Source organism: Lactuca virosa, chromosome 7 (genome assembly GCF_052849685.1).
Source record: "Lactuca virosa cultivar CGN04683 chromosome 7, Lactuca_virosa_CGN04683_v6, whole genome shotgun sequence".
Taxonomy (NCBI): domain Eukaryota; kingdom Viridiplantae; phylum Streptophyta; class Magnoliopsida; order Asterales; family Asteraceae; genus Lactuca; species Lactuca virosa.
In genome coordinates, this window is record NC_136432.1 from 109,073,541 (window position 1) to 109,145,629 (window position 72,089).

Consider the following 72,089-nt stretch of genomic DNA (forward strand, 5'->3'; position numbering starts at 1 on the left):
AACGCCGACGGCGATTCCAAACTGGAGAATTACAAGGTGCCGCCTGTTTTTGAAGAAAAGTATCTTGTAATCATGGCCGGACAACAGAAACCGACTTTTCTGGCAACACCCATTTCGAGTAGAGCTACGTCGTTTGGTAGCAGTAGTTGCCGGAGCAGTTCAACGGAGAATACGTCGACGTCGGAGATGGAAATGATGGAGGAGAAGGAGAAACAGGGGAGGAGTGAGGAGGTAGAAGTGGGTATCATTGGGAATCATGAGCCCTTAGATCAGGTCTCTTGAAAAATATCTCGACCTTTCTTTCTCTGGGTTGTATGGAAGTTCCGGTGGAGGTTAGTGTAGGTGAACAAAAAGAGACACTCGGACTTTCCCTTGTTTAAGCGCCGGAAATCAGGAAATGTACATAATATTTTGGGAGAATGCAAAAAAAATGTTTTCCTTCGTTCACTTAATTTAATTTAAAATAAAAGTTAACTAAAAATTTAATATATATTGATAAGAAAACATTATATATTTATTAGGTTTTTTAATTCAAAATTATTTCTTATTTGTTACTAATCATCGATCGGAATTAATAGTTTTTTTGTGGGTCAACAAGGTTCTTTTAATTTTGTTATTACGATTTTTTTTTTTTGAATTTGATTATTCATCAGAAAAATATGAAACACATGCCAGGTTGAGGTTTGTATTTTCTTATAACTTAGAAAATATAATGATCATTTCATCCAAAAGATGCAAGTGCAATACTTAATTTCATGCAAATTTAAGAAAAACCTCACTATATTTAAGAACTTAATCTACTCCTTTTTTTGAACGGTTTCAATAATAAAAAGGGTTTGCCAAGGGAAGCAACTAAAAAACAACTAGTTCATCAACGGTTTGCACAATCACATCGTATAATTTTTCGTACTGTTGTTATTTCTAGAACAAAACCAATTAAACGAAAAAGAGACTACCGAATCAAGCAAAAAAAAAATTGTAAGTAGTTCCTCCAAAAACCACGTCATTCCAATGTTTAGGCTTAAACCGGAAGAATCATATTTCTAGATTTATTTAAAACACCATGACAACATTTATATAGTAAACTTACTTGGAGAATATGCAACAATAAAATAACAACTAGGAAACTAAGAATAAGGAAACATAGTGTATTGGATATCGACTAGGAAACTTAATAGATAAGCAATGTGATGAGCCATTTCGTTGTCACAATGAAGTGGTCTTGGTCTTGACTAAGGTGCAATCTATATTAGATAGTAACCATCTAAGCCACAAGAGTGCACTGACGGTAGTAGCCATGGCCCTACGCTCAACTTCAACTGTCGACCTTGATATCACAGATTGTTTCTTGGCTTTCCAAGATATTGGTGCTCCACCTAATGTGATAAAGTATCCCTTTTAGAATGTCGAGTAAAGGAACACCCAACCCACTCCGCATCACATAAGGCATTTAGAGTTAGGTTACCAGTTAAGGAAAAAATAATATTTGTCTTGGGCAGTTTTGAGGTAGCGTAAAATTTTGTTGACATAATTGAGATGAGGTTGTCTTAGTAAAGAGCCAAACAGACTCAATATGTTTACTGCAAGTCTTATGTCGGTTTTGGTGACTTGTATGTACTCTAACATCCCTATGGTGCACATACAACCCTAATGCTTTGGATCTAAGTTTTCTCTAGTTATACATGCAATAAAATTATTCAAAGCATGATGCCTACAACTAGCATACAATTTGATATTTGCAACATAAAATCAAGTTAGATGAATACCTTTATATTGTAGCTTGTAGAATTTGGCCTTTCAAGAGCTTAGCACATCAAATGTGATGCATCAAATGGTTCACAAAACACCACCAACAATTGGAGGACTTGAGAGAGAGGTTTGACACACCAAAAACGGCTATACTCTTCGTGGAATACACTTGTTCCGATTTTAGGGTTTAGGGAATACATATATAGTGTAGAATTCCACCAGTCATATGTAAACTCTAATTCTTACACTTAAGCTTATGATCCAATAACTCATATGGACTAAAGCTTCATTGACTCTCACATAAACTTAGTCCATCATGGATCAATAGCCCAACCCATATGTATCACTGATTTACATAATCAGTCCCCGTTAATTTAATTAGTCTCTTTTGATCATTAAATTAATTCCAAATTAATTCTTGATCAATACTAATTAAATAATATGATTTCTCAATTAATATATTATACTTATAATATATTAATAAATCACAAATAACCTCTTTCTCAAATATCCATCCTATCAAATTGTCCTGGTGAATGCAACCCAAAAGGACCATGCTACTCTCAGGTCAAATACCTACCAATTATAGTTATGGACTTAGACACATAATCCAACAGATATTTCCTGTAGTAACGAGTAGTGAATCAAAATCATGGTCTAGTTTGACATTAGTTTCCATTGGAAAGGAGCTAGAGGAACACCCTTGAAGACTGCTATCTGCAAGGATGTCCAACATATATTGTTGTAGACTTAACACCATACCATATTGTGTATGAGTTGCTTTAATGCCAAGAAAGTACTTTAGTGGTCCTAAGTCTTTGATGTTGATTTTTTCATGTTGATACGTCTTTTATTTTAGCAATATAATTACCATTATTGCCAAGTATAATCATGTCATCTACATAAATGAGAGTTACAGCATAAGTAGTACCAGTTTTGAAAACAAATAAAGAGTGATCAACCCTTAAGTGTTTAAAATCGATTCCCAAGAGGTCCTTTGTTAACTTTCGATACCAATTCCAAGATGCTTGTCGCAATCCATACAAAGATTTGTGCAATCTACATACATGTGTGTCACCGATTTAGCAAATTCTTGAGGGACCTTCACGTACACCTCTTCATCAAGATCTCCATGTAAGAAGGCATTATTGACATCCGACTGATGAATGATCAATTTCTTTTAAACAACAACAATAATAATAACCAAAATTGTTCTAACAGTTACCAATTTCATAATGGGTGAAAATGTTTCATGGAAATCGATACCTTCTTTTTGTGTAAACCCCTTGCAACTAGCATTGCCTTGTATCTTTATACTTATCCTGAAGGTTCGTACTATATTCTGTAGACCAATTTGGAGTTAATAGCTTTCTCTCCCGGTGGTAATTGTATTAGCATACAAGTTTTGTTGTTCTTGATGTCTTATTTTCTTTCTTCACAACCTCCTATCATTATGGGCATTTGGAAGCTTAGGAAAATAACTTAGACTTATTTTTTTTGGAGATGGCCATTGAGAAAGATTTATAAGAATTAGTAAAATGATTGTAAGACACATAATGAGATAAGGGATGTACCGTAGAGATTTTTGTGGTGTCATGAGTGAGAGAATGGTTTATAGAAGATGGCAAGTCGACTTGATATTCTCCATATTTATGAGGTTTCATTCGAATTCTTTCAGGTTGTTAACTTCCTTTTCGGTTCAAGGCTAGATTAATAGTGTTGGATTAGGTGTCTAAGCCACTAACTGAATTAGTATATACTTGAATTATTAGCAAAGTCCTTTTGGGTTGCCCTCAAACCTAGTAATTGAATATGATGACTTTTAGAGGGAGAAACTGATTTATTGATTTATTATACGATTAATAAATAGCAATAAATGAGTTTATTAATATATTATGAAAATAATATATTAATTAGAAATAGTAATATTTAATTAAGAATTAATCAGAAATTAATTAGAATTAATTTTGGGATTAATTGGATTAATTAAAAGTGCAAGGGTTAAAGTGAAATTGTTCAATAGTTGAATAAAAGAGAGTCCAGAACCTTCCTTGGAAGAGTTGGACGAATTCTAGGATATTCCAGGGCATCTAGAATATTCCTTACAGATAAATAGGAAGCTAGATAATTACCAGTTTGAATAAATATTATTTTATTCGTTTTGGAGTTATGTAGGGTTTCTAAGTTGAACTATATAAAGAACCCTTATGCTTCAATTTCCGGCCACTTCATTCTTGAATTGGCAAGGCCGAAATTCGTCATCCCTTCTCCTCTGTCTTCAAGTCTTCTAGTTGCTAGGGTTGAGTGTGAACCATCAGAGGCACAAGATTTCTGGTGCTCGCTTCCAAAAGCATTGAAGAAGGATTTTGATTTGTTTACTATAACAAGATGGAAAAGGTATGTAATCTTCCTTTATGAATTCTAATTTCATTAAGTTTTGTAGTTTGATAGTTCATGGTATGTTGTATTTATGTGAAATACATAGATCCTCTTTAGGTTGCATGTGCCCTAATCATTTAATTGTTAAATGTTTTTCCGCTTAGAGCATTGTTTTGTAATCTACGTTTTCCATTAGTGGTATCGGATCCTATGGCTATCTTTCATCTAATTACAAATAAGTGAATTGATTAAACAAAATTTTTTGTTTTTTTGCATCTCATGGCGTGTACATTGATGCTCATGACGTGAGATCTAAACAATTCGTTTTTTTTTCGATTTTATCTGCCTAATCTGACTTGCATGCCTTTTATTTGGTAATTATTTGTTTTAATATCTACAAAATCTGAATAAGCTGCATATTTGATAATTAAATAAAATCCTATAAATTAGGAGATAAATCTTTGACTTGACTAATTATTTAATTGATTAATATGATTAATTTTTTTAAATTTATAAATGACTAATTTAGATATTCATTAATTCTAATAATTAATTTCAAATCAAGAGTGTTTTAAAATGTTTAAAATACATCTTATACTATAAATATGATTAATTGTTTAATATATATATATATATATATATATATATATATATATATATATATATATATAAGAATAAGTCAGTCAAATTGCTAGTACGCCTCATTGACGAAGTCGTACTATATAGGGAGTTTAAGGAATCGGCCTATAAAATGACCACCATTGGGTTTCCATTCTTACCCACTGCTTTCATGTATGGTGAAGGGTCGTTAGCCTAACAAATTTGATAGGACATAATCTCATTAATAAGTATAATGCTATAAAAGTAACTAAACTCTCACTCTTAGTTACTTTAGGAAAAATGTGAAAAGTATGCTAATCCATAAAATAGCACATTATACTTTATAGTAGTTAGTGGAGCGCGTGTGGTTAACCGGCACACTAATAATGACTATAAAGACTAATCATGAGCATCTTGAAAATTATCATTGATTAATGGAGCGTGTGTGGCTAACCGACACATTTAAATGAGATGATAAATGACATCGAGAGTGCCAAGCGTATTTGTATGGTTATTCACATCTTTTTTGTGATCCTCGGTATCCTAGTCACAAATAGTAGAGCATAATCTGAGATTTAACATGTCATTAAAAGATTCAAAGAATCTCAAAAGATCTAGGAATTTCATAGTTCGAAATTAGTAGATTGATTTTACCTACCTTCATAGAATTAGCAATAAGATTACGGCATCCCTCTTCTTAGTTGTGAATTGTTATTTTTGGATCATAGCCTTAATTGTTTTATTATGGATTAAATATTAAGGATTATTGTTATCCAACTAAAACCACCTTCTTTTTCTGTATACATGTCTACTCCTGGTGATGCTTCTGCTCCATCGTCATCTATACACCACTCGTGAAGAAAAATATAAGGTGGTCACAACTCTCGTGGCTTGCAAGATGAAATAGGGAGAGTCTATATGCAACCACATCCAGAGAATGCAAAGGTACGTGGAATGCCTTGTTAGGATCAATGTGCAGTTCGACGAGGAGTTGGCCATTGACATGGTCTTGAACTCCTTGCCAAGTTGTTATGATCAGTTCATATTGGCCTATCATTTGAACAACACAGAAATCACATTAGCCTAACTCCACAACTTGCTAAGACTAATAAGTCGGGAATGAAGGGAAATAATCAATCCCCTACCACTACTGCTAGTGCTCCCGTTCTCGCCATTGGGCATAGGAAAGGGAAGAAGAGGAAGACTGCTCCTAAAGCTAACTGGAAGAACAAGTCCCAAGCTGGGTCATCTAGTAATGGCCCAAAGTTAAGGCCCAATTCAGATATTCCAGCTATTAGTGACCCCAAAGAGGCCATTTGTTACTACTTCAATGACAAGGGTCATTGGAAGATGAGCTATCCCAAGTACTTGCAAGACATCAAGGATGACAAGGTGAAGCCATCGTCAGCAATTATATACACTATTTAAACTAATAACTCAAAATCTACTCATTCTTGGTTCCTTGATACAGGATGTGGTTTTCGTATTTGTTCTGATTTGTAGGGGCTAAAAGAAAGTAAGGAGGTGGAGCATAGGAGGATATATATATATATATATATATGATCATAGGAAATAGGTGATCTTCTCTTGTTACCAAGATTGGGACTATCAGCTCGTGCTTAGTGGTGATGTTAGGATTAATTTGATTGATTGTTGCTATTCGTCAGAAATGACACGAAACATTATTTCATTTCATGCATTTTTTTAGACAAGGTTTTCGTTATTCTTTTAATGATTTAAATGGTTCAATTTTAGTTTATAAAAATGGTGTTTTTATATTCGAAGCTTTACCTTGTAATGGTGTGTATGAAACAGTGACTTGTGTTGATAGATTAGGCAATAGTGTATTTCACATTAATTCGTCTAATGGTTTATACAAGGCATGCTTGTGGCATTATCGTCTTGGGCACACTAACAAGAAATGCATCGCCCAACTCCAAAATGATGGAGTGTTGGAATCATTTGACCTTTGGCTAAATGATGAATGTGAATCTTGTCTTTTGGGCAAGATGACAAAATCACTTTTCATTAGGTCTTGTGAAAGAGGTGAAGGTTTGTTGGACCTCATACACACAGATGTGTGAGGACCCTTCAGATCTAGCACAAGAGATGCTAATCAGTTTTATGTAACATTTACGGATGAGTATAACAGGTATGGTTATATCTACTTGATCAAACATAAATCAGAAACTTTTGAAAAGTTCAAAGAGTTTAAACATGAAGTTGAGAATCAATTAGGCAGGAAGATAAAATGCTCCGATCTGATAGAGGATGATAGTATCTTAGTATCGAGTTCCACGACTACCTCAAGGAATGAAAAATATTTTCACAATTAACTCCTTCTAGGACAGCACCACTTAATGGTGTGGCTGAGAGGCGAAATCGGACCTTGTTAGACATGGTTCGTTCCATGATTAGTCGAGCCACTATTCCCATTTCCTTCTAGTGGTATGCCTTAGAGACAGCCACACATATTCTCAATCATGTCCCTACTAAGAAGGTTTCCAAAACACCTCATGAGATGTGGACAGGGAAAGTTCCCTCGTTAGCACATATCAAAGTTTGTGGTTTTGATGCTTTCATTAGACGAGAGACTCATGACAAGTTAGAACCTAGAAGTGAGATATGTATTTTCATTGGCTACCCAAAAAAGTCATTTGGATATTTGTTCTACAGACCTAGTGAAAACGCGATCTTTGTAGCACGAAGAGGATTTTTTCATGAGAAAGAGCTCATATGCGAAGAGAACAGTGGGAGCACAATTGACCTTGAAGAGATTCAAGAGTCAACCAATAAAGGAACCTTAGAAGACACTAGTACTCAACCAGAGGAAGAAATTCTAGTTGAGCCAGTTGACAATTCATTACCTCTTCGTCGTTCCAGTAGAGTTATCCTGCGACCAACATTCTATGGTTTCCAAATAACGTTAGATGGTGACACATTTATAATTGATCAAACACTGGTAAATGTGGATGAGCCTGCTAACTACAATGAAGCAAAAGTGGGCCCTGAGGCTTCAAAGTGGAAAGAGGCAATGGACAGCGAGATCAAGTCCATGTATGATAACCAAGTTTGGAACTTGGTTGATAAAGAACCTAGTCGAAAACAGTTGTTTAACATCCCAAAATTTAAGACCAAAAATTTCATTTTTAATTTAACAAATTCATAAAATAGATTATTGAAAACATCATTAAGGTTATCTCATATCATAAAAACCCATAAGACATATGTCTCAAAAACATGTCATAGGATAATAACGTCAGAGTACAAATCCCAAGAATATGATAATGCGGAAAATCGTGGTGTGATGTGCTGTAGTCATGCCGGATCCTTTCTTTTTGAACAAGAAGTACCTGAAACCAAAACTGTAAACCATAAGAAAGAAGATTAGTGACTTCCCCCATCATACCACATACCATACAGTAAGCATACTGCCTAGCATATCCGGGTGCTGGCCTACCCCTTCGGTCTCTTTCAACCGGTAACTGCGTAGCATATCAGGGTGTTGGCCTACCCCTTCGACCCTTTCGACCGGTAACTGCCTAGCATATCAGGGTGTTGGCCTACCCCTTCAGTCCTTTCGACCGGTAACTGCCTAGCATATCGGGGTGCTGGCCTACCCCTTCGGACCTTTCAGCCGGTAACGGGGACTATTTCACCCCTACTACTACTACATATCATTCTAGTTCCTAAACACATAAATCATATACTGCCTAGCATATCTGGGTGCGGGCCTACCCCTTCGGTCCTTTCAACCAGTAACGGGGTCTATCCCACCCCTCCTACCACTATCACATAATATCATAGCATACTAGCACATAAAGCATAGAATATAGTGACATGCCAGACAATTATCACAAAGACAATCATCTCTATTATAATCACGTACTAGTGGGCCAGCATTGGTGCCTTAGACGCACTTCTACTGGAAGGTAACTCACCTCGATAACTGAAAGTTGCTGCAAAAACTTCGGCTCCGGATATCACCCGACTCAAGCCCCTATACATAGAAGATTTCCTTTAATTCCCTTTTCATACTAATAACCCCTTAAGGGTCAACTTTGGTCAAAGTCAATGTCAAGGTCAACATCCTGGTCAAACTCAACATTCTGGTCAAAGTCAACATTCTGGGTTGACTCAACTCGTCGAGTTGGTCTATCAACGCCCCGAGTTCCATAAATCATAAACCCTGAAATTGCAACACAACTCGTCGAGTTTCCCATGAACTCTTCGAGTTTATCCTATCACAGAATCGGGAATTTCCAACCCCGCTCGTCGAGTCCATCCTGAACTCGTCGAGTCTTTCCTTTTTCAGAATCGGGGCACTTCGACCCAACTCGTCGAGTTCTTCAGTCTGTTAAGCTTTCTTAATGGATTAAGTCACTAATCTTCAGATCTAAGCTCAATACTTCAGATATAGACTGGAAATGTCCTTAGAAGGGTAAAATTTCCAACTTTAGCCGTTAATACCCTCCCTCAAGAGATATAGCTAAAATCCTAACTCTAAAAGGTCTAGATCTTGATCCAAAAGCCATCTATACTTCAAGATAGGGTGTATAAACAGAGATCTGGACCTTATAGACTAGATGAGGACGTAAAGTCTCTGACTTTCTCTCCATGCATGGCCTTTTGGAGCTTAAAAGGCCAAAATGGTAGTCTAAAGGATGCATGGGGCTTCTATGGCCATAAAGTTTGCACCTTTATTCCATGCAAGCCCTTCAAGACCGTAGATCTGAAAGGGTATTCACTTGGGATGTCCAAGTCCCAAAAGCTAACATTTTTGGACCAAAATATGGAGGAAATGCCCTAAAACTAGATCTATGCATATAATAGACAAGATATGAGCTTTATACCTTTGATGAACCATAATTGAAGCTAGACATCTGGATCTACTCTTCTCCAACACTTCCTTGCTCCTTCTTCAATTATCTTCTTCTTAAAAACCATAAAGAATGCACCAGTTATGGCTCAAAACTCTCAAAAGTGTATTAGGGTTTCGTGGCTAGGGTTTGGGACGATGGAGGCTGTAAATGAGACCAATCTTTGGAGGTTAAGGTGTTTAAATAGGATGCAAAACCCTGAAAATTAGGGTTTCATTTTTCTAGTCCTACTGGTCGAGTTGAGGCTCTCAACTCATCGAGTAAACTTCCCATCCCACGTCCAATTTCCATCCCTACTCGATGAGTTTGGGGCCTCCAACTCGTCGAGTCTCTATACAAAAACAAATAAATTTTGATTAAACACATACTACGAACCGGGCATTACAAATCTCCCCCACTTATTTCAGACTTCGTCCTCGAAGTCTGCTGGGCCTGGGAATAGCTCTGGGTAGTGCTCCCTCATCTCATCCTCCGGCTCCCATGTCCATTCTGAGCCCTTGCGGTGCTGCCACTGGACCTTCACCAACTCTACCCTCTTGTTTCTCAGATCCTTCGTCTTCCTATTGAGAATGGCTACTGGCCTCTTGATGTAGTTCAGACTGTCATCCACTTGAATATCCTCTAAAGGAACAATTGTGGAGTCATCCACTAAGCACTTCAGTAGCTGGGAGACATGGAAGGTGCCGTGGATTTGACTAAGCTCGAATGACAGATCCAGTCGATACGCAACCCGGCCCACCCGGGCCAATACCCTGAACGCTCCGATGTATTTGGGGCCCAACATTCCCCGCTTCCTGAACCGGATGACACCTTTCCAAGGTGACACCTTCAGGAGGACCATATCTCCTACCTGAAACTCCAGGTCTGATTGACGTCTGTCGGCATATCTCTTTTGCTGACTCTGGGCTGTCTAGAGTCTAATCCGGACCTGCTGAATCTTCTCTTTCATCTTGAGTACCACTTCGGTACTCCCCATGACCCTCTGTCCAACCTCACCCAAGCATATCAAGGTTCTGCACTTCCACCCATAAAGCATCTCGAAGGGAGGACGGTCGATGCTGGAGTGGTAGCTGTTATTGTAGGAAAATTCTACCAAGGGAAGGTAGGTATCCCAGCTACCACCAAAGTCTAAAACGCACGCCCGCGGCATATCCTTCAAGGTCTGAATGGTCCACTCGCTCTGACCATCCGTCTGCGGGTGAAAAGTCGTGCTAAAGTGCAGACGAGTACCCAAATCATCATGAAATTTCTTCCAGAATCTAGAAGTGAACTGTACATCTCGGTCAAATCATGGAAAACTGGCACCCCGTTTCGAGCTACTACCTCCCTGATGTAGATGTCAGCCAGTTTCTCGACCGAAATGCTCTCCTGAATCGGAATGAAATGGGCACTCTTGGTCAACCGATTCACAATGACCCAAATCGAATTCACTCCCTATATGGTCCTGGGAAGCTTCGTGATGAAATCCATAGTAATATCCTCCCATTTCCACACGAGGATATCCAACGGCTGCGTCTTGTCGTGAGGTCTCTGGTGTTTGGTCTTGACCTTCCTGCAGGTCAAGCACCTCTCGACGTACCAGGCTACATATGGCCACAAATAGTCAGGACGAAGATCTCTATACATCTTCATCGCCCCGGGATGGATAGAAAACCTGGATTTGTGTGCCTCCTCCATCAGAACTTGGTGCACACCCCCATGATATGGAACCCACACTCTACGATCGAGTGTCAACAGCCCGCGGCTATCATAGTTGAAGGAGGAAATCTGACCCACGATATGCTCACTCTTCCGGTGTTCCTGCTTCATAGCCTCCTGTTGGGCCTCCCGGATCTAGTCCAACAACGGAGTCACTACTGTCATCCTCAAGAAGATGTCTCTGATCGGGGCTGCGAATGCCATGCGGCTAAGTGCATCGGCCACCACGTTGGCCTTCCCCGGGTGGTAGAGGATCTCACAATCATAATCCTTCACCACATCCAACCACCGTCGCTGTCTCATGTTCAGATTTGGCTGATCCATCAAATACCTCAGGCTCTTATGGTCCGTGTAAATGGTACAACGAACCCTATAGAGGTAGTGTCGCTAAATCTTGAGGGCAAAAACAACTGCCCCCAGCTCTAGATCGTGTGTCGGGTAATTCGCCTCATGAGGCTTCAGCTGCCTCAAGCCGTATGCAATGACGTGCCCTCTTTGCCATTACACTGCGCCCAAACCCAAGATGGATGCGTCACAGTATACTAAAAAATCCTCCACGCCCTCTGGCAAGGCTAAGATCGGCGCCTCGCATAATCTCTACCTCAAAGTATCGAAGGCCTCCTAATGCTCAGGCCCCCAGTGAAAAGTCACCGACTTCTTGGTCAGTAGGGTCAGTGGGACAGCTATCTTGGAGAAATCATGGATGAATCTCCGATAATAACCCGCCAAACCAAGAAAAATTCGAATCTCAGATGGACACCTCGGAACCTCCCATCTCATCACGACCTCTACAATGGTTGGATCGACCAGTATACCATTCTGGTTGACGAGGTGCCCCAGAAACTGCACCTTGCGCAACCAAAACTCGCACTTGGAGAACTTTGCAAAAAGTCTCTCCCTCCTCAGTGTCTCCAGCACCTCCCTCAGGTGCTCTCCGTGATGCTCCTGAGTCTTGGAATACACCAAGATGTCATCGATAAAAACTATCACAGACCGATCCAGCATCGGTCTGCACACGCGGTTCCTGACCATATCGAGTCCGAAAAGCAGTATTCTGTACATCCTCATCTCTGACTCTCATATGGTGATAGCCAGAATGCAGATCGATCTTAGAGAACCAAGATGCTCCCTGAAGTTGGTCAAAAATATCATCGATCCTCAGGAGTAGGTAACGGTTCTTCATTGTTACCTTATTCAACTTCCGGTAGTCTATACACATCCGGTGAGATCCGTCCTTCTTCTTTAAAAATAGAATCGGAGTTCCCCAAGGCGAACTGATCACCCTGATAAATCCCTTGTCTAACAGCTCCTGTAGCTGTGTCGACAAATCCTGCATCTCGGGAGGAGCCAACCGATATGGTGCCTTGGCTATCAGAGCCGCACCCGGAACTAGGTCAATCCTGAACTCCACCTGTAGCTCCGGAGGTATCCCAGGAAAATCCTCCAGGAATACATCCTCATACTCTCTCACCACTAGCACATCGTCCACAGTCGCCTTACCCATCTCCCGGGTATCCATAATGCAGGCGAAAAATCCTGTACATCCCTGATGAAGGTAGCGTCTGGCTCTCACTGCAGAACACATGACCAGTCCACGTTGCGGTCTCTCACCCTGAATCACTAGCTCTCCCCCACTTGGGGTCCTGACCCGAACCAACTGCTGCTCACAGTCGATCATCGCCCCTTAGGGCTCAACCAATCCATGCCTATGATAACCTTGTTCCCCCTCAAAGGAATGTGAACCACATCCACGAGATACCACTTGTCATACATCCTTAAAACACAGTCCCTGTAAACCTCTGATGCCCGAACGGACCGATTGTCTGCAATCTCGAACTCTAAAGGACAATCCAACATCCTCATAGACTCGGTAAACCTCTTGCTGAGTGCAAGAGAAACGAAAGATCGGGTAGCTCCCGAATCAAATAAAACCAATACTGGGATACCGTTCACATGGAACGATCCTAATAGAATACATGAAACATGAAACATAAATATCAAAACTGACATATAATAAGAGATAGGGAGAAGAAACATACCCGTCACCACATCTGGTGCAGCGTGTGCCTCCTCGGCAGTCAACTGGAAGGCTCGGCTCCTCACCACTGGTGCATCTGTCTTTCCCTGTCGGCCATCCGTGATCCGTAGGGTCGCTAGAGCTGGCGCCACCACTGGCGCTGCTGGTACCAATCTTGGGCAGTTGGCCTTTTTATGGCCCTTCTGATTGCAATTATAACAAATCAGGTCTAATGTTTGAAAGGTAGGGGTAGGGGCTGTACAATCCTTGCTAAAGTGCCCAGTCTTGCCGCACTTGTAGCAGCCCGATGCCCCTAATCTGCAAACTCCCTCATGCGTCTTGCCGCATTTCCCACAACGGCTCTGGCCTTGTTGGCCCTTCGACCTCGAGTCGGATCCCTTGGGTTTCTTTCTGAAACCCCAGTCGCTTGCCCAGTCTCCGACTTCCTCTCCCTGATATGATCTATATCAATCTCCCTCTCCCGCGCTCTGGCTATCATGTCCTCCAGATTCGGGCATGCCGAGTAGCTAACATGTTTTCGAATGTCAGCTCTCAACATATCATGGTACCAGGTTTTCTTCAACTCCTCATCCCCCGCGTACTGGGGCACCAGTAATGCCCTCTCCCTAAACTTGGCGGTAAGCTCCGCCACTGACTCAGTAGTATGCCTCATATCCAAGAACTCCCTGGCTAACTGCTGGATCTCCACAGGTGGCGCAAACTCAACCCTAAATCTGGTCACAAAGTCCGACCAGGTCATAGCCTCAACGGCTGGGGCTCCCAAAGTATCACTGACTACCTCCCACCAGTCTCTAGCTCTATCTCTCAAACAACCAGCAACATACCTGACCTTCGAGCCTTCAGGGTAGAAGCTCGTCAACTATGCAGACTCGATGTATGCAATCCATCTCCTAGCCACTATGGGGTCCTTCACCCCGTGGAAGTCTGGTGCTCCACATCCCCTAAAGTCCTTGAAGGAGACTGTGTGAGCCCCAGACTGTCCAGGTACCATGTCGCTCCTGAATGCCCTAAGGCGATCCTCTATCAGCTCAATGATCCCGTCCTTGATCGACCCGAAAATCACCGGGGTCGCCTCAAGAATGCCTCTCATAATCTCGGATGCAATGAACGATTGCAATCCATCATCTACTGGCTCGGAACCCGAACCCGAACCGGATCTTGATCCTAACCCAGACCCTGAACCTCCTGCTCTGTGACATGTCACCACCATTCTGAAACAAAACACATAATCATCAGGGTCATACATAACCTCGATAGGTCTCACATATACTACTAGTTCCCTGGTTCTGTCTCAGCCCTCTGTGACTCGAGTACGGATCCTCTGCTTTTAGTAGTACGGGCCCATACTACCTTCCACATCTATCCGTACTTTCCTCAAGGATTTCTTTGCTTTTCCAAGTACCTTCTACTACCATTTCATTCCATGCTAATCTCATCCTAGGCTTACCCGAGGGTAATATCCGACCCACTCTCCGCCATCAGCTTCATAAGAAGTCCATGTTATCTCTCCCTAACTAGCTCGCGAATACCATTACATATCACTAAGACCAGATAATTCTTCGAATGAGAGGTCCTACCCTACAATGGTTGGACTCAGACAAGAGCTGCAAAATAGGGCTAAACCTCACCTTCTGAAATTATTTAGTCCTCGTATTATGTAACTTAACATATTCGTTTACTAGCTAGTTAAAGATATCTAGAACTCCTAAAAGCACAAAGCAAGCAGCATTCGGGATTTGAGTAACCAACCAAACATATCCTAATAAGGAAATCATATTACTGACTAATCAGTACTAGCATACATTTTAATAAGCTCATACAGCAGGCATATAAGGCATCATTCCTAGATCCTTAGCCCTAATCTAGCATGTAGTTCTCATACACATACAACAGGCATATAAGGCATCCTTCCTAGATCCTTAGCCCTAATCTAGCATGCAATTTTCATAATCATATCATATATCCTATCAACATGTATGAGTATCTTGGGGAAAACTTACTTGAGCTCGGCCGATTGCACGCATCACACTCCGTGTTCTTTCTCAAAACCTTTAATTTTAATTCTTAGAAAATTTATTTTTGTAAAAACTTTTCAAATCCTCGATTTGAGTCCAGACACCCCCGAAGGTGTGTCCGAAACCCTCAAACCAAGGCTCTGATACCAACTTGTAACATCCCAAAATTTAAGACCAAAAATTTCATTTTTAATTTAACAAATTCATAAAACAGATTATTGAAAACATCATTATGGTTATCTCATATCATAAAAACCCATAAGTCATATATCTCAAAAACATGTCATAGGATAATAATGTCAGAGTACAAATCCCAAGAATATCATAATGCGGAAAATTGTGGTGTGATGCGCTGCAGTCATGCCAACTCCTTTCCTTTCGACGAACAAGTACCTGAAACCAAAACTGTAAACTGTAAGCACGAAGCTTAGTGAGTTCCCCCATCATACCACATACCATACAATAAGCATACTGCCTAGCATATCCGGGTGCTGGCCTACCCCTTCGTTCTCTTTCAACCGGTAACTACCTAGCATATCAGGGTGCTGGCCTACCCCTTCGGTCCTTTCGACCGGTAACGGGGACTATTTTACCCCTACTACTACTATATATAATTCTAGTTCCTAAACACATAAATCATATACTATCTAGCATATCCGGGTGCTGGCCTACCCCTTCGGTCCTTTTGACCGGTAACGGGGTCTATCCCACCCCTCCTACCACTATCACATAATATCATAGCATACTAGCACATAAAGTATAACAGATAGTGGCATACCAGACAATTATCATAAAGACAATCATCTCTATTATAATCACCTACTAGTGGGCCGACATTGGTGCCTTAGACCCACTTCTACTGGAAGGTAACTCACCTCGATAACTGGAAGTAGCTGCAAAAACTTCGGCTCCGGATATCACCCGACTCAAGCCCCTATATATAGAAGATTTCCTTTAATTCCCTTTTCATACTCATAACCCCTTAAGGGTCAACTTTGGTCAAAGTCAATGTCAAGGTCAACATCCTAGTCAAAGTCAATATTCCGGTTAAAGTAAACATTCCGGGTTGACTCAACTCGCCGAGTTCCATAAATCATAAACCCTGAAATCGCGACCCAAATCGTCGAGTTTCTTCTATCACAGAATCGGGACTTTCCAACCCCACTCATCGAGTTCGTCCTGAACTCGTCGAGTTTTTCCTTTTTCAGAATCGGGGCACTTCGACCCAACTCGTCGACTTCATCAGTTTGTTAAGCTTTCTTAATGGATTAAGTCACTAATCTTTAGATCTAAGCTGTATACTTTAGATATAGATTGGAAATGTCCTTAGAAAGGGATAAGTTTCCAACTTTACCCATTAATACCCTCCCTCAAGATATATATCTCAAACTCAAACTCTAAAAGGTCTAGATCTTGATCCAAAAGCCATCTATACTTCAAGATTGGGTGTATAAACAGAGATATGGACCTTAGAGACTAGATGAGCACGTAAAGTCTCTGACTTTCTCTTCATGCATGGCCTTTTGGAGCTTAAAAGGCCAAAATGGTAGTCTAAAGGTTTCATGGGGCTTCTATGGCCATAAAGTTTGCACCTTTATTCCATGCAAGCCCTTCAAGACCCTAGATCTGAAAGGGTATTCACTTGGGATGTCCAAGTCCCAAAAGCTAACATTCTTGGACCAAAATATGGAGGAAATTCCCTAAAACTAGATCTAAGCATATAATAGACACGATAGGAGCTTTATACCTTTGATGAACCAGAATTGAAGCTAGACTTCTGGATCTACTCTTCTCCAATACTTCCTTGCTCCTTCTTTAAGTATCTTCTTCTTAAAAAGCACAAAGAATGCACCAAGAATTGCTCAAAACTCTCAAAAGTGTGTTAGGGTTTTGTGGCTAGGGTTTGGGATGATGGAGGCTGTAAATGAGGCCAACCTTTGGAGGTTAAGGTGTTTAAATACGGTGCAAAACCCTAAAAATTAGTGTTTCATTCTTCCATTCCTACTTGTCAAGTTGAGGCTCTTAACTCGTCAAGTAGACTTCCCATCCAATGTCCAATTTCCATCCCTACTCGATGAGTTTTGGGCCTCCAACTTGTCGAGTCTCTATACAAAAATAAATAAATTTTGATTAAATACATACCAGGAACCGGGCGTTACAAGTTGGTTACAAATGGATCTTCAAGAAGAAGACAAACATAGACGAAAATATGCACACATTCAAGGCACGACTAGTTGCAAATGGATTTACTCAAACCCCATGGATTGACTATGATGAGTCCTTCTCACCAGTGGCTAACATAAAATCTATTAGAATAATGCTCGCCATAGCTGCCTTTCATGATTATAAAATTTGGCAGATGGACGTCAAAACCGCTTTCCTTAATGGGAAGTTGGCTGAGGATGTTTACATGAGTCAACTAGAGGGGTTTGTTGATGCAAGGTTTCCTAATAGAGTGTGTAAGCTTGAGAAATCCATTCATGGATTAAAACAAGCATCTCGCAGCTACAATCTTTGCTTTCATGAAAAAGTCAAACAATTTGTTTTTTTTCTAGAAGTGAGTATGAGTCCTGTGTGTATATCAAAGATAGTGGGAGTATAGTAACTTTTCTAATATTGTATGTTGATGGCATACTACTTATAGGAAACAACATTCCAACCTTGCAAGAAGTGAAATCTTGGCTTGGAAAATGTATTTTTTTGAAGGATCTAAGAGAGTCTGCCTATATTCTTGGGATAAGGATTTTGAGAGATAGAAAGAGAACACTAATTGGACTTAGTCAAAGTACACACTTGGACAAGGTGCTGAAACGGTTTAGTATGGAAAATTCCATGAAAGGAGAGCTACATATTCAAAGCAATGCCAAGTTGAGTAAGACTCAAAGCCCAAGTACGGATGAAGAGATAGCTAATATGAGTCAAGTCCCTTATGCTTTTTCTGTAGGATCGATCATGTATGCTATGAAATGCTCTCACCCTGATGTGTCCTTTGCTTTAAGAATGGTCAGTCGTTATCAGGGAAATCCAGGCAGAGCTCATTTGACAGCAGTGAAGAACATTCTAAAGTATCTACAAAGGAAAAAGGATATGATTCTAGTTTTTGGAGGCAGTGATATGTTGGGAGTAATTGGGTATAGTGATGCCAGCTTTCAGACAGACAGAGACAACTTTCACTCTCAGTTTAGCTGGGTGTTCACTTTAAATGGTGGAGAAGTTACTTGGAAGAGTTCCAAGCAAGACATGATGTCTAATTCTACGTGTAAATTAGAGTACATAGCGGAAAGTGAAGCATCAAAGGAATCAGATTGGTTAAGGAACTTCATCGGAGATCTTGGAGTAGTTCCAACCATTCACGAAAACCGATGGAACTTTTGAAGGTGCGGTTGCTTTAACTAAAGAACCGAGAGACCATGGCAAGTCAAGACATATCAACAGAAAGTACCATTATATCATACATAGGGTAGAAGAAGGTCACCTCATTGTGAAAAGGGTATCATCTGAAGAGAATCCTGCATATCCTTTGACGAAGGCTCTGAGTAGGGTTAAGCATAATCAACTTCCATGAGCATTGGATTAAGAGATGATATTAGTTTTAGTAGTTAGATGATTAGTTTGAAACTTGTAACAAAATAAATGTAATTGATTTTGGTGATTAAATAATAGAGATTATTTATGAGTTTTTTTACTACCTTTGTCAATTATTTATTCTTCTGTTTCGTTTTGTATGTTTTTTATTTCCCGAATAATTTAATTATTCAAATTCCACAGTCACCCATACATTAGGAAGTAAGTAGTGAATTAAGACTGTCATGAATTGGATTGTAGATTGTCTAAGGAGGTTATACATATCAATTGCATTGCTAGAACATTCATGACTACTTAGAAATTGAGATTTAAGTATTAGATAAACCCAGGATCATAGAATTACTTCATGGATTATATCAAGAGTAATTTTGAGATGATAATATCTTATATTCTTGAAACTAAGATATATGAGTTATAATTTACAAGTCGGTTGTGCATTGGTATTGTGAAAAAACATCAGTAACATGATGTTATAAAACGCATTCTCATGTATGATTTGACGAGTAAATGATACAAGTATATGAGTCAAATTTTATTCGTTCCTTTTTCCCTAACGGTAAAAGTGATATCGTTGGGCTCCACGGTGATTTGGTGTTGACTTATAGTGTTGGGCCCAGCCAGGACTCAATTGACGTGTTCAATTTGAAGTGTTAGACTTATCCAATTGGAAGACTGTTGGATTAGGTGTCAAAGCCAATAACTGAATTAGTATATACTTGAATTATTAGCAAAGTCCTTTTGGGTTGCCCTCAAACCTAATAATTGAATCGGATGACTTTTAGAGAGAGACTATTTATTGATTTATTATATGATTAATAAATAGCAATAAATGAATTTATTAATATATTATGAAAATAATATATTAATTAGAAATAGTAATATTTAATTAAGAATTAAATAGAATTAATATTGGGATTAATTGGATTAATTAAAAGTGCAAGGGTTAAAGTATAACTGTTCAATAGTTGAACAAGAGAGAGTCCAGAACCTTCCTTGGAAGGGTTGGACGAATTCTAGGATATTCCAGGGCATCTAGAATATTCGTTACAGATAAATAGGAAGCTTGATAATTATGTAACGACCCAAAAACCAAGGGTAAAAATTTCATTTTTAATATAATCAAACATTGATACCATTTATTTTAACCATTTCAAATCATCATTAAGTATAACATTTATCAGAGTACATCCCAAAATCATTCATTGCAGAAATCATAGGTGTGTGCGCTGCAATCCTTCCGAGCCCTTCTTTTCCCAAGCGACGACACCTGAAACCATAAACAAAACCTGTAAGCACGAAGCATAGTGAGTTTCCCACAACATACCATGCACACAATCCATATATCACATATCCTGTTAGCTATAGAAGCTACCTGTAACACATAAGCCATGCATACATAAAACCTGTAAGAATGCCATGGGCTACCCACATGGTCTTTACCTAGGAATGCCATGGGCTACCCCACATGGTCTTACATCCAATGTCATGGGCTACCCCACATGGTCTTTACCTAGGAATGTCATGGGCTACCCCACATGGTCTTACATCCAATGCCATAGGATACCCCACATGGTCTTTACCTAGGAACGCCATGGGCTACCCCACATGGTCTTACATCCAATGCCACGGGCTCCCCCCGGGGTCTTCCCTGCCAATATCATATATAATCAAATAGCATATCATGTATCACAGAAATATCTATACATATGTAACATCCGGACTTTCAGGTATATTATTGTGTGATTAATCTTGAGACTTATGGAGTGACTCGGCGAGTTGTGAGTCCAACTCGTCGAGTGTCCACGTGGGATTAATTAATGGAATCGACGAGTCAGAGAGGTAACTCGCCGAGTAGGTGCTGGGCAGAGAAACCCTAACTTCCCGGGGTTGAGGTCTATATAAGGGAACTTATAGCCCCATTTGCGCCTCACCAGTCACCCTACTTCCTTGAGAGAAACCCTAATCGTCCATTTGAGCTAGAGAGTGAGAAAAAGGCTAATCTTGTGGATTTTAGTGCATTGTTGATGGAGAAGTGGAGAGCATCAAAGATTGCTTCAAGAGGAGGCTTTGGATCTAGAGGTTTTTCAGAGTTTTGCTTCACTTGGAGTTAAAAAGATGCTAACTTGGTCATTTCCTTATGAAGATTTTGGTTTAGGGAGTTTCTAGGGTTTCTCCCATTCTTTTTGGTGTCATTGTGATCTTTGAGCATGATTGAGGTTGAAACCTCAGATCTGAGTTGTAGGAGGCTTTGTGAGCCCAAAGACCCGAACTTTATTGAGTTAGAGACAAGACCATGAGCATGTAACCTTTATTAGAACTTGTATTGGCATTATGGAGCAAGTATGCCATGCATGAACATAAAGATCGAAGCTTTACGTGACAGTCGAGCCTTGGGAGGCTAGATCTAGAGTTTAGGGTAGTAGATCTGCCTTAAAACGTCCGAATGAGAAAACAGAATGAAGGGACTCGCCGAGTCCATGAACTGAATCGACGAGTTGGTTAGGGTTTGTCCCGATGAGTTTGATCATGCGATAACTCGGCGAGTTAGGGGTTAACTCGACGAGCTGAGCTGTACTTTCTTGATACTTCTGAGGAAAAGAGGGGACTTGACGAGTTGTATGAGTGCACTCGACGAGTCGGTTCAAACAAGGACTGTTGACTCGAGTTTGACTTCTAGTTGGTCAAACCTGAGTATTGGAGACCATCGATGGGTAAAATGGTCTTTTACCCACTTCCGGAGTTAGAGAGAGAAAGAGTAACCTTTGGTTTACTTAGAGTTGAGAATCAAGTATTAATTAGAGAATATTTACCCTATGTGTTAGGCGGTGGCTAGTTCGAGATTCGAGTACAGGGATAATTGCTTGCGTGCCTCGAGGTGAGTCTTCTCACTATACTTTACCATGAGTGGTATTTGTGTGTGACTGAGTTGTCTTATGTGCTTATCTGTGTATTGTGATATCCTGTATTATTTCTTTGTGATCTATGCTGTGTATTACTCGGAGCTTAGGACCGGAGGGTCCACAGAGTTAGGACCGAAAGGTCCATCAAAGTTATGGGACTGGAGGGTCCCACTGAGACACATTGACCGGAGGGTCTTACAGAGTTATAGCCTCGAGTGGCTAATGTGTTGAATATGGTATTTTGGGGAACTCACTAAGCTTTGTGCTTACCATGTTATGTGATATGTGTTTCAGGTACTTTTCACGATATCGGGAAGGCGCCGGCTCGATTGTACACACGAGAGAAAGAGTTATGTTCGGAGGATCCTAGATTATTAATCAAACAATTATGGAGTTGAGTTTTGTAAATTAAATAAATGGGATTTTTGTTGGATTAGGTGTCTAAGCCCATAACTATAATTGGTATGTACTTGAATTGATAGCAGCACAGTCCTTTTGGGTTGCCCTCAACCTAGCAACTGGACAAGGAAATTATGAAAGGAGAGATATTAATTTATAAGATTAATAAATTAATATAAATGATTTATTAATATGTTAATGGATTAATATATTAATTAGAAATCATTATGTTTAATTAATTGTTAGCCAGAAATTAATCAGAATTGATTTTGGGGTTAAAAGAATTAATTATAAGGTGCAGGGACTAGTTTGCAATTATCTAATAGTTGAGTGGAAGGCTCTAGAACCCCCTTGGAAGAGGGTGGACGAAATCTTTAGGGGAAACCCTAATAATTTCGTCCATAGGGGCTTGGATAAGGCCCTTGGGTTTGCTTAGGCCCTAAGCAAAGGATAACTAGGGTTTCCCTTAAACCCTAGATCCCTCAGCTATATAAGGAGCCTCCTGGTTCATGTTTTTGGTCACTCTTTCTTTTGAAGAAACCCTAAGGCCGAGATTTTGCATACTCCCTATCCCCTCTCTCTTCTACTTTCCTTCTTGCTAGTTTGGGTGTGATTCCATTAGAGGCATTACACTTGTGGTGCTAAAGCTTCCAAGAAGATCAAGATCAAGACCAAGGGAATATCAATTGTTTGCTATAACAATTGAAAGGTATGTAAACCCTAAACCCTAGTTTGTTAATTTCGAAATTAGCCTCTCTCCTCTAGGGTTCTTGTTTTGCAATTTAAAGTTGTATGTTCAATAGTTAAAACATAGATCCAAAGTAGGTTGCATGTGAACTTAGGAATTGTTTTCTAGTTTATTTGTTTTACCTAAAACCCATCAGTGGTATCAGAGCCATTGTTGTTTTAAATTGAATTGCTACAATTGTTGAATTGCAAATTAGGGTTTATAGCTATTAAACCCTAAAGGCCAATTTTTCGATTTCTAGGGTTTTGGATCAAAGGGTTTTTTCGAAAACCCTAGCCTCCAAAGAACCCTAATCGAAATTAGGGTTAGGGTTTTGAAAACCCTAGCCTCCTCCCTTGTAAATTTCGAAATATGCTAGAGGATAACTAGGGTTTCTTGTTTTTGGATAATTGTTACTTAATTAGATTAATTGGATAATTATCCTTACCCTATTTTTCGAAATTTAGAGGGATAAGGATTAGGATTAAATTAATGGATTAATTTAATTAGATAATCCTTACAAGATTTAATAATTTGATTAATAGTTAATTAAAAGATAAATATTAAATCTAGTTAATTGGTTTATTTAAATTTAAATTTACTAGCTTAAATTTCGAAATTTATAAACCCTTGAAGTTTTAAAATGTTTTAAAACACACCTTATATATATATATATTATAATTAAAAGTTTAATATTATATATGTATAAGAATATGGTCAGTCAAATCGCTAGTATGCCTCATTCACGAAGCTAATCTATAAGGGGGGTATAAGGAAACTGCCTATAAAATGGTAGTTGAATGGGTGTCCACTCTCACCCACCGCTTCCTTGATTAGTGGAGGGTCGTTAGCAGAACGGATTTGATAGGACAACTACTTCTCATTAAAAGTATAATGATATTAAAAGTACTAGAACATTATTTTCAAAAATCCCAACTCTAGTTACTTTAGGAAAAATGTGAAAAGTATGCTAATCCATGAAATTGCACATTATGCTTTATTGGTCGTTAGTGGAGCGTGTGTGGTTAACCAGCACACTAAAAGGCACTAATAAAGAGTAGTAATGGGTATCTCATAATTGTCATTTTGATGGAGCGTGTGTGGTTTACCAGCACATCAATAGTTAATGATAAAGACAATGAGGTTACCAAGCACATTTGCATGGTTATTCACATCTTGTTTGTGATCCTCGGCATCCCAGTCACAAATAGAAGAGCATAATCTGAGATCAAAACATGCCATCGAATAGTTTCAATGTATCTCAAAAGAATTAGGAATTTCACTTCGTTTGTTTCGTCTAATGGTGGAATTGGTGAATCGTCATTCACCTACCTTTATGAAATTTGCACTTGGATCTCGGCATCCCATTTCTGAGTTGTGAATCTTCATAGTTGGATCCTAACCTTGATATTATATCTTTGGGTTATTTTATTAAGGTATCTTGAAATCTAACTAAAACTTTCTTTCTTTTCAGATGTCTACTCCTGGAAACACTTCTGCTTCGTCCTCCTCCAACCAAAACTTCTCTTTGCTCAATATTTGCTCCAAAGTCGTTATGGATGGCTCAAACTATAACGATTGGATGCGCAACATCAAGATGGCTCTTCGTTTCGAGAACAAAGAATATGTTCTTGAAAAGGAGCTCAAAGAGCTTGATGAGAATGAAGCTACTCCTGAAGATCTTGCTGCCTACAAGAAACATTACGATGATGCTACCAAAGTGGCATGCATCATGGTGGCAACTATGTCCCCAGAACTGCAGAGGTACTATGAGGACTACTGGCCTTTCGAGATGAACAAGGACCTTATGGAAAAGTACCATAAGCGAGCTCGTCAAGAAAAGTTCGAAGTAGTCAAGTCACTCATGGCTTGCAAGATGAAAGATGGGGAGTCGGTTGTGTCACATGTGCAAAGAATGCAACGCTACATAGAGCGTTTGGTCAAGCTCAATATTCACTTTGATGAGGAATTGGCCATTGACATGGTCTTGAACTCACTTCCTGAATGTTATGGTCAGTTTATTCTAACTTACCATTTGAACAATACGGAGCAGACCTTGGCCCAATTGCACAACTTGTTGCAGACAGCTGAGGCAGGGATGAAGGGTAAAAGTATACCCTCCACACCTACGAGTGCCCCTGTTTTGGCTATTGGACAGGGAAAGGGGAAAAAGAGGAAAGGTCCTCCCAAGCAAAACTGGAAGAGCAAGGCTCAAGCTGGGTCATCTAGTAATGGCCCAAAGGCTAAGCCCAATGGTTCCACTCCCCATGTTTCTGATCCAAAAGAGGCAGTTTGCTTTTACTGCAACCAAAAGGGGCATTGGAAGAGATCTTGCCCACAATATCTGCAAGATATCAAGGATGGCAAAGTGAAGCCATCTTCGGCAGGTATTTACACTATTTCTGCTAATAACTCATTATCTTCTCGTTCATGGGTCCTTGATACAGGATGTGGTTTTCATATCTGTTCTGATTTGCAGGGTCTAAAGGAAAGTGAGGAGATAGAGCGAGGAAGGATAAACCTGATCATGGGAAACAGAAAGTCTTCACCAGTAACCAAGATCGGAGTTTATCAGCTTCTGCTTAGTAATGATGTTAGATTAGATTTAATAAATTGTTGCTATTCGTCTGAGATGACGAGAAACATTATTTCATTTCATGCATTGTTCAGACAAGGTTTTACATATTCTTTTAATGATTTGAATGGTTCAATTTCTGTTTATAAGAATAGTGTTTTTATGTTTGAAGCTTTGCCTTGTAATGGTGTGTATGAAACAGTGACTTGTGTTGATAGCCTAGGAAATAGTGTACTTAATATTGACTTGTCTAATAGTGTAGACAAGGCATGCTTGTGGCATTGTCGTCTTGGACACATTAACAAGAAACGCACAGCCCAACTCCAAAAGGATGGAGTGTTGGAATCATTTGACCTAAAGTCAGATGATATGTGTGAATCTTGTCTTTTGGGAAAGATGACAAAATCACCATTCACAGGGTCTTGTGAAAGAGGTGAAGGTCTGTTGGATCTCATACACACAGATGTGTGTGGGCCCTTCAGATCAACTACAAGAGATGCTAATCGATTCTATGTGACTTTCACTGACGATTATAGCAGATATGGATATATCTACTTGATCAAGCATAAGTCAGAAACTTTTGAAAAGTTCAAAGAGTTTAAGCATGAAGTCGAAAATCAATTGGGCAGAAAGATAAAGATACTTAGATCCGATAGAGGCGGGGAGTATCTTAGTATCGAGTTTAACGACTATCTGAAAGAATGTGGGATAGTCTCACAATTGACTCCTCCTAGGACACCACAGTTAAATGGTGTAGCTGAGAGGCGCAATCGAACCTTGTTAGACATGGTTCGTTCTATGATGAGTCAGGCTTCGCTTCCCATTCATTTCTGGGGGTATGCCTTAGAGACAGCCGCCCACATCCTCAATCTTGTCCCTACAAAGAAGGTTGCCAAAACACCTCACGAAATGTGGACAGGGAAAGTTCCCTCGTTAGCACACATTAAAGTCTGGGGTTGTGAAGCTTTCGTAAGACGAGAGACTCACGACAAGCTAGCAGCTAGAAGTGAGAAATGTGTTTTCATTGGTTACCCAAAGCAGTCTTTTGGATATTTGTTCTACAGGCCTAGTGAAAAGGTCTTTGTAGCACGAAGAGGAGTCTTTCTTGAAAGAGAGCTCATATTCAAAGAGGACAGTGGGAGCACTATTGACCTTGAAGAAATTCAAGATTCAGCCAATGAAGGAACCTTAGATGACACTAGCACTCAACCAGAGGAAACAGTTCCTGTTGAACCAATCGATAACTCATTACCTCTTAGAAGATCCACTAGGGTGAGTGTGCCACCTGAGTTGTATGGTTTTCATATTACTTCAGATGGTGACACATTCATAAGTGACAGAACACTGGTAAACTTAGATGAACCAGTCACTTATAAGGAAGCAATGGAAGGTCCAGAGGCTTCCAAGTGGAAAGAGGCAATGGACAGCGAGATTAAGTCCATGTATGACAACCAAGTTTGGAATTTGGTTGATAGTGCACCAGGTCGTAAGACAGTTGGGTGCAAATGGATCTTCAAGAAGAAGACAGACATGGATGGAAATGTGCACACATTCAAGGCTCGACTGGTTGCAAAAGGTTTCACTCAAACCCCAGGGGTTGACTATGATGAGACATTCTCGCCAGTGGCTAAGATTAAATCTATTAGGATATTGCTCGCCATAGCTGCCTTTCATGATTATGAAATCTGGCAGATGGATGTCAAAACTGCTTTCCTTAATGGGAAGTTGGCTGAAGATGTTTACATGAGTCAGCCAGAGTGTTTTGTTGATGCAAAGTTCCCCAATAGAGTGTGCAAGCTTGAGAAATCCATTTATGGATTGAAACAAGCATCTCGCAGTTGGAATCTTTGCTTCCATGAGAAAGTCAAAGAGTTTGGTTTCTCTAGAAGTGAAGATGAGTTCTGTGTGTATATCAAGGCTAGTGGGAGTATAGTAACTTTTCTGGTGTTGTATGTCGATGACATATTACTCATTGGTAACGACGTTCCAACCTTGAAAGAAGTTAAGTCTTGGCTTGGAAAGTGTTTTGCCATGAAAGACCTTGGAGAAGCTGCCTATATTCTTGGGATTAGAATATTGAGAGATAGAAAGAAGAGACTAATTGGACTTAGTCAGAGCACATACTTGGATAAGGTACTAAAGAGGTTTAGTATGGAAAATTCCAAGAAGGGAGAGCTACCTATCCAGAGCAATACCAAATTGAGTAAGACTCAATGCCCGAGTACAGATGTTGAAATAGATGACATGAGTCGTGTACCTTATGCTTCCGCTGTCGGATCGATCATGTACGCTATGACATGTACTCGCCCTGATGTGGCATTTGCTTTGAGCATGGTCAGTCGCTATCAGGGAAACCCAGGTAGAGCTCATTGGATAGCAGTTAAGAATATACTCAAGTATTTGCGAAGGACAAAGGACTGGGTTCTTGTGCTTGGTGGCAGTGATACTTTGAGAGTAGATGGTTACAGTGATGCCAGCTTTCAGACGGATAGAGATAACTTCCGTTCTCAGTCGGGCTGGGTGTTTTTACTGAATGGAGGAGCAGTTACTTGGAAGAGTTCCAAGCAAAATACGGTGGCTGATTCTACATGTGAATCAGAGTACATAGCAGCAAGTGAAGCGTCGAAAGAAGCAGCTTGGTTGAGGAACTTCATCGGGGATCTCGGAGTTGTTCCAACCATCCAGGAGCCTATGGAACTATTCTGCGATAATGAAGGAGCGGTTGCCTTGACAAAGGAACCGAGAGATCATGGTAAGACCAGACATATCGACAGAAAGTACCATTTCACCAGACATAGAGTTGAAGAAGGTCATCTTATAGTAAAGAGGGTGTCATCTGAAGATAACCCAGCAGATCCCCTCACAAAGGGTCTGAGTAGGGCTAAGCATATTCAGCATGCTCGGAGCATAGGACTGAAAGATGATATTAGTTTTAGTAGTTAGATTAGTTTTTTGAAACTTGTAACAAAGTAAATGTAATTGACTTTTGGTGATTAAATAATAAAGTATTATTTATAAGTTTGGCTACTACCTTTTGTCAATTGTTTATTATTGTGTTTCATTTTTGCATGTTTTACTTCCTGAATAATGAGATTATTCAAACTCCACAGTCGCTCGTACTCTTGGAAGTAAGTAGTGAATTAAGACTGTCATGAATTGGATTGCAGATTGTCTAAGGATAGACATGGCAATAGAATTGATGCAATGTTCATGAGTACTCAGAAATTGAGATTTGAGTATTGGATAAACCCACGCTCAGAGTATTACTTCATGGAATTCATCACGAGTAATACTGAGACGATAATATCTTATAATCTTGAAACGAAGATATATGAGTTGTAATTTACAAGTCGGTTGTGCATTGGTGATACGAAAACGCATCAGTAACTTGGTGTTATAAAACGTATTGTCATGCATAATTTGATGAGTAAAAGATACAAGCATATGAGTCAACGTTTATTCGTTCCTTTTGCCCTAACAGGAAAAGCGATATCTGTGGGCCCCTCGATGATTTGGTGTTGACTTATGTGCTGGGCCCAGCTAATACTAAATTGATGTGTTCGATTAGAAGTCCTACATCATCACAAATCAGGAATCGGGAAACATAGATTCTGGACAAACAGATTGATTACATTCCATGTCTTTTGTCTGGGGATATCAAGCAGAACGAAGGGTTATATGATCACTTATCTTAGGACACGTAACTGACTGGGTCAGAGTTCGGCAGCAGCTTTTTGGAAGCTACAATTTGCTGGTCAAATTTAGAAGGCATACTAGCAATTATAGTTACAGACTTATCCAAGTGGGAGACTGTTGGATTAGGTGTCTAAGCCCATAACTATAATTGGTATGTACTTGAATTGATAGCAGCACAGTCCTTTTGGGTTGCCCTCAACCTAGCAACTGGACAAGGAAATTATGAAAGGAGAGATATTAATTTATAAGATTAATAAATTAATATAAATGATTTATTAATATGTTAATGGATTAATATATTAATTAGAAATCATTATGTTTAATTAATTGTTAGCCAGAAATTAATCAGAATTGATTTTGGGGTTAAAAGAATTAATTATAAGGTGCAGGGACTAGTTTGCAATTATCTAATAGTTGAGTGGAAGGCTCTAGAACCCCCTTGGAAGAGGGTGGACGAAATCTTTAGGGGAAACCCTAATAATTTCGTCCATAGGGGCTTGGATAAGGCCCTTGGGTTTGCTTAGGCCCTAAGCAAAGGATAACTAGGGTTTCCCTTAAACCCTAGATCCCTCAGCTATATAAGGAGCCTCCTGGTTCATGTTTTTGGTCACTCTTTCTTTTGAAGAAACCCTAAGGCCGAGATTTTGCATACTCCCTCTCCCCTCTCTCTTCTACTTTCCTTCTTGCTAGTTTGGGTGTGATTCCATTAGAGGCATTACACTTGTGGTGCTAAAGCTTCCAAGAAGATCAAGATCAAGACCAAGGGAATATCAATTGTTTGCTATAACAATTGAAAGGTATGTAAACCCTAAACCCTAGTTTGTTAATTTCGAAATTAGCCTCTCTCCTCTAGGGTTCTTGTTTTGCAATTCAAAGTTGTATGTTCAATAGTTAAAACATAGATCCAAAGTAGGTTGCATGTGAACTTAGGAATTGTTTTCTAGTTTATTTGTTTTACCTAAAACCCATCAATTTTGTGAAATGTGTTATGAGAATTATGTGATTATAAATTGAAAAAAAATTGTTTGAAAATTTACAGTGTTATAAGTTGGTATCAGAGCCTTGGTTTGAGGGATTCGGATACACCTTCGGGTATGTCTGGACTCAAACTGAGGATTTGAGAAAGATTTTCAAAAGAGATAAATTTTTCTAAAATGAGAAAGAGTTTAAGAGAAAACGAGTTGGAGTAGTGTGCACAATCAGCCAGAGCCCGAACGGTGATTTCCCAAAATACCCTTACTTTTGTGATATGAGATATTTATGAGATATTTTATGAGATATTATGCATGCTAGAGATAGGCCAGGTATTTCATATTTTAGGACTAGAGTTGCCTGATTTGTGATGCCATAGCCTAGGAGTTGCTGCTATCTGTGATGTGCTTTTGAGTATGTGCTGAGTAAGAGTATCTAGTAGGAATCACTTAGAGAGAGAGTTCTGAGTCAAGAGATAATCTAGGAGAGACACCTAGATGAGCATTTAAGGAGTCTACTGAGAAGAGTAGTTAGATACCTCGAGAGGTAGGATTGCCTGATTCGGCAATGTCTTATGAGTTGTGAATAGAGCAAGAGGAATTATATGCCAGAGTGGCCTTATGTTTTAGTGGAGGTTATTTGATGCCCAAATGTTGCTTGCTTTGTGCTTTGTGGAACTCTTGATGATGGGAGTAAGCTACTAAGTTGATATGACGATATTCAGGAGGTAGATGTGTTGAAACATAGAAGTGACCCTCTTAAACTTAATCCAAACCGCAACCTCTCTCCTATCCGCAACCACTTCTCATCAGCAGTCAAGTACCGCAACTGCAGTCATCGTCATCAGCACTTAGTCTTAGTCTTTTATCTGTTTTTCTAAAAGTACTTTCTTTTATCCAATGTGCCCTGCATGGCAAATTTTAACAGATAGGAATTTTGTAATCTTCGAGACTCTATAAATAGAGTTCTCTTTCTCTGAATGAAACACATCTATCTCTCTCAATTATCTCTATCTTGAATATCATACTCTCTCTACTCTCTCATCTCTAAAGATCTTCAGCTTATAATATTTATATCGTTATCTCTTCAGAGCAAGTCAGTTTGACTTAATTACTAAGCTTGATCACACTTACTAACTTGGATTGACTGCAATCCTTGTTAAGAATTAGCTTATAGTGTCTTCTTGATATAATACTTGTTGTCATTTATATTTCCTTATATTTTTGCACCCAACTATCTAACTATCTAACTCAAACTTATTATTATTGTTGAGCTTTTTGATCCACTGAGTTAAACTTTATTCCGCATTATTACTTGTTCTAACGTTTGTTCAAGTGTGTCACTCAAGTTTTTCTCTCAACAATTGGTATCAAAGCCAAAGTGGTTGCTTTTTAAACAAGAACTCTGATTTTAAAAGGCCTTCTATACCACTGGAGCTCAGTTCTTAAAAAAAACAAAAAAAAAACAAATCTTTTCAAAAACAAGGAAATATGGCACAAGCATTATCTCTAAATGTTTCCAACAGTGTTGGAGGTTCAAATAGAGCTCTAATACTGGTGGCAAATGAATATCATCATTGGTCACAAAGGATGGAGAGATATTTACGAAGACTTGGAAAAGATGTATGGAGATCTGTAGAAGAAGGACCTCATATCCCTATTCTTACTCTAGTTCAGAACGATGGCACACAAGCTAGACTAGGAGGAGGTCAACCAGCAATGAATCGTCCCACCAAAGACGATCTTGATAAGATGGAAAATGATGTTGTTGCATTTTATGAGATATCTTGTGGAGTTGCTCCTGACAACTTCGACATCATCATAAATTACAAATCAGCCAAAGAAATATGGGAGGTACTCAAAAACCTGTATGAAGGCTCAGAACAGGCTCAAGATAAGAAGCTTACAACCGCACTCAATGAATTCAACAACTTCAAAGCTCATGCTGGTGAAAGTTTGGAAGACTCCTTCAAGAGGTTCAACTTAATTGTCACAAAGTTATCTAATGCGGGGACCATCCGAAGTAACCATGAGACCAATCTCTAGTTTCTCAATGGATTGGGTAGACATTGGACCACAGCCAAGATGATCGTCCAAGGAGATAGAAAAATTCATTCTCTATCTCTCTACAAGCTTTATGATGAACTGCAAGCACAAGAATCTACTGTACTCAAAGATTGCGCTGACTTCGGAGGACCACTCGCTCTAGTAGCACAAGCACCTCACACTCAATCTTACTCTCCCTCGTATGACAACTCTCCACAGTCATTCAAAGCCGACTCAGAATACAATGATGAAAAGGAATTCCAAAATGCAATTGCTTTAGTCAGCCAACAGTTCAACAGGCTACCACCCTCTTCGTTCCGAAAAAATCAGCAATTTACTAAACCTCCTTTCAACCGCAACTTTAATTCTCAGAACCCTCACTCAAGATACCCCAAAAATCCTCACCCAACACCGCAATCTCAACCCAAAGAGGCACCTCAACCTATCAAGACTAGCGACTCCGGTACCTCCGCAGAAGAAAAAACTGATGTTGTAATTTGTCACAAGTGCAACAAGGAAAATCACTTTGCAAAAGATTGCAAAGCCAATGTAGTAAAAGACAAAGCTTTATATCTCTGTATGGCTCAAGAACTGGAAGAAAAAGAGAAAGCAATGGCATATTTAGCCCAAGTGAAGAGAGACCATCAAGTATGGTCATCCGGAGATGAGGATGAAGACATCAACAACATCAAGGGAAAGGGCAAAATCTGCATGATGGCCACTGCGGATAAGGATGGGTCAACCAAGCTGGAAAAGAATTACTGCTACATGGTAAAGGATGACACTCTGAGCATCGTTGAGCAGGTAAAACTCATGATTCAAACCCTTAATTATAGCATGCATGACTGTCAACCATTTCTTGACAACCTTAATGACACATGTGCTGCCATCCTTTCAGACTATAACAAAGCCCTAGATGAGAAGAACATTGCATCTTAAGAAATGTTCCATGTTGGAGGATGATTAGAAGACAAAAGACTCAAAGTTTCTATGTTAGAAAATGACATAGAATTAGAGAAGGATGCAAAAATGTTATGTGAGACTCAATTAAGCATAGCATTAAATCGGAGAGATTTAGCTCAAACTGAAATTGTACGTTTGAATCTTTTAATAGAAAAACTGTTTAATGAAAGTGAAGCTATTGAAAACCTTGTCAACAATGGAACCGTAGATAACACCTATAATTAGGGTTGGTCAAATGGGTATCCTACCGCAAAGGATTCCTCACCCCGATTTAACAAGGACAGACTTTATGTACCTCCGGACCGAGAGTTCCATTTCCCAGTCAATGACAAAAACTTTACTGAGGACATCAAAACTCATTTTGGTCGACTTGATAATTTGAGTAATAATTGTGTCATTGAGGAAATTCTTCCTGAATTTTCGGGTCACTCAAGTGATCAAGTTCCTATCTCTGGTACAATTTATCCCAACTCTCAGACCTCATCAGTTGCTGATGAAGAAATTTTGATGGAACCTGAAGGTTACATGAACTTCCCATCTCTACCTTCAGACTGCGGTACCACTCACTGCAAATCTGATCCGCAGTCAGACCAATTGCCTCTAATCAAATGTCCCACAAAGAAAGCAACTCTGACTTATGCTACGTAGTTCAATCTTCCTTACCGCAGCCTATAGTTAAGATTTCAGTGACCATTCAGCCAATTCATCATGAGTTGCCCATAGAAAATTTTGAGTATGGTCAATGCTCCCAAAATCCTGAACCTTCTAGTTCAGATGAATCAAGTCCTCGTGTCCAAAAGTTTTTTAATGGTTCTAAGAAACTGCAGTTGAACCTCAATGACTGCGGTTCTCCAAAAACTCAGGCAAAAATGGCCTTCAAAAGGGAACTTCAAACTCGTGGTAAAAAGCAGGAAATTTTTTCAAAAAACAAAAGACCACTCAAAGTTTCAAAACCCAAGAGCCCAGAAAAGCTTGTTTTCTCAAATTATTTTTCTAAAAACTCTACAATCAAGAAAACCAACAAAAAGGGATGTACAGTTCCTCAAACCTTTTCAAACTCTTCTGACACAATCCAAAAGAAAGTGAAGTCTTTTCGAAGCAATGGTTTTCAGATCTATTCCTCAGATAATCCAAAATGGAAAGGGATTTTACCAACTCCAACACTTTTAAAGTCACCTCAAACTTTTAAGAAAACAAATCCTAGGAAATCTACACGTGCTCACACAAGCTCAAATCGCACTTTTTCAAAATCCAAGAGCACCACTGTCAGATCTCACTCTTCTCGTACTGATCACAAAGTTGTTCCCACACCCTTCAGACCGCTGACTAAGCAGTATGTCAGGGTGAATGACAAAACCTCTTCATGTAAATGTCATTGTCAAAAAGGATCATTTCAAGTCAAATCTCGCACTTTTCAAAAACCTCGTAACTTTTCCAAATCTCACAACACTTCAAAAGTTCACAAACACCCAAGATTAGGCCTCAAGATTGACATAAGATCTGTCCCTGCAACCTCGGTTCATGCATCTTTGAAAAACCCACCAGTCGCCTCGGGCTCCAAACTTGTTTGGATGCCCAAACTAACCATGTAATTTTCAGGCAATGTGCAAGGAGGATCAAGAAGAGGAGTGGTTAATAGATAGTGCCTGCTCCTTGCACATGACTGGAAGGTTAGAATACCTTCGCGATTTCAGGCCTATCAGCAATGGTGGAAATGTCACGTTCGGTAACAATGCAAATGGAATAATGCGAGGTTACGGTGTGCTTACTACAGGGAACTTCTCTATTCAGAAGGTAGCTTACGTAGAAGGTCTTAAACAGAATCTCATCAGTGTAGGCCAACTGTGTAAAGCAGGCCACATAGTTGAATTTGATGATGAGTACTGCTACATAATGACAAGCGATAGAAGCACCTGTCTGATCAAATCCAAGTCCGAAGGGACTATGTACCCCTTGGACGTTTCTCTGATCATTGGGAAACCGCAGCTATGCTTTCTATCAAAAGCAGTATCTGAAGTCAGCTGGCTATGGCACCGTAGGCTGGCACATCTCAACTTCAGGTCTATCAACAATCTTGTCACCGGAGAACTCGTCCGAGGTCTTCCAATTCTCAAATTCAACAATGACACTCTCTGCTCAGCATGTGAATGTGGAAAACAATCAAAGGAAAGCCATCCCATGGTGATTGATTCGTCGATTTCTGAACCACTGGAACTCTTACATATTGATCTCTGCGGTCCATCTACTGTAGCCAGTCTCCATCACAAAAAATAAATACTGGTTATAGTTTATGACTTCACTTGTTTCACTTGTGTCTACTTCCTGAGACTCAAATCTGAAACTTTGCAGATGCTGATCAATTTTATCAAATAAATCGAACTTCAAATCAAATTACCAGTGCGCCGCATCCGAAGTGATAACGGAACCGAGTTCACCAATCATCTTCTAAACAGTTTCTTTGTTTCAAAAGGCATCAGTCACAACTTCTCAGCTCCCTACACACCGCAACAGAATGGTGTAGTAGAGAGAAGAAACCGAACTCTGGTAGAAGCTGCTCGATCTATGCTCAACTTCACACACCTTCCTCTCTACTTCTAGGCCGAGGCAGTGGCCACAACATGCTTTGTCCAAAACCGAAGCATTGTCTGCAAGCGTCTCAACAAAAATCCTTATAAGGGCCTTAACAACCGTAAGCCAAATGTCAGATTATTTCACATCTTTGGGTGTAGATGTTTTGTGATCAACAACCGGGATCATCTAAACAAATTTGCACCAAATTCGGATGAAGGCATTTTCCTTGGCTACTCCACAAACAAAGTAGCCTATAGGGTTCTCATCAGACACACACGACTAATAGTTGAAAGCTTCGACGTAAAATTCAATGACTATTATGTCCGCAACGTTGCCCCTTCAGATGAAACCAAAGCAATCCTCGAAAGTGATATCCCAGCCTCCTCGGGTCCTCTAAACATCGTTGAAGTAAACTATGATGATCTTTTCGACCCCATAGAGACTGCTCAACTCTCCAAAGTTCTTGTGTCTCCGGAAGCTCAAGAGCAACATGCCGAAGTGTCTGGTCCTACTCTATCTGATGATGTGTCACTCAATACTTCCACCTCGCCGGTTGAGGGGGAAAGCTCCACCCCGGAGCAAGTGACAACCATCGAGGTTCCAGTACCTGAGGAAACAGCTTTGGTTCCTACCCACAAAATCACTCTTCCGTCGAATGTCTCCTCAGACTCAGACGATGAAGATATAGAGAACATTGACACAGAAACGGATCCAAGGGTTATCACTATCTCACCAATCCAGGGGGAACCTTCTCATGTTCAAGGGGATCTCACATCCGCAATCCAGGGGGAATCTCTCTCACTTGCTCAAAGAAACTCTAATCCCACCATTCCAGTCCAAGACAACTCAGCGGGCTGCTCACAAGTCCAGGCGGAACTGTCGTCTTCTGCCGCAGAGTCTTCAGATATTGAAGACATTCCATCCACCGCAGTTGCTGATCATCTTCAACCTCGTCTACACGTATGGACGAAGGACCACCCACCAGGACAAATCATCGGCAACCCATCTGCAGGCATTCAAACTCGATCCTCAAGAGACTTATCTGATCATTATCACTATGTCGCATTTATGTCTTCGTTCGAGCCTAGAACCATCAAAGAAGAATTAATGGAGCCCGAATGGATAGCTGCAATGCAAGAGGAACTGGAAGAGTGTAAAAGAAACAAAGTGTGACAACTCGTCCCGAAACCAAAAGGTCACACTATTGTTGGTACCAGATGGGTGTACAAGAACAAATTGGATGAATCTGGTGCGGTCGTCAGGAACAAAGCGAGATTAGTTGCTAAGGGGTATAGTAAACTTGAAGGTGTTGATTATGATGAAACATACACCCCAGTAGCTAGGATGGAGGCCATACGCATCTTCTTAGCGTATGCTGCTGACAAGAATATCAATGTACATCAAATGGATGTAAAGAATGCCTTCCTGAATGGTGAATTGAAAGAGGAGGTTTATCTTCAGCAATCTCCGGGCTTCAAAAGTCTTGATTTCCCAGATCACTGTTATAAGCTTGAGAAAGCAGTTTATGGTCTAAAGCAAGCACCAAGAGCGTGGTACGAGACTCTCTCCGAATTTCTTGTCTCGTCCGGGTACAAAAGAGGAGTGATTGATCCCACCTTATTTAGAAAGGAAAATGGTAATCACCTTATGCTTGTACAAATATATGTGGATGATATCTTCTTCGGATCAACTGATCATGGGATGGTGGATGAATTTGCAAAGCTCATGACCAGCAAGTTCCAAATGAGCATGAATAGAGTGATTAGTTTCTTTCTAGGACTTCAAGTGAAAAAAGTCCCTCAAGGGATATTCACCCATCAAGAGAAATACACCTCTGAACTACTGAAGAAATACTTAATGGACAACTGTTCCTCTGCCAAGGTCCCTATGGCCTTCGGATATAAGATTTCTGCTGATCCTTCAGAAGAATCAGTAGACCATAAAACTTATAGAGGAATGATTGGCTCTCTGATGTACCTCACCGCAAGCCAACCAGACATTGTCTTTGCAACAGTTGTATGCGCAAGATACCAAGCCGATCCGAAAGTATCTCACATGACCGCAGTTAAGCAAATTCTCAGATACTTAAAAGGCAACAAGTCTCTAGGCCTCTGGTATCCCGCATGCAATGACTTCAGCCTACAAGCCTTCACCGATGTGGATCATGCTGGATGTAGATTGGATAGAAAAAGCACTTCCGGTGGCTATCAATTTCTTGGCGGAAGACTCGTCAGCTGGTCGTCAAGGAAACAAAACAGTGTCTCTTTATCTACCGCAGAAGCTGAATATGTGGCCCCAGCCAGCTGTTGTTCACAAGTCTTGTGGATGAAAACACAACTTAGGGACTACGGATACAGGATGTTGCAGATACCAATTTATTGTGACTCAGAGAGTGCGATAGCAATTTCCCACAATCCAATTCATCACTCCAAGACGAAGCACATTGAATTACGGTATCATTTCATTAAAGACCACATTCTGAAAGGTAATATTGAATTGATTTTTGTTAACACTCATGAAGAGATTGCTGATGTTTTCACAAAAGCTCTTAACTCTACAAAACTCAGCAGTTTGTTACAAATGTTAGGAATGATGAATCCGAACCCTCAGTTCTTTTTGAATTGATAGGTACTGCAGACCATCTCTGGTCCCCATTGCGGTCCTAACAAAATATATCTGTCATACATGGTTTCAGTATACCTGGTGTACAATAACCATATATCATACCTATATTTTTGTGGTCCTTATTGTTTGTTATTTCTGATCTTGTTCAATGTGTTCATCTCAGTTCGTTCTACCGCAGTCAGAGAACCATTCACCGCATCGAAAAATCTCTCAGCATTGATGAATCAATCCGCAGTGAATAACCAATCCGCAGTCACATTGAATGAACTCTCAACTACTTCATAAATTCTTAAAACATTATGTGCTATTTAATGATCCTTCATTAAATAAGAAAAACATTCTCAAAAAATATTCGTTGTGCAGCATATGATCGTTTCAGTTCTTCTTTTCAAATAAACATTTTGTCAGACCTATTTTAGGTTTGATGCCAAAATAAAACAGTTTCCAATAAAAGAAATCTTTTTCCTTAAACTGTCGTTTCCCTTTCACCCCAAGATGTCAAATCCGTTACAAATTCCACCTTTATTCAACGGACTATCGCCCCTCACCACACGTTCTTCAGAGATGGGGTATTGGGCCTGGCATTTCATTAAATGCCATTTTTTGGAAAATTAACAAAAAAAACTTTTCGTTAAATGATTTTGTGGCTGATAATGAGTCTCTTAATTTTTTTTTAAAAAAAAACTCAAGGGTTTAATCTTTAACCGTTTTCCTTTAGGGTAAAAACAATGATCATTTGAAATTCGCCACTATAAAAACCCTCTTTTCTTCCCAAGAAAGTTTTACGCTTTCTGATTTCTCTAAGGCGAACTTCATCTTCTTCACCATCTTGCACTCCCAATTTTTCTGCAAGTTCTCAAAGCTTTTATCAAAATGGTGAAATCAGGCATTTCCAAGAAACAATCGAAGACTTCAGCATCTGTTCAACCAACTGGTTCCGACTCTGCTACAAGGAACCAATCGCCTTCAATTGCATCTAGCAATTTTAGGGCAATCTTCGAGAATTAACCCTTCTATAATGATTCAATCCGTCTCATGATCAAGTTCATCTCCAATCATCCATTGTTTGGACCTTTTGACTCATTCACTGATGTGGTTCCCATCTCAACTTTGTTTAAATGTGCTTTCTCAACGTACCGACCACTCAATAATCTTCAAGAAGTTCATCTGAACTTGGTGGATGATCCGTTGGTCATTTTGACCAAAGACAAGTTCCTCACTGCAATCAATCTTTTGGTGTATCCCTCAACCAATTTTTTCTCACCAAGTGTATCAGACATTCTCTCCTCACTATACCAGATGGGATACCAAAAGAATCTCAAGGGCATAGGTGAGTTCAAGAAGAACCATTTGCCTGCGGTATGGCAGTTTGTGTGTCACTTTGTGATCCACAGTTTGTCAGGAAGGACCGGAGGCACATACAACATGGGCCTCAAATTACTGGAATTAGTATGGAGCATCTTTACAGGCCATGATGTAAACTATGGCCAAATCTTATGGGATGATTTCCTTCAATACATCCCTAAGGAGAGTCCAAGAGAAAACCCCACAGAGCTCATATTTGCAAGATTTTGGGCTCTTTGCATTTCAAATCTTCATTCAGATGCCAAGATCAGTATGGGTAACGATGTCAACTTCTTCATCACTCGTGATCTCAAAAGGTACGCACCCTCTAAAGATCAATCTATCTTTGGACCAATCAAACATTTACCCATTCATATTTTGACTACTGTTGGACTTGAGACCAAAGAAGTCACAGATCATATTGACGCTACGGAAGGTATTGAACCAAACCTTTCTACCCCGCCTCTTCCCAGTCAGAATATACTAGCCTCTACTGACCTCACCAATCCAGAGCATATCGCAGCTCCATCTTCCACTACTTTATCTCATCTACCCTTAGCTACAAGGCAAAAGAAGTTAGCTTCGTCCAAGCAAGGACCCCGCAACGTTGTTAAGAAACATACAACTCCAAAGAAAAGTAATGCCCCCAAGCAAGATGAACCAACCAAGAAAAGGAAGCACAAACATGTTGTGTCTTCAGACGACGAATCCGATCCCAATCGATCTCCTGCCTTTGATCTTGAAGATGAGTCTGATGATGACTCCATTCCAATCTCTATTCTCAAGAAAAGAAAAACCAAGCCCTCTAGCCAAATGCATGACCGGACAGATACCGCAGTCTCTCAAAAGGCTCTGGTAGTCCTTGGGATTGCCGCAAACCCATTCTCTTCAACCATTCCTGACCACTCAGATACATCAAGTGTATCTGCTTCATCCAAACGTGGACACTCTCCCCCAACTAAATCCCAAGAGGATTTAATTGGTTCTTCTCGCCCTCCAGGTCTCCAGGGCTGCATTCTAGACTTTATAATCCAAACACTCGATACACCTTCACAACCACAGGGGAATTCTTCAGCCCATGCCAGAACGGAGCCGAGGCCAAACTTGACTACGGGTCAAGGAGACCGAGGAAGCTCCGGAAATCCTACTCTGCTTACATCTAATACAGGTGGTTTAGGCACGGTGAGCACAAATGTGCAAGGATCCGTGAACCCAAGGGACACCTCGGTGCGTTATCAAGGCCTTGACGGTTATGACTCTGATGATACCTTTGCTCGAGATCGTCCCACGATCGAGTCTGGTATCAAAAAGTTTGAAGCTTTTCGCAGGGCAATACGTGCAAGAAGGGATCAGCAATCTAAACAACTTCAGCTCAAGGAGCAGGAAATTCAATCGGTGGCAAACTACTGGGCACATGCAATCAACAACGCCAACACAGTAGCGAACATCATCAAAATTCAAGACTGGATGACCGTAATGGTTGAGACCATCCGCAAGGCTCAGTCCATTCCAGATGGTGCAGGTTCATCCAGGCCCTCTCCAACAACTGCTTCTCATAACTCTCAAGATGACGGGACCGCAATCGAAGTCAGTTCTGGGCCTACTTTTGGCTTTGACGACTTTGACATGAATGAGGTCAACCAACCGGACCAATCAGATGAGGTGATGATGATCTTCGACGAAGATGAAGAGTCAAGCGGATCCCAACATTCTACTTCAAAGCCCAAGGAGAAGAAGAAGAAAAAGAAGCTAGCTGTCTCCAGAAAAGAATTTTTAAGTTTGCAAGATAAAGTTGATCAGATCCTCGCTGCTGTAAAATCTACTCAACCGTAACAAGATGATATGCCTGGACCGCAATCTCTCATTGACCGCATTGAACGACTTGAAGCCAGAGAATGCCTTGCTGCAGAAATAATCTCTCTTAGAGTTGAAATGGGTATTCGAGCCCTGGATACCAACCGCAAAACTGATCATCAACAATTTTTGGCAACTGCAGAGCGCCTCATCTCTGAGGTATCCGCAATCAAGACAGAACTTCAAGCGATAATTGCGGATCAATCCACTCAATTGAAGAAGCTTGTAGATGAAACTCATAATGCATATGAGTCTACCATTTCAGTCCTGCAGTCCATTATCAACAGCCTACGTCGTTCTTTGACATCCAACTTTCATGGTCTAGAAATCTTGCGCCTCACCAAGGAAATCCACAAATTGCTCTTCAACACCGCAATCCCAAACAACCAACAACTTGCTGATGCACTAAAGTCTCAATTCGCTGAAGTTTGTGGAAAGATTGATGGTCTTAAGCAATGGCTTGAGGAGGAGCCCGATCCTCCTTCCTCAAGAGGGGGAAGTGAAGACCATGGAGCAGACCACATTTCACCTCAACACTGACATCCGCATCAACACTTACAAACTCCAATCCACTCTGGTCAGCATCCAATTGTTGAAACACTTATCACTCAACACAAGGTTCCTACCCCGCAACCATCTCCACAAAAGAAAACTCCAGTGCCCTCTCCTCAGAAAAGCCCAATTTATTCTCCTCATCAGTCTCCAATTCAAGATGATCAACACCTTTCTTCACAGCATCCGGAGACTCCCCCTCATCTCAGAAACTTAGCCCCAAAAATTTCATCCAAGAATTCCTATGACTTTCCCACAACCAAACAGAAGAAATCTGACTGGAGAGTAGCAAAATTCGCAGAATTAATTTGGAGTGATCACGGATTCGACAGTACTCTGGACGAATCCCTTGTCAATTCCTGGGTTAATCCCATCCGAAGATTACTAGATGATGACTACAAGCCCTATCTCACCTTTGCGGAACCCTCAGCAAACGGATATTGGGACATTTCCATCTCTCCCATTGCAAAGTTCTTTACAGTGTTTGAATCGTTTGACCGCAACCTCCTAGATGATCAAAGGCTACCACAAGAGTTTGAAAGACTCAACAGATTCCATGCCAAGCATGGATCCGCAATCGAGAAAATCTGGTCAAACGACAGACCCACCGCAGTCAAAAACTACAAGCCCTAAAAATTCATGAAAGCAGAATTCATCCAATATACCCTCACCAGAAGAAACTCAAACTACATTCGAACCCAAGCTGATTTCCCTTGCATGAACCCGGAGGAAATCTTCCTGATTGCAAAGGTATTTCAAAAAAAGTCTGAAAAACACCCAAAGATGAAGACTGCATATGAAAGGGTATGTACCTTTCTAAAAGAGACTGTGTGTGACTTTGCAAGAATTGATACAGACATCCACCCAATACTTGCTCAGAAGTTCAATCTTCCTCCTCTTGAACCAGCTCCGGTCCTGACTGAAGGCTTTTAAGAAAGATCCCTTGGAGCAACCAATTTCCTAGATCTTGGAGTCATTTTCAAACACTTAAATGATGAAACAAAATACTTCATTCCAATGACTGCCATGAACCGCATTACCCGGAAGCAATTAGAGATCACTCAAGCTGCAGTCAACAAATCAAAACTTACAACTGCTAAAGTAAAGTTTGAAATCTCAAGGAGAATTGCATGGCTTAAGGAAGTCAGGAAGTTCTGGTGGACTCTCATCAAGTTTTTCAAGCTCGACAAATGAAAGAAAAGCTGAAGAGGTCACTTAGGGAGAAATTTTTGAAACATAGAAGTGACCCTCTTAAACTTAATCCAAGCCGCAGCCTCTCTCCTATCCGCAACCACTTCTCATCAGCAGTGAAGGACTGCAACTGCAGTCATCGTCATCAGCACTTAGTCTTAGTCTTTTATCTGTTTTTCTAAAAGTACTTTCTTTTATCCAATGTGCCCTCCGTGACAAATTTTAACAGATAGGAATTTTGTAATCTTCGAGACTCTGTAAATAGAGTTCTCTTTCTCTGAATGAAACACATCTATCTCTCTCAATTATCTCTATCTTGAATATCATACTCTCTCTACGCTCTCATCTCTAAAGATCTTCAGCTTATAATATTTATATCGTTATCTCTTCGGAGCAAGTCAGTTTGACTTAATCACTAAGCTTGATCACACTTACTAACTTGGATTGACTGCAATCCCTGTTAAGAATCAGCTTATAGTGTCTTCTTGACATAATACTTGTTGTCATTTATATTTCCTTATACTTCCGCACCTAACTATCTAACTATCTAACTCTAACTTATTATTATTGTTGAGCTTTATGATCCACTGAGTTAAACTTTATTCCACATTATTACTTGTTCTAAAGTTTGTTCAAGTGTGTCACTCAAGTTTTACTCTCAACAAGATGGTTGGCATCGTGAGGAGTTCCTCAGCAGCTGATGGCAGAGGAGTGTGAGAACCTAGGAAGAGCCTAGGGAGTAACTTTAGTCAGATGAGTACACTGATAAGAGGGGAGTTTTCGCTGGAGAGCGACCACGTATAACGGGATTGGTGATCGGGAAGGTTGAGCAGCTACTTAGGAAATCTGGGACGATCCGTGTGGAAAGTATGGGTAGATGTGGCAGGTAGTATGGGCCCGTACTATTGAAAGCAGAGGACCCATACACAAAACAGGTAGAATTCTAGAGGTTCTAAGTAGCAGATTGAGAAGAGAGATAACATGGTTCGGTTACCATGATTCGTAGCAGATTGAGAGTTGGTCACATGGTTCAAGTACCATGATTTGTGGCGGTTAGTGCTTTTGGTTTTACAAGTTATCCCGTTGTGATTGATTAGACAGAGATCAGATGTGATAGCGTGTGGGGCCCGAGGGCCATGTCGAGCGAGTTTTAATGGAGCCTACCTTGAGAGGGAAATCGAGTTAGTTTCTGGGAGATTTATTTGGTGAGATGCCAGTTGGAGTCGCAAAACTCAGGGATGTGTAGAGGTGATGCTTATTGGAGGATCGTGGTCTGAGTCGAGCAATCGACCGATAGATGAGACGTCACCTTCTGAGATAAGAGTTGCGCTGTCCCCATTTCTGGGAGAAGCGAAGGAGATAAGAGTTTCTGGTTTCTGAGTTGGAGGTAAACCCCGTGGGGTAGCAGAAGGTTGCAACCTTTCACCATAGTATTTGGGCAGTATTTTTGCTGCGAGGTAGTCCTTAGGCCACGAGAGAACTATTAGTAGAGACTGAGATGAGGACAAAAAGATGCCTTAGTCGAGTCAAGTATGTTTTTAGCAGTGGTTCCAAGTGATCAAGAGGAGTATATTAGGGTAGTGGCCCTCGTCGTTATGCTGTGTATCGGCCGTGAGAGTGAGGTCTCGTGGTTTGATGATTCCCATATTGGGAGGCTGGTCGAGGAGTCATAGACGAGGTGGGTTATAGTGCATTATTTCCGGACCGAGAGTCAGGATTATTTCGGAGCAGCTGGGGTATCCGACGGTGTGTCGGTCTGAGGCTTCGAGATGACTAGAGACAGTCACGTTAAGAGGATTCTGAGATTTTTTTCTGAGTTATGGGATATTTGGAGTTTCTTGATTTCCATCAGGAAGATCATTGATGTGACTACATGGTACGTTCCAAGAGTTAAGTATGATGTGCCCGGTGAAACAGTCTGTGGAATAGACTGTTGGTATGCCAATTGGTGATGGTTCGAACCTTGAGTGGGGGAGAAGTGAATACTTTATTGAGAGTATCAGAGATTTGTTCAAGAGCAGATATAGGACTGGATATAGTGACCTGTGGTATGGATACATGAGACCAGGGTTATTGGTGGCCGAGGCGAGGTGCAGAGCGAAATAATTCATGTTGTACGTGTTCAGGAAGGGATGAGTGTCTCCACAGCAGGTGGCCGTTGGTCAGAAACCTTGTGGTGGTTAGGGATTCTTCAAGGTTGTTATGGTAAATTCGAATTGGTTGGCTCGTAAGGATAGTTTCGACAGTTGAGAATTTCTGGTTCAATGTATGGGTTGTGACTGGGCAGCCAACTTCAGGGTCAGTATGTGTATTCTTGCATGGGTTTTGAGAAATAGAGGAGGGGGTTTCAGATTTTCGTCAATATGTTATGAGTCATTGACGATGCCTCCGTGTTTCAATGGAGAGTTGGAATAATCCGAAGTTACGAGTTGTGCGAGAGGAAGATCGGTGGTGGAGTCGAGATATTGTGAGATTCTGGATGGGTATATTGCAGTATCCGAGTATGATGCCATGGATGGCAGATCAGTGGTTGAGGCAAGACATCTTGAGATGCTGTGATGGTGTACCGAGGTACTCAAGTGATTTATTGTTCCAGTGGGAACACAGCTGTTAATTGTCGTCAGAGTGGGACTGTCTAAGGGTGTATCTGTGCTGAGAAAAGTGCCTTGCCTACGAGAACTTACATCATGAGTGGTGGTGCATAAACTGAGTGGGTGTGTGCACTTATCTATGTTGGGTTGTAGGGTATGAGTTAGTGAAATCAGTGTAGTGATGAATTGATGATGAGATTTTGAGGTGATAAGAGAGCGAGTGGATCCGAGTGGGGGTAGTCATTTAGGATTATTGGGGAAAAACCATGGAGTGAGCCCATGGCGATTCAGTGAGTAAGAGAGTGTTGTAAGACTATGGGGAGCCGTAGCATCCATGAGTCAGTGAGAGAAAGAGTATCGTGTGACTGCGGAGAGCCGCAGCATACGTGAGTCAGAGAAAGGGTATCGTGATACTGCGGGGAGCCGTGGTATTTACTAGCCAACGAGAGAGTATCGTGATACTGCGGGGAGCCGTGGTATTCACTAGTAAGCGAGAGAGTGTCGTGATACTGCGAGGGGCCGTGGTATTCACTGGTTAAAGGGAGAGTGTTGTGATACTGCGGGGAGCCGCAGTATTCACAAGTCAGTGAGAAAGTGTCATAGGCCTGCGGGCATCCGTAGCCTTCACGAGATAGTGAGAGGGAATGTTATGTACTGTTCACTAGTCAGAGCATGACGCAGAAGAGTTTTTAGGCTTGGGTAGCCTTATTCTTTGAGTTTTAGGGAACCTGGAGGTCGGACCAGGGGCGAGACTGGGGTCTCCTAAATGATCGAGAATCGTTATATTCTGAGTTAAGGTGTGGTTATCGCAATCAGAAGGAATTGGATAAGTGATGCATGCTTGAGTTGCGGGTCATGGGTCGTGAGTTGAGTGCTTCATTGGGACGAGTGGTTCCAATTCTGAGTCGGACCAGACTCTCGAGTTAGAGTTTGGCTCTAGTGATGTATTGAGTACGTGAAATGAGATTTCGGATCCAGAGAAGGGGTTCCATTTTGAGGGGCATTGTTTGTCATCTGATGACTTAGGCCTTAGTGGGTCAGTTCGTTGGTACGAGAGGTATCGCAAGACGCATGGAACCAATGAGTAGTAGACGACAGAGGTCGGGGTGAGATGATCTTCAGTTGGGATTGTAGTAATCCCTTGGGGTATAGCGGACTTCGTGACTTGTGTGTCACACTGGGCCGAGATAGTTAGTGTGGGAAGGAAGTCAGTGAGACATGTTGAGGTATGCAATGGTGGAGGTTCAACTGCTAGGTTGGGAGATGACTTGGTTCTCAGTGTTGAAAGGGATATTGGAGAACGGAGCTGGGGTTTATGATTGTTAGATATGAGAGGATAATTCTGACAAACATGATCATTGTCTTGTGTCTGAGGACAGGGTGTTGAGAGTTCATTGTTCAAATGAGTTTTGATTGCAGTACAGTGGATGGGTCCCTGGTGTGATGTGATCCTTTCATTCTTTGGAGTATGATCTGAATTGTTTAACATGTCTGGTATGAGTGATCGGTAGTCAATTTTTGGGCATTGACTTGTTTTATCAGTCGCAACGAGAGAATCAGAGGGGCAGTGAGTTGTCAGGGTTTGTTATTAGTGGAGCGAATAACATGATGATATCTTGAGAAGGCGGTCTGGCAGTGAGACAGGCCACTAGAGTTTCCAGATTCTGGAGAGTCAGAAGGGTTATCGTAGCGGTAGAAGGGTCTATCTTTTTTATGGGAGGGAGTTCCTGTTTGGATTTAGGTGTCCATGGAGGTAGATAGTTGTGTGGTATGAGATCCTTTCGGTGGTGCTTTTCGGTTATTGGGTTCAATCTATGTGTTGTTGAGGAGCGATTTCGAGGGCGAAATCTAATTCAAGTAGGGCAGCATTGTAACATCCGGACTTTCAGGTATATTATTGTGTGATTAATCTTGAGACTTATGGAGTGACTCGGCGAGTTGTGAGTCCAACTCGTCGAGTAGAGTCGAGTGTCCACGTGGGATTAATGAATGGACTCGACGAGTCAGAGAGCCGACTCGCCGAGTAGGTGCTGGACAAAGAAACCCTAATTTCTCGGGGTTGGGGCCTATATAAGGGAACTTATAGCCCCATTTGCGCCTCACCAGTCACCCTACTTCCTTGAGAGAAACCCTAATCGTCCATTTGAGCTAGAGAGTGAGAAAGAGGCTAATCTTGTGGATTTTAGTGCATTGTTGATAGAGAAGTGGAGAGCATCAAAGCTTGTTTCAAGAGGAGGCTTTGGATCTAGAGGTTTTTCAGAGTTTTGCTTCAGTTGGATGTAAAAAGATGCTAACTTGGTCATTTCCTTATGAAGATTTTGGTTTAGGGAGTTTCTAGGGTTTCTCCCATTCTTTTTGGTGTCATTGTGATCTTTGAGCATGATTGAGGTTGAAACCTCAGATCTGAGTTGTAGGAGGCTTTGTGAGCCCAAAGACCCGAACTTTATAGAGTTAGAGACAAGACCTTGAGCATGTAACCTTTATTAGAACTTGTATTGGCATTATGGAGCAAGTATGCCATGCATGAACGTAAAGATCGAAGCTTTACATGACAGTCGAGCCTTGGGAGGCTATATCTAGAGTTTAGGGTAGTAGATCTGCCTTAAAACGTCTGAATGAGAAAACAGAATGAAGGGACTCACCGAGTCCATGAACTGAATCGACGAGTTGGTTAGGGTTTGTCCCGATGAGTTTGATCATGCGATAACTCGACGAGTTGGGGGTTAACTCGACGAGCTGAGCTGTACTTTCTTGATACTTCTGAGGAAAAGAGGGGACTTGACGAGTTGCATGAGTGCACTCGACGAGTCGGTTCAAACAAGGACTGTTGACTCGAGTTTGACTTCTAGTTGGTCAAACCTGAGTATTGGAGACCATCGATGGGTAAAATGGTGTTTTACCCACTTCCGGAGTTAGAGAGAGAAAGAGTAACCTTTGGTTTACTTAGAGTTGAGAATCGAGTATTAATTAGAGAATATTTACCCTATGTGTTAGGCGGTGGCTAGTTCGAGATTCGAGTACAGGGATAATTGCTTGCGTGCCTCGAGGTGAGTCTTCTCACTATACTTTATCATGAGTGGTATTTGTGTGTGACTGAGTTGTCTTATGTGCTTATCTGTGTATTGTGATATCCTGCATTATTTCTTTGTGATTTATGTTATGTATTACTCGGAGCTTAGGACCGGAGGGTCCACAGAGTTAGGACCGGAGGGTCCATCAGAGTTGTGGGACTGGAGGGTCCCACTGAGACACATTGACCGGAGGGTCTTACAGAGTTATAGCCTCGAGTGGCTAATGTGTTGAATATGGTATTTTGGGGAACTCACTAAGCTTCGTGCTTACCGTGTTATGTGCTATGTGTTTCAGGTACTTTTCATGATATTGGGAAGGCGCCGGCTTGATTGTACACACGAGAGAAAGAGTTATGTTCGGAGGATCCTGGATTATTAATCAAACAATTATGGAGTTGAGTTTTGTAAATTAAATAAATGGGATTTCGTGAAATATGTTATGAGAATTATGTGATTATAAATTGAAAAAAATTTGTTTGAAAATTTACGGTGTTACAACATATTACATACGTAAACCTGTAAGGATGTCGTAGGCTCCCCCAGGGTCTTATACCATTGTGCTATGGGCCACCCCACATGGTCTTTCCATTCAAGTATCACAAAGACAACTAGCATACCACATATCATATAATTACTAGCATACCACCTAGCCTAAAGCTAACTATCGTACCATATAACATAAAATGGGCTGGCCTGGTGCCTTAGACCCATTGGTATGGTGAGAAGACTCACCTCGAATGCAGAAGCTTCCTGAAGAAATCCTTAGCTGCTTCTCTATCCACTTCTTGAACCATCAATATCGATCAATATACCCAATTAGCAATTGGGTCCCATACCAAAATCATTAATCCATGCATGGGGAGGGGGGGGGGGTAAAATGACCATTTTACCCCTGGCCCAATATGATCCAAACTAAGGCCCAAACCCAAAACAAATGCCTAACACTAGGTGGACTTTCCAAGCCCACTAATGGTCCACTAATGGCCTAATTTGCTAAATTAGGCCCAATCCCTCTAATGGGCCTTACACTAAGCCCAAACATATTCTTGGCCCAAATTATCTGACTTCTGATGGCCCGCTAAGGCCCAAAGAGCCAAAGTCCACTACATAGCCCAAACTGAGGCCTAAAACACAACAAGCCCATAACTGATGAGTATGTTGGGCACACTCCTATGTACGCTAAGCGTACCGGCCACATGATGCATACACTGGGCGTACCTGCACGTACGCTCAGCGTACTCCCCTGTTAAGCCACTTTCCCATTAAGTGCTTAATACTATACTCCAGAAGCTACAATCACAGATCCAAGTCCTTTTCAACGTCTTAAACCATAAAGTTGCTTACTTGATGGCTTTGCATGACCCACATAAGCTCAAACTCCAAAAATGATAATATACTTCCAAGTAAATGGTCTTAACTCATGCATGAATCCATTAAAACTTCCAAGATGGCAACTTTCTGCCTTAGGGACTCATTTAACACTGAGAGTGGCAACTCAAAGCCTAAGAGTCAGATTTCAACCATAAAGTTCCATCCTTGGGACCAAAATGAACTAAAACTCACAATGGTAGATCTAAGAGATGAATGATCAAGATCAAAGCTTTATACCTTCATCACGCTGAGAATGAGTCCCAAATTCCAGATCCACAAGCTCCTCCTTGATTTCCATCTTTGCAACAAGTTCCATCTTCTTGAAATGCACCAAAAACCTAATGGGTTTTGAGCATTCTAACACTTCCTAAGTGTACATGCAACCCTAATAACCTTGGATCTATGTTTGTCTAATTATCATGCAAAGTTGAATTCCAAGGTTATATTCTTATCTAGCATACATGGGGAACATTTTTAACTTGAATGAAAGATAGAATAACTTACCTTGTTGTTGATTATGATCCTTGAAACCTTGTGAGCCTAGCACCCCAAGTGTGATGCCTCAAATGCTTCACACAACACCAAATGCAAAGGAGTAAACTTTGAGAGAATCTTACACTTGCAAAATCGGCTCTAGCCCTCTTGTTTCTTAGTGTCACCGATTTTGGGGAGAACACCTTTGTTTATATAGTGTGTTGCATTAGGTAAACCCTAATGTAACATGACTCTTCATTTCATAATCCATGGGTTAACTCCATGGAGCATCCATGGAGCATCCTATGGGTGGAACCCAACTTGATAATCCATGGAGCCTCTTAGCCCACTATATAAGATATGGAAGATTTACCTAATCTACCCATATATTTAATTAGTTATCTTTTGATCACTTAATTAATTCTTGATCAAACTAATTAAATAATATTATTAATATATTAGAACTTATAATATATTAATAAACCATAAGTGTTATTTCTCTCATTTTAGTTTATCCAATTGCATGGTGCCATGCAACCCAAATAGACCATGCTGGGTCGGGTCAAGTACATACCATAAATAGTTATGGACTTAGACACCTTATCCAACAGTCTCCCACTTGGATAAGTCAAATAACTATAACTGCAAGTATGACTTCAGGAACCGATCAGCAATCGTAGCTCTTTTAAGGTCTCTCGGAACTGAGAAGATGATGATACGCCATTTAAGATAAGTGATCATATAATCATATGTTCTAGATATCAGCCGGACAAATACATGGAACAATATCTTACTTATTGTCCAGCAGTTTGTTTCCCGATTTCCGATTTGTTTGACAAAGAACTTAATTGAACACATCAACTTAGTTCTGACCGGGCCCGGTACATAGGTCAAAACAAAATCATCGAGGGGCCCAGATATCAGCTTCTAATCCAAGAAGGAACATATAAACTTCGACTCATATGTTTGTTCTACTACTCATTGAATTATACACAAGAGCACGTTTTATAACATCGAGTTACCAATGCGTTTTCGTACAATCAATGCATAACCAACTCATAAGTAACAAATCATATATCTAGGTTTGAAGACTTATATGATATTACCGTCTCACGATCACTCGAGATAAATTCCATGAAGTGATTCCAGTGAGCGTGGGTTGAGTCCAATGCTCAGAACTTATGAGCACTCATGAGTGTTGTAGCCATGTCCAACAACTTAGACCTCTGCAACCAATCATGACAGTCTTTATTCATACCTACTTCCGACATATGACCGACTGTGGAGGTTCGAATAATATGATATACCAAACATAATTATTCTGGAAGTCAAAACATGCAAAAGAAATATAGTAAACGATCGACAAGAGATAGCAACACTTTACTCATAAATAAAACACCTTTTATTCATCATCTAATGTCAATTACACTTTACAAATTTCAAGGGTATCTAACTACTAAATCTAATATCATCCTTCAGCCCTATGCTCCGAGCATGCTGGAGATGCTTAACCCGAGTCAGTCCCTTCGTGAGGGGATCTGCTGGATTCTCATCCGATGATACCCTCTTTGCCACGAGGAGTCCTTCTTCTATTCGATGTCTGATGAAATGGTATTTTCTGTCGATGTGTCTGGATCTCCCGTGATCCCTTGGTTCCTTGGCTAAGGCAACTGCACTTTCACTATCACAGAAAATTTCCATTGGCTCTTTAATAGCTGGTACAACTCCAAGGTCTCCAATGAAGTTCTTCAGCCATATCGCCTCCTTTGCTGCCTCGCTAGCTGCTATATACTCTGATTCGCAAGTTGAATCAGCCACTGTCTCTTGCTTGGAACTCTTCCAAGAAATTGCTCATCCATTTAAGGTAAAGACCCAGCCTGACTGAGAGCGGAAATTATCCCTATCAGTCTGAAAGCTAGCATCACTATACCCTACAACTCTCAAGTCTTCACTCCCACCGAGGGTAAGGACCCAGTCCTTAGTCCTCCGTAGGTACTTGAGGATATTCTTTACCGCAGTCCAGTGTGCCCTGCTAGGGTTCCCCTGATACCTGCTAACCATGCTCAAAGCAAAGGCTACATCAGGTCGAGTACACGTCATAACATACATGATCGATCCTACAGCCGAAGCATAAGGTATTCGACTCATTTCTGCTATCTCAGCCTCAGTACTAGGGCTTTGTGTCTTACTCAATCAGGCGTTACTCTGGATGGGTAACTCTCCTTTCTTGGAGTCCTGCATGCCGAATCTCTTCAGCACCTTATCCAAGTAGGTACTCTGACTAAGTCCAGTTAGTCTTTTACTCTGGTCTCTCAAGATCCTTATCCCTAGAATATAGGCAGCTTCTCCTAGGTCCTTCATAGAGAAACACTTCCCAAGCCAGGACTTAACTTCTTGCAGAGTTGGGATGTCATTTCCTATGAGTAGTATGTCATCCACATACAATACCAAAAAACTAACTATACTCCCACTAGCCTTGACATATACACAAGATTCATCTTCACTCTTAGAAAAGCCAAATTCTTTGACTTTCTCATCAAAGCAAAGATTCCATCTGCGAGGTGCTTGCTTTAACCCATAAATGGATTTCTCAAGCTTACACACTCTATTAGGGTACTATGTATTGACAAAACCCTCTGGCTGACTCATGTAAACATCCTCAGCCAACTTTCCATTAAGGAAAGCGGTTTTGACATCCATTTGCCATATTTCATAGTCATGAAATGCAGCTATGGCTAACAGAACCCTAATAGACTTAATCTTGGCCACTGGAGAAAAGGTCTCATCATAATCAACTCCCGGAGTTTGTGAGAAACCCTTTGCAACCAGTCGTGCCTTATAAGTGTGTACATTACCATCCATGTCGGTCTTCTTCTTGAAGATCCATTTGCAGCCTACAGTCTTACGACCTGGTACATTCTCAACCAAGTTCCAAACTTGATTGTCATACATGGACTGTATCTCGCTGTCCATTGCCTCTTTCCACTTGGCTGACTCAGGGCCTGCCATGGCTTCCGCGTAACTGTTAGGTTCATCCAGACCTATCAGTGTCTCATCACTGATAAGTGTATCACCTTCCGCAGTAATATGGAATCCATAGTAATGCTCAGGTGCATTCCTAACCCTTGTGGAACGCCTCAGAGGTACAAACTTGTCAATTGGCTCAGCAGGAGTTTCCTCCTCAAGTTGAGTGCTAGGGTTTGAAGTTCCTTCACCACTTGACTCTTGAATTTCTTCAAGGTCAACTTGCCTCCCACTGTCTCCTTGGCTTATGAACTCTCTCTCTCGAAAGAAAGCCCTCCTAGCTACAAAGACCACATTCTCACTAGGTCTGTAGAAGAGGTAACCAAAGGATTTCTGTGGGTAGCCGATGAAAATACACCTCTCACTTCGAGGTTCGAGCTTATCATGAGTCTCGCGTCTCACTAAAGCCTCGCAACCCCAAATCTTAATGTGGTCTAGTTTGGGTACTTTACCAGTCCACATCTCATGAGGATTTTTGGCAACTTTTTTTGTAGGGACTAGATTAAGGATATGGGCGACAGTCTCTAAGGCATACCCCCAAAATGAGATTGGTAGCGAAGCTAGACTCATCATAGAACGAACCATATCCAACAAGGTTCGATTACGCCTCTCAGCTACACCGTTCAACTGCGGTGTCCTGGGAGGTGTCAATTGTGAGACAATCCCACATTCCCTAAGATAGTCGAGGAACTCTGAACTAAGATACTTACCACCTCGATCGGATCGAAGCATCTTAATGTTCCCGCCCAATTGATTCTCAACTTCCTGTTTAAATTCTTTAAACCTTTCAAAAGTCTCTGACTTATGCTTGATTAAGTAGACATATCCATATCTACTGTAATCATCAGTAAAAGTCAAATAATAACGATTAGCGTCCCTTGTGGCATGTTTGAAGGGCCCACACACATCCGTGTGTATAAGATCCAACAAACCTTCACCCCTCTCACAAGAACCTGTGAAGGGCGACTTTGTCATTTTTCCAAGTAAGCATGATTCGCAACTATCATCTGACTTTAGGTCAAATGACTCCAAGACTCCATCCTTTTGGAGTTGGCCTATGCGTTTCTTGCTTATATGTCCAAGACGACAATGCCATAATGATGCTTTATCCAAGTTATTATCATTAACAGAATCAATACACAATACATTATTTCCTAAGTTATCAACCACAGATACAGTTTCATATACACCATCACAAGGTAATGCTTTAAAATAAAGAACATTATTAAAGAAAGCATTAATCGAACCAACTTCATTATCAAATGAAAAGGTGAAACCTTGTTTATACAATGCATGAAAGGAAATAATATTTCTTGCCATTTCTGGCGAATAACAACATTTATTCAAATCTAAACTAAACCCACTACTTAGCGATAAAGTATAAACTCCAATCTTGGTGACATGTAAAGCTTTCCTATTCCCCATGATTAAGTTTATTCTTCCATGCTCCACATTCTCACTTCTTCTTAGTCCCTGCAAATCAGAACAAATATGAATACCACAACCGGTATCAAGGACCCAAGAGTTAGAATGGGGTGAGTTATTAGATAAGATAGTGTAAATACCTGCATGGTTGGGTTTAACTTTCCCATCCTTCACATCTTGCTGGTACTTTGGGCAGTTCCGCTTCCAATGTGACTTTTCATGGCAATAGAAGCATTCAGCCTCTTTAGGGTCAGAAGAAGGACTGACGAAACCTTTCTTGGTTCCACTTGAAGAAGAGCCATCAAGGGTCCTAGCCTTGGTACCCTTCGAAGAGCTCTTCCTCTTCTTCCCTCGACCTTTCCCGATTGCCAAAACCGGGGCGGAGTTTGGAGTAGGAGTGTTAACAACCGACTTACCCTTAAGACCTGTTTCTGCGGTCTTGAGGAGTCCCTGAAGTTTGCTGAGTGTGACTTCTTCCTTATTCATGTGATATGTCATGCGGAATTGATCATAGCACGATGGCAAGGAGTGCAAAATGATATCTATTGCAAGCTCCTCAGGGAAGTTCACATTAAGCTTCAGCAACCGATCCATATACCTTTGCATTTTCTGCATGTGGCTCGTGACGGATTCCTCGTACTTCATCGTGGTTGTTATGATAGAGCATATGATTTCATACCTCTCTTGTCGTGCACTTTGATGGTATCTTTCCATCAGATCTTGGTGCATTTCAAAAGGGTAGAAGTCCTCATAGGACTTTTGGAGTTCCGCTGTCATGGTGGCCAACATGATGCATGCCACTTTTGTAGCATCCCTTTCATGTGCCCGGAAGTCAGCGATCTCCTGGGGAGTTGCAGTGGTCTCATCAATCTCCTTAAGCTCCTTGTCAAGGACATATTCTTTGTCCTCGTAGCGGGTAATCATCCTGATGTTTCTGATCCATTCATTGAAGTTGGATCCATCAAAAATGACTTTCCCACACAAGTTCATAAGGGTAAAGGAGCCATTAGGATTAGAGCCAGAAGCAGCATTGTTTGAAGACATCTGAAAGAAGAGAACAAGATGAGTTTAGATATTAAGAGAGTCCTTAATAAAACACCCAAATGTAATATTAAGGCTAGGATCCAATCACAATATATTATAACTTAGAAGAGGTATGCCGTAATCCAAGCTATAACATATTTGAAAGGTAGGTGAATGACGATTCACCAATTTCCACCATAAAAAACGAAATATAGATATTAGGTTTTTAATTGGTTCTTAGAAATTCCTAGATTCTTTTGAGATTCAATGAATTTTTTTTTTCAAAGGCATGTTTCAATCTTGAGTGTGCCCTCCAAGTTTTGTGACTGGGATACAGAGGATCACAAAACGAGGTGTGAAGTAACCATGCAAATCACTTGGTACCCTTAAAGTTTATCACTCAATCGATGTGCCGGTAAACCACACACGCTCCACCGATACTATGATAAACCTTAAGTCACCCTTTACCTACCTTGTTAAGTCCAAGTTAGTGTGCCGGTTAACCACACACGCTCCACCCACGACTTAAACAAAGTGTAAAGTGTAATTTCATGGATTAGCACCTTATTCACATTTTTCCTAAAGTAACTAAAATTGGGAATTTAATAAAAGCATTTAGTTACTTTATAATATTCATCATACTTTTAATGAGAATTTATAAGTCCTTGTCCTACCCGTTCGGCTAACGACCCTCCACCGATCAAGGAAGCGGTGGGTGAGAGTGGACACCCATTAAGTTGCCATTTTATAGGCAACAACCTTATACCCCCCCTTATAGACCGACTTCGTGAATGAGGCGTACTAGCGGTAAGACGACTTGATCTTATACATATATATATTAGTAACTTATAATATTATAAAGTATAAGGGTTGGATTTTAACTTTTAAAATTCTAAGGGTTGGAACTAAAGTTTTAATCAAGACTTTACTTGTTCCAAAACTTGAGGGCAAGTTTTGTAAACTTCAAAAACTTTTCATTTCTTATAACTTATGAATTAATTGAGTAATAAAAATGAAGACTCTTCATTTTTATAACTCTTGTGTTCTTTTAATGGCTTTAATAAAAGTGAGACTTTTGGTTTTCCATAACTTGAGAACAAGTTATGGACTCCATTAAAACACATTATGATCAAGAATTAAACTACCATGAAGGTTACAAACAATTCCTATGATCATCTAATCTTCATAAGTTCAAGAACATGAATATGAACACTTTCAAGAATCAAAAATTACACTTAAAAAAAACTTGTAATTTTGATAATTGCCATTGTAAATGGATTAGCATAAACATTACACCATCTAAAACAAGTTTTAAAACATCAAAACAGTTTAGGGTAATGTTTCTAGTCCATTTCCAGCAACAAATGTGCAAACTTTCATACGAGCAGAAAACAGAAAAATGATTTTTTTCAAGCAGTTTGCACAAAACAAAACAAAAAAAACAACAAACAAACCTAGGCTCTGATACCACTGATGGGTTTTGAGCATTCTAACACTTCCTAAGTGTACATGCAACCCTAATAAACTTGGATCTATGTTTGTCTAATTATCATGCAAAGTTGAATTCCAAGGTTATATTCCTATCTAGCATACATGGGGAACATTTTTAACTTGAATGAAAGATAGAATAACCTACCTTGTTGTTGATTATGATCCTTGAAACCTTGTGAGCCTAGCACCCCAAGTGTGTTGCCTCAAATGCTTCACACAACACCAAATGCAAAGGAGTAAACTTTGAGAGAATCTTACACTTGCAAAATCGGCTCTAGCCCTCTTGTTTCTTAGTGTCACCGATTTTGGGGATAACACCTTTGTTTATATAGTGTGTTGCATTAGGTAAACCCTAATGTAACATGACTCTTCATTTCATGATCCATGGGTTAACTCCATGGAGCATCCATGGAGCATCCTATGGGTGGAACCCAACTTGATAATCCATGGAGCCTCTTAGTCCACTATATAAGATATGGAAGATTTACATAATCTACCCATATATTTAATTAGTTATCTTTTGATCACTTAATTAATTCTTGATCAAACTAATTAAATAATATTATTAATATATTAGAACTTATAATATATTAATAAACCATAAGTGTTATTTCTCTCATTTTAGTTTATCCAATTGCATGGTGCCATGCAACCCAAATGGGCCATGCCGGGTCGGGTCAAGTACATACCAGAAATAGTTATGGACTTAGACACCTTATCCAACAAAACCACCCAAAATACACTCACAAAGCTCACAACACTCTTGGATGAAGCTACCACTCGAAATTAGGGTTTAAGGCTCTGGAAATGGAAGAGAGGCGCACCCCCTCAGACATAAGGTGCTTTAAATACTGAGCCAACCCTAAAAATTAGGGTTTTAGAGATCCTGGACGTACGCTGGGCGTAATCCTCGTACGCTGGGCGTACGTCTTTAGCACCCGCGATTCCTTATCCAATACTACGCAGGGTGTACCCCAGCTTACGTTGGGCGTACTCACCAGGCTGCCACCTTGCAAGCAAGGGCCGAAAAGCAACGTTTTCCATTCAGGGACCAATTCTGCCAACAACTTCGAAGTACTAAAATTCCTTCATTCTAATTCCGTTTCTGATGAACTTTATACCCACGAAAAGGTGGCATGAAGCCCTACGCTCCAAGCTACACCCAAGCCTCAAAACCTTCCGAATAAAACCTCAGACCCATAAATGACCGAATCGATAGATTACACTTATGCCCCTGTTCCCCCGAAGACACGATCGAACACTTTCAAAACCGGGTGTTACAACTCTCCCCCACTTAAATTAGATTTCGTCCTCGAAATCATTCCTTACCATTCCTCATGCCAATTAACTAAGGCCTCATGGCCACAACCCCGAGAATACCATAGCCTTTCCAAGGCAACTGAAACCAACCCTCGCAGGGTTCTAGAACCCGAAGATGAACGAATTCTTTGCAACCTGATCACATCTGCTTCGTCCGAAATCTGAAGTTCGAGATGGTCTGTCTCCCTGATAGATTGTCCTCATTGAAACATCATCAAACTGATTTCACAAAAAAACCAGCCTAGATAGAATACTTCCCACTCGCAAAACCTTGAGGCTTCCTAAAGAACAGAATCGTCATTCAACTGCGACTACCGAAAGATACCTCGTCTAACTAAAACTACCCTATCTCCTTCAATCCATTTGATCCATCCGATCGAGATAGACTGACAACCTGTCGCCTCTGAGTCTCACACAAAAAGGCGAATACTATCAGAATAGTTGTAGTCTTACATCATACCTGGTCTCCTTCGACCTACCGTTTCCTGATTCCGACACGTCGTGGCTCTATTACGGATAGAGCCACTCGAGACACATCACAAGGGCTTAAACTACCATCAAACCAACTCGTTCATCACTCTGGAATTCTGCGCTCGATGCCCTTGGCATATAAATGCTCCACATCCCATCTCACTGACCTAAATCCTACACGAATTCCGATTTGGGTTCCTATCCAAATCCGAATTTTTACTCCGCTCCTATCCATAGATCCTTGAATCGGCATTTGCATAATGCGCCATGACTTCCCCATATCCTTTACTCGATCGATTAATAAATACTCTTAGCCGATTCCCTGAGACTACCAGTCTCGCACCCGGTCCAACCACCAGGTTCTTATGAGATCCAATATCAGGGCTACCCAGCCGTAACCCTACTGAAACATGCACTACTCATCCACATGATCCTGTATCTCAAGATCCAACCCTTGGCTCAGCAGTCTCTATCGGTTTCATCCTAAATTCCCATAACCATCCGGGCTCGCCCACGGATAACTGATCAAACAATCACCTGAAAGAATCCGTGAACGCTACGGCACCCCCCCCCCCCCCCGCAGTCTTACAACACTTTCTACTGCTAGTGGATGCTACGGATCCGCTGCAGTCTTACAACACTATACCCTAACTAAACATTAGTGAATGCTACGGCTCCCCCGTAGTCTTACAACGCTTTCACCCTTTCTTCTGTCCTGTATACCTGGGCAGTTCTCCCCCAATTAGATTCAACTAAGTCCGCTCGACACATGAAAATTGAAGGATTCCCAATCCTCCTTACGTTCCAATACTCACTCTGCCGACGACCGGTGCTTACCAAAGCCAGCACACCAAAAGTAACCCTTCCCAAAATAACACAACTCCCGAAAACCAGCTGGAACTTCTTGTATCCCAACAACATCAATGACTTCAGACGCTTAGAAGTAGTATCACACTCAGACCTTGGCATCCAACGAACGGATAGTCTAACCAAGAGCACAGCAACAACTCTCTCTCTTCCCTCGGCGATCACGAATGCTCTTCCAATCACAAATTACTAAGGCTACTGAAAACTAGCATGATTCCTTCGTACAAGCCCCTGATCCAATCCTGACTACACCCACGACGACATTCGAATACTAGGAATCTACTGAATGTGAGGAGGCGACCTCGTGCTACTCCACCAAAGATCCATGGTATGCAGATGGCCCATGACTCTTCTTGAACATAATCAACTCAACCACCAACAGAGATAACGACCCCAAAATATTGGAGCATATGTACTCACTACTCCTCTCTGATCATCAGACAGTCGACCTCCTTGTCGCCCACTTGATCACAATGAGGATATAACGGGCTTGCCCCTGTGGGCAATCCCTGCTGACGTAGCCGAAACTAATACACCTGTAGCAACCCAGATCATTGAACAGATTCTGACAATGAGTCGGAGCAATCACAGTACCCGCAGAACCCGTTCTGCGAGATACTTCCGTATAAAGATTCCTCAAATATTCCTTGGCATGCTGACTGGCATCTAAAAACTCTTGCTAACTCAGACAATAGCAGATAACCAACCCGAGATCCAACTTATCACAATTCCAAAGTGATGCAAATTCCCGACATCCACCTGAAGTGGCAGAAGATAGCATATCCGCAAACATCTGAAGGAATCCTGACCACCTACTCATGTGTTACCTCTACCATCCTGAGAACATGATGTGAAACTTCATTCAAGACACAACGACAATCCCAACCCTTGGAACAAAACTCCATCGTCCAGTTTCCACAAGCGTTGCACTGAACTCGACCTACTGGCCTCTCAAAAGTGGATCCGAATTTCTTGGGTCTCCACCCGAGATCCTCCACTAGATTCATCTTACCTGAACCTCTCTCATCGAGGTTCACCCAATTACTTTCTACCCTCGGACTTGCGATCCATATCATTCAAGGTCTCGCACCCTGACGCGCTCACCAACTCAATCTTCACGGCTGAACTGTAATCGCTAGTGCAACCTCTGCTCTAAACCGGATACAAACCACTCCCAACACACGGTCTCCAATCCCAAAGTGCAATAAACCGCACAATCAATCCTTGCCGCATGATACAAGAGACCCAAGGCAAACTCGAAATTCTAACATTCTTTCCAATAACTGGCTCACCACCGGAACTGGGACCAACCATGGTCTTTCCCATACGTGCTCATCCTCACTCTGCACAACAGCTAACCCCACGGTCCAATCATAACCAATAATTCTCCTTCCCAGGCTTCTTAGATTCTCCAAGAGTTTCCCTGATTCGAGTATGGATCATGTGCTTTCAGTAGTACGGGCCCAATACTACCTTCCACACCTATCCATACTTTCCTCCGGAATCACCCCGAATCCTCTAAGTCACCTACTCCCATGATGTACCAAATGTCTGCTAAATAGCAGCACGTATCCACCGAAGCACCTCTTAGGCTCCCCCTAGGTTCCCAAGCTCATTGAACCGCCCCACTAAACTCACTGGGGCATATCGTAGGCTCTCCTCGGTTCCCAACCCACCCAGTAATGTCAACTAGCTAGCTTATGAATATAGCCACATGTAGCAGAGATCAGATAATCGTTCAAGTAAAAGACTTTATCCTAGAACGGTTAGACTCAAATAAGAGTTGCGCTATAGGGCCAAATCCACCACTCTGAGATTATCCAGCATGTGCCACATGTGACCTAGCATATTCACTTAGTAGCTAGCTCACATTGCTAGAAGTGTTGGATTATATGTCTAAGCCCATAACTATTATTGGTATGTATTCGACCTGAGAGTAGCATGGTCCATTTGGGTTGCATGGCATCAGAACAATTGGATAGACAAAATGAGAAAAAGGATTCTTATGATTTATATTAATATATTATAAGTTCTAATATTTTAATATGAAATCATATTATTTAATTAGTATTGATCAAGAATTAATTTAGAATTAATTTATTGATCAAAAGTAACTAATTAAATATGGACTCTTATTTATATATAGGATGGGCCAAGTTCATTTAGGTTGGGCTAAGCTTTCATGGATAGTCCATGGAGTTTTAACCCATGGATCCTATGGAAATGAAAGGTCATGGGTATTAGGGTTTACATGAATGTAACCCTAATCCTCCACACTATATAAAGAGGTCTCTAGTTCATGAAATTGGCACTAGTGTATAGTACACAAGAGGGCAAATCCGATTTCATAAGAGTGAACATAAGTATTCTTCTTCTCAAGTTATTCCAAGGGTTTTTGGTGTTGTGTGAACCATTTGAGGTGCAACACTTGGGGTACTAAGCTCTTAAAGGTTCAAGACTTCAAGCTCCATCAAAAGGTATGTCATTCTACTTGATTCTTGTATTGTATATACTTCATATTATGCTATTTAGGATGAAACCTTGGAATATTGATTATTTGCATGTATAATAGAGAAAACATAGATCCAAGGTTTATAGGGTTGCATGTACACCATAGGAGTGTTAAAATGCTCAAAACCCATCAAGAAGTCCCACAAAGCACAAAGTAAGCAGCATTCGGACAACAGAAAACTAACCAACATATTCCAATCAAATAATTCTACCTATACATACAATTCACAATCAGGTGACTCATGTCACCAATCTCATCCTGGGCTTACCCTAGGGTAATCCCCGACCCATAAACTATCATAGAACATTCGGCCAACATATCGCAACTCGTGTTATCCACATCCATCCATCCTCACTGCCGGCTGCCTTATGCATGCAAATTATACACAGAACATGATCTAATAGACTGTCGAATAATCGACTCTACCCTAGGACCACAACCAGACAAGGAACATGAAATAAGGTCAAATCAATTATTCTAAGGCTATAAGATCCTAACCGTATACAATTTTAAAAGCATACACGTAGCAGTAACTAGTACCAATAATCATTCTCATTCTAGCATAGCATCAAATATTCCCAAGGCTACAAGCACCACATATTAGGCCAACCTATTGTTGACTACTCAACACTAGCATGTAAGTCTACCAGCTCATACAACATATACATGCATCTCCCCTAGCCCTATCTAGCATATGATTCATAAATTCATAAACCATGTCATAACAGACAACATATGTGGGTATTCTGGGAAACTTACTTGAGCTCGGCCGATTGCATGCACCACACCCTTTCTTGTCTTAGAAATTCTTTACTTAAAAACATTTTTCTTTAGAAAACTTTACAGATCCTCAGCTTGAGTTCAGACTCACCCGAAAGTATGCCCAAATCCCTCAAACCAAGGCTCTGATACCAACTTGTAACGACCCAAAAATCAAGGGTAAAAATTTCATTTTTAATATAATCAAACATTGATACCATTTATTTCAACCATTTCAAATCATCATTAAGTATAACATTTATCAGAGTACATCCCAAAATCAGTCATTGCGGAAATCATAGGTGTGTGCGCTGCAATCCTTCCGAGCCCTTCTTTTCCCAAGCGACGACACCTGAAACCATAAACAAAACCTGTAAGCACGAAGCTTAGTGAGTTTCCCAGAGCATACCATGCACACAATCCACATATCACATATCATGTTAGCTATAGAAGCTACCTGTAACAAATAAGCCATGCATACATAAAACTTGTAAGAATGCCATGGGCTACCCACATGGTATTTACCTAGGAATGCCATGGGCTACCCCACATAGTCTTTACCTAGGAATGCCATGGGCTACCCCACATGGTCTTACATCCAATGTCATGGGCAACCCCACATGGTCTTTACCTAGGAACGCCATGTGCTACCCCACATGGTCTTACATCCAATGCTATGGGCTCCCTCCGGGGTCTTCCCTGCCAATATCATATATAATCAAATAGCATATCATGTATCACAGAAATATCTATACATAACACGTACATAAACCTGTAAGGATGTCGTGGGCTCCCCCAGGGTCTTATACCATTGTGCCATGGGCTACCCCACATGGTATTTACCTAGGAATGCCATGGGCTACCCCACATAGTCTTTACCTAAGAATGCCATGGGCTACCCCACATGGTCTTACATCTAATGTCATGGGCAACCCCACATGGTCTTTACCTAGGAACGCCATGGTCTACCCCACATGGTCTTACATCCAATGTTATGGGCTCCCCCGGGGTCTTCCCTGCTAATATCATATATAATCAAATAGCATATCATGTATCACAGAAATATCTATACATAACACGTACATAAACCTGTAAGGATGCCGTAGGCTCCCCGAGGGTCTTATACCATTGTGTCATGGGCCACCCCACATGGTCTTTCCATGCAAGTATCACAAAGACAACTAGCATACCACATATCATATAATTACTAGCATAAAGCTAACTACCATACCACATAACATAAAATGGGTCGGCCTTAGTGCCTTAGACCCATTGGTATGGTGAGAAGACTCACCTCGAATGCAGAAGCTTCCTGAAGAAATCCTTAGCTACTGCTCTGTCCACTTTCTGAACCATCCATATCGATCAATATACCCAATTAGCAATTGGGTCCCATACCAAAATTCTTAATACATGCATGGGGGGGCGGTAAAATGACCATTTTACCCCTGGCCTAGTATGATCCAAACTAAGGCCCAAACCCAAAACAAATGCCCAACACTAGGTGGACTTTCCAAGCCCACTAGTGGTCCACTAATGGCCCAATTTGCTATATTGGGCCCAATCCCTCTAATAGGCCTTACCCTAATCCCAAACATATTTGTAACAATGTGGATTTTCAAAACAATTTTTCATTTTTAAAACATACTTTCATTCATACGATAATCATAAAAACATAATGTGTCCACTGTAACATAACAAAACATGTCCCAAGATCTCATATACATAAATCCTCTCAGTGTGCACGGATCGTGCCGACGCCTTCCCGCGATCCTCGCTAGTACCTGAAACACATATCACAACATATGTAAGCATAAATGCTTAGTGATTTCCCCAAAATACCACAGACCACACATACGCCTTTCCAGGCCATAACTCTATAGGATCTTCCGATCCATGTGTATCAGGGGACTTCCGTCCCAAATCCCGGTAGACCTTCCGGTCCTACCCGTATCGACCTTCCGGTCCGTACCCTCTTGACCTTCCGGTCCATATCATCTTGACCTTCCGGTCTGTACCATATCATAACATACATAGCACATACATATCACATATTCGCATATAGCACATACATCTCATAGCATACAAGACCTTCCGGTCACACATAGGTACCCTTCCAGGTACAGTATAGTGAGAAGACTCACCTCGTATGATGTCTAGTAACTCACGTGCTCGATATCCCTGAATCTCGAAATAACGACCTAGCCCCGCCTAATCACATAAAGTAATTATTTCAAATCATTAACGGCTCTCAAGGCTAGACTAAATCCCTTTCTACAATCCCACGGAAGGGTAAAAGACCATTTTACCCCTCCCTGACTCAAAAGTCCACATGTTGACCAAAACCCTAAAAGTCAACGAAAGTCAACAGCAAGCAGTACGCGGGGCGTACCAGCTCTCGTATGCGGGGCGTACTCCAGCGATCCAGAATCGGGGAACGCGACCCCCTACGCGGCGCGTACTGGGATTACGCCCAACGTAAATCCCAGTTTTCTTCTTTCTTCATTTTTGGTCTTAAACGGTTGAGACATAAGCTCATATTTCAGATCTGGCCATTCTAATACCTCTTAATCCATAAAGTCGAAACCTTTAAGCCTTTGCATGGCTGTAAAGGTCACCAATCCTTCCAAACACCTTTCCTCTTTTCTCATTAAGCCCTAATCTCATGCATGACTTAATCTCAACGTCCAAGATTGGATTTTTATGAACATACAACTCATAATACTCTGAAATATGGCAGATCTAGGCCAATGGAGACTATTTGCTCATAAAGTCTCCACCTTGGGACCAAAAACCCTAATAGTTGGTCCATGAAACATAAATAAAAAATAACAAGGAAAACTTTGAGCTTTATACCTCTAAGTGAAGCTCCTCCCTCTGTAGAACTTAGATCCAAGCTTGCACTCCAACTTCTAGCCTCCACAAGAACCTCCTCTTCTTCTTTACTCACACAAAGACACTTTCTAGCTCAAAACACTCACACACAAGCTTTAGGACGAAGGAAATGCTCTCTTAGGGTTTCTCTCTATGAAATGGTGGCTGAGGATGAGGCCATAGCATTCCTTATATAGTGCACAAGTCACAAAATTAGGGTTTGCATCTGGGCCGGTTACGCCCGGCGTAACCCTAGGTACGCCCAGCGTACCCGGGCGAGTCTGCGTCCAAATTAAGTGCGCGAGTACGTGCAGCGTACTCCTCAGTACGCCCAGCGTACTCACAAGCCTAACATTTTTACTTTAAGGGACTTAACTTGACAACTTGGAAAAATGAGAAGGGTGGGATGTTACAATATTCTTGGCCCAAATTATCTGACTTCTGATGGTCCACTAAGGCCCAAAGAACCAAAGTCCACTGCATGGCCCAAACCGAGGCCCAAAACACAACAAGCCCATAACTGATGAGTACGCTGGGTGTACTCTTATGTACGCTAAGCGTACCGGCCACATGATGCGTACGCTGGGCGTACCTACACGTACGCTCATCGTACTCCCCTGTTAAGCCACTTTCCCATTAAGTGCTTAATACTCTACTCCAGAAGCTACAATCACAGATCCAAGTCCTTTTCAACGTCTTAAACCATAAAGTTGCTTACGTGATGGCTCTGCATGACCCACATAAGCTCAAACTCTAAAAATGATAATCTACTTCCAAGTAAATGGTCTTAACTCATGCATGAATCCATTAAGACTTCCAAGATGGCAACTTTCTACCTTAGGGACTCATTTAACACTGAGAGTGGCAACTCAAAGCCTAAGAATCGGATTTCAACCATAAAGTTCCATCCTTAGGACCAAAATGAACTAAAACTCACAATGGAAGATCTACGAGATGAATGATCAAGATCAAAGCTTTATACCTTCATCAAGTTGAGAATGAGTCCCAAATTCCAGATCCACAAGCTCCTCCTTGATTCCCATCTTTGCAACAAGTTCCATCTTCTTGAAATGCTCCAAAAACCACCCAAAATGCACTCACAAAGCTCACAACACTCTTGGATGAAGCTACCACTCGAAATTAGGGTTTAAGGCTCTGGAAATTGAAGAGAGGCGCACCCCCTCATACATAAGGTGCTTTAAATAGTGAGCCAACCCTAAAAATTAGGGTTTTGGAGATCCTGGACGTATGTTGGGTGTAATCCTCGTACGCTAGGCGTACGTCTTTAGCACCCGCGACTCCTTATCCAATACTACGCCGGGCGTACCCCAGATTACGTTGGGCGTACTCACCAGGCTGCCACCTTGCATGCAAGGGCTGAAAAACAACATTTTCCATTCAGGGACCAATTCTGCCAACAACTTCGAAGTACTAAAATTCATTTGTTCTAAGTCCGTTTCCGATGAATTTTATACCCACGAAAAGGTGGCATGAAGCCCTACACTCCAAGCTACACCCCAAGCCTTAAAACCTTCCGAATAAAACCTCAGAACCATAAAAGACCAAATCAATAGATTACGCTTATGCCCCTGGTCCCCTGAAGACAAAATCGAACACTTTCAAAACTGGGTGTTACAAATTACCAATTTGCATAACTATTATTTTATTCATTTTAGGGTTATCGAGGGTTTGTAAGTTGTACTATATAAGGAACCCTTATCCTTCTATTTTTTTCCACTTGATTCTTGAGTAGCCAAGGCTGAAATTCTTTATCCCTTCTCCTCTCTCTTCAAGTCCTCTAGTTTCTAGGGTTGAGTGTGAACCCTCAGAGGCACGAGATTTCTGGTGCTCGCTTCAAAAACCATTGAAGAAGGATTTTGATTTGTTAATTATAACAAGATCAAGAGGTATGTAATCTTCCTTTATAAATTATGATTTCATTAAGTTTTGTAATTTGATAGTTCATAGTATGTTGCCTTTATGTGAATGACATAGATCCTTTTTAGGTCGCATGTGCCTTAATCATTTACTTGTTAATTTTTTTTTCCGCTTAGAGCATTGTTTTGTAATCTATGTTTTCTATCAAATATTACTTGTTGACCTGATTTCCATTTCAGATGGGATGTCTTCTGACCCAGTAGAAGTGGAAACATGGTTCCAGGTCGGGGCTCGTCTGCAGCAGGTTTCACCGGCTCAGTTTTTATGTTAGAATAATTTTACTTAAGGTTAACCTCTTTTTTAGGTTTCCAGGTAGGAAGCTCTTCAAGGATGTTTCCAAACTTGTAACGTTAATTTTTTCATGGTATGGTACATGAATTTGTATTCAACGAACTTAACATCAGGAGATACAAGAATTTTGTTCTCTTGTATATCAAAAACCTTGTACCCTTTTTACCTTTGTGGGTATCCGATGAACACACACGACCTCCCCCTTTCTTCGAACTTATATTTTCTTTAACATATATCAAACATACACTCACATATGATCATATCATGGCTTCTATCCAAGCAAAATCTTGTATGGTGGTTTATTTCTATTAAGGAGAAAGAAGTATGTTTATAATGTAAGTGGTCGTCAATATGTATTTTTCCCAAAACTCAATTGGTAAGTTGGATTCAAATCTCAAAACCCTTGCAACTTCAAGCAATTGTCTGTGTTTTCTCTCTACCACACCGTTTTGTTGTGGGGTATTACGGAGGATGTTTCAAGAATCATTTTGTTATCTTCATAGAACTTTATCATGGAGTTAGAAGAAAATTCCCCACCATTATCATTTCTTATTTTCTTAATCCTTTTTTTTTCAAATTGAGTATGTTCATGTTTTAGAAAAGCTATCAAATTCTCACCAACATCAGACTTAATTTAATTAAGTAAAGCGAAGTAGATCTACTAAAATCATCCATAACTGTAAGGAAGTAGTGAGCACATGAAAAGCGAAGGAACTTTATAACCAACCTATATGTCATAGTAACTATGCTACCTATAGACTAATTTTTTTTTTAATGTGTTGTTAGAGGAGTAACCGAGATGCTTGGTCCATATCTCTAAATCTATCTTGACCGCCATGATTGCAACCATTTTATCCATTTCTTCCATATTGTAAACACCATTCTTACATCTACCCATGCCAATCAGGTTTCCTTGTTCGTAAGTCCTAAATAAAACACAAAAACAAAGTCATCAAACAATTAAGATTTTTGGTGATTTTGCTAAATGACACGATATTACATCTGAATTTGGGTATGTACACAACATCATCGATTTTAATGTTATTGAGAAGGTTAGAATTCCAAATTCTTTGAATTGGGACATTGTCACCATTTTTTATGCTAACTGATACATCATTCTTTAAATCTTTAAATTAGAGAGTATACAATCATTATATGCAACATGTTTTGTGGCTCCCAAATCAATCACCCAGGAGGGTATTGGAAATATACTTACCAGCCATGTCTACTTCAGCTTTTTGTATATCACTTAGTTGTTTAACCATCTTCATTTATTGTTCAAAACTGAACCCCGGTATCGGGCTACCTTTAACTTTGACTATTCTTGCCTTTGCTTTTGGTTTAGCTTATTTTTGTTGTTCTCCTGTTGTCTTGCGTTGGTGAGATCCTACCATTCTAGATAACTTATTTTCTCTAAACACCCATCAACGGTGTGACCAAGTTTTCCACAGTGTTTGTACTTCAAATTTTCACAATTTTTCTACTCATTTTGACCCTTTTTGGTAATCGATTGGGGTATGCATTTGGTTACTACAGTTCGACAGTAACCTTTCTTGCTATTGAGATGTTGTTTTGCTATTTTCTTCTGTAATGAGAATATTGGTGGTGACGAGAGAAAGCATAGGTTTGGTGCTCAAAACTTGTGTTTTATAGTCTCGAAGAGATTATTAAGCCCCATAACAAACTCATAGACTTGGTTACTTTTCTTTTGCTTCAAAAATCCTTTACCCTATACTACAACTATACTTGACACATGTGTAATTAGGAATTGATGAAACCGACTGGATTTCATCCCATACCCCTTTCATCTTGGTATATAATATTGAAATCGAAGTTTTTTCTTGTCTTAGTCCTATGAGAGTGTGTTTTAATTCATAAGCTCGTGGAGTGCTTTCTATGTCGAATCTCTTTTCAAAATCATCCCATATTTCCTTTGCCGTGCTGTCATACTTTACACTATTTCTAATATCCTTTTCCAGGGCTGTTGTGAGCCACTCTTTTATGATTACATCAATTCATTTCCACGGATTCAATTTTGGTGAGTCATTAGCTAGTTGAATAATGGATCTGTCGATAAATCCGACATGATTCTTGGTGAATAAGATATTCTTCATCTCTCAATACCAGTTAGAATAGTTGTGTCGGTGAGGCTTTTGTGACGTACATTTGTCTTGGATAATTGATATGTGTATATTTAACAATATATTACATACACTATCTTAATACTTTTAACTACAATTGTGCTTATTATGGATTAAAAGGTACTTATTATGTTTGATTTATGTTTTGTAGAAGCAAAGACATGCTCGGGATGAAAACGAAGCAAACGAGGATCTGGAAGCAGGAAAATGCGAGCTTTGGCAAGAAGAAGACACAAAAAGGATGTTGGACAACTTGACCCCTCATCAGTATTTTAGCCATATCTATGACTTGTAACTCCAATTAAGGTGATTTAAAATGATCTAACAACTATACAAAATTTCGGACGACTTCCGTGTTTGGGCCAAAATGTGAAATCCAACCACCATGACATGGTAAATGGAATCTTCACGATTCCTAATGCTGACGTGGTAAATATGGGATATACACGAGAACCACGACATGGTAGTGTCCAACCACGACGTGGTGGCCAGAATATGGAAAGTATATATATTCCGGACATTAGGTCATTTCCAGAGGGTGAGTCCTTAGGGATGTGATTATTTACGAAGAAAAACCCTTCTAAGAACCCTTTGAGGGCAGAATTCGACTAAAGATCAAAGGATAATAAGATTGGAGCAAGGATTCACACACATTCATTCGGTTTGCTTATTTTAATGATGTTTAGCTTGGTTTACCTTTTAGTTATGTGTTTTTCAGTTGTGATTATGGGCTAAAAAACCTTGCTTTCGTTTAGATTAGATGAACTCTTGATTAATATGTGTTGATTTCTTGTTTAATGGATTGATGAAGTCGGTTTTTTCTTTAAATATTGTTTGATAAATCTAAACCTAGCCTATTAAATTTTCTATCTTTATTTCATTTCTCTCAAGTTTTGTGTAGTTAAATTGTAGTTAATTGCATGAATTTGATTTACCTAGTTGTTTATGATCATTAAATTTCTAAAGATAGGATTGGCCATATCCTGTTGTAGGTGATAAGTTAGTTGCTTAACTGTGTTAGAGAGTTGTATTTGATCATGATATTTGTTTGATTACTAGACTTGACCAAAGAATAGTAGTCAGTAGAT

The 72,089-nt window shown here is 40.6% G+C and overlaps 1 pseudogene; it reads left to right on the forward strand.

Annotated features, from left to right (window-relative positions):
- LOC145124979 (protein GLUTAMINE DUMPER 3 pseudogene) overlaps positions 1-570 on the forward strand; it is an 863-nt pseudogene extending 293 nt beyond the window's left edge.
- The last annotated feature ends 71,519 nt before the right edge of the window (positions 571-72,089 follow it).